General features: G+C 41.8%; 1 protein-coding gene across 1 annotated transcript; it reads left to right on the top strand.

Annotated features, from left to right (window-relative positions):
• The first annotated feature begins 24306 nt into the window (after nt 1–24306).
• PXDC1 (PX domain containing 1) lies at nt 24307–47150 on the top strand. The gene is made up of 5 exons (XM_032702035.1): nt 24307–24687; nt 37499–37590; nt 37875–37992; nt 41715–41826; nt 46110–47150. The coding sequence occupies exons 1-5, from the start codon at nt 24432–24434 to the stop codon at nt 46225–46227; spliced, it is 696 nt and encodes a 231-aa protein (XP_032557926.1). The 5' UTR covers nt 24307–24431; the 3' UTR covers nt 46228–47150.
• Nucleotides 47151–72089: the final 24939 nt, after the last annotated feature.

Genomic DNA, 72089 nt, shown 5'->3' with positions numbered 1-72089 from the left:
ACCAGGTTGCTCAGGGACCCATCCAATCTGGCCTTGAACACTTCTAGGGATGGGACATTCACAACTTCACTGGACAACATGTGCCAGTATTTCACCACCCTCACAGTAAAGAATTTCTTCCTAATATCTAGTCTAAACCTTTCTTTCAGTGTAAAGCTGTCACCCCTTGCCCTATTAATCTATGCCCTTGTAAAAAGTCCCTCTCTGATTCTCTTACAGGCTCCCTTTAGGTACTTCTGGGCAATGTGTAGAGAAGTTAAAACCAAGTACACCTCAAAATTCTTTCTGCAGTGTATTCCTTATAAACTGAAGAAATTCAACCTAGACAATCCAGGGGTCTGTGCTGCCAGTTTTTATTATATTTGTCCCTTGTGACTCTTTCAATTACAGAATTGCTGATGTTACTCTAGCACTATATTTACCAACACTGTAAGATGCTCTCTAGACACTGCACTAAATAATAAAATGGTAGCCAACAAAATCCTTTCCCCATCGGTTAGTGTTTTTGAACTAACAAACAAATTAACTAAAGAAGTAAAACAAATTAACTAAAAGCAGCTTGTTTAAAGATTTAGCCAAGGCAACAGTCCCAAACATAGCACTTTCTCTCCCTTGCTATAGTGCAAACAAGCAATTTACAGGTCTTCTGAGAAGACGTAAGATACAGTAAATTGTGTTTTGTGCATGAGATAATGATTCATAGTAATGAACCATTCAAAACCATTCAAATAATGAAAGGTGGCTATGAGAACTTTTTCTATGGTGGTGTGCCTGATTTAGGAAGCTGTGGGTGACAGAATGAGAAATTGCTTTTGGATTTCCTTTCTGTTGAGGAAAACTTTGGATGTTATTTGTGCTTGGTACCCTTGAGTATTAGTCAAAGTATTAATAACTATTATTTCCTCCCCCTCCTCCCCCACCCTCCGCATGGAAATATTGATCAATCTATGTTGGAAAAGCAATGTTCAAGCTCTTTCAAGCTATTCAGGGGCAGGGAATAGTTGTCAGAGTTCCCTATGAAGAAAGCTTGGGATTTTGGGCTTGAATCTGGAGCTGCATGGAAAGAGTCTGCAGAATTTAAGGATGTTAAAAGGGGAGAAACAATAAAAATTGGGAGCTGCAATGCCTCACTTTTCCTGTGTGCAAATCACTCACTGTGAGAGGAGAGCTCAAAACCAGTGCCATGACTATGAAAGATGTCACTGCCAGACCTACCCTGTGGGGTTCACTTTGGGCTGAGTCATTGCTGAAATTACAGTGGCCCTTGGACTGCTGGAGGAAGCACCTGCCTTCCCCAGCCCACGCTGGCTTTGCAAAACAGAAAAACCCATGAGGCTAGAAGGCAGGAGTCAAGGGTGAGATTTCCATGAAATAAGAAAGTTTTGAAACCATGCAGATTAGGAGAGAAAGCAGAGAAGAATCCAAGGGAGGAGAAGATAATAAAATCAAGGTTTCACCTGAGTTTAGTTCTCAAGTATATTTCTCAATTTTCTTTTCATCAAAAATCTGAATGTCATATAAACTTCTTTACACAAGTTTGTATTACCTGAATGTTAACTGTATTGATTTGAATGTGCTTATAAATAAATCATGAAGATGTCAACAGGCTGGTATTTGGCTCTCATTGAGGAGTCCACAAGAAAGGAACCACCTCAGCAACCCCAGAGCAAAGGATCTGAGAAGGTTATAATCTTGACTGCCTGATCAAAGGTACACGACAGAGGATGTATGCCAAAGACTGCTGGTTGTGAGATTGTGCAATATATGTTTCTTTTAGCCTTCTCTGTGGAACTTGCTAGAGAGACATGTTCTAGCCATTGATCCAAGAAGAGATGGACCATCTTCTTAGAGTTTCAGATCCTACCTAGAACTACCATCTGCACCTGGGGATTGACACCTGGAAAAAACATGCATATATGCAACAGGGGGAAAGTACAGTGTGCAACTGTAATTTCTCTCTGAGGGAAAGAAAATAACAGGAGGCAAGAAAAATAAGAAGAAATAGGGAGGAGGTGGTTGCAATAAATGTATCAGCCCACGAAGAGCACTTTCCAGTTTGGAGGAAATAGACATGCAGTCATGAGCAAAATTTGAAGTGTGATAAAAGCAGTCAGAGAAGAAAAACACCAGATATGAAGTGGCAGCTCACAAAATCATGTCAGTTCTGCCACTAATTTCAGTTTAGTCAAGCCTTTGCTCCAGGTTTCTTTAGGGCAAGCTATGGTAATTTCCTTGAGCTGCAAAGGAAAGCATGGAATTTCCTCTCTCTCCTCTTCTTTAAGACATTTTCAAGTTTACTGAATAAGGCACAATGAGGACTTTGCCAGGGTAAATCACAGCCTTTGTGTAACTTCCTCTGCATTTGCTGTAACAGTATTCACACTAGGGTTAACTTTGGCTTGATAACTGCAGTGGGTGTCTTGCTTGTGTTGGCAGTCCCTCATAGAGTTTCTGCTGCAATTATCTGTAAATCTCAGGCCTCTGTGTCTCTGCTAAAGATTAATTTCCAAACGTCTCTTATGTCAAATTCATTATACTGCAGGAAGCAATCTCGTAGAAAAGGAAGCAGCACCCATTAATATAGTCCCACTGCCCTTCTGAAACTCTCTTTGCTGCTGTGCCTTTTCACCCACAGTACCCATCTTACTTCTCTTCTGAGCTGCTCGCTTACTGTCTTTTGAGAGTCAGCCACTATTTTGTCTTCATGTCTCCAACCCAAAAGAGTTGTCTTTCAAGACAACCTGCAAAGTCCACAAGAAGCTTTCCCTCCATCTCCAGTGTCAGTTTCACTTTTATTCTCCATGGTCTAAAATAGCCTTTCATCCCACCCCAGGCAATGTAACCTCTTTAATAAACCTCCATTAGAAAAGCATTTCTTGCATAGCTTCCCTGGAGCTTTCCTGCATAGAGGCAGAAAAGGAAAGGTAAACTTCCACAACTCTGCAACTCCAAGGCCTTTGTGAGATTAGATGGACTGCAAAGGCTTATCCTAAAAGCCTGTTAATCTAAACCTCATCTGAAACAAATGCATTATTTCGAAAAGGCTTGTCATTTTATATCCTATCACTGGTGCTGGCTCTTCCTTTGCACACAGCTGTCTCATCTTGTTATGCATGCGTATGTACGTTGAAGAGGTCACCTACCAAGAACTGGCATAATTTGATTTTGCATTTGAACTACGACATTACATGCTTTGTTGCTTCCATAGGCTGTATTTCATGAGACTTTGGGAGGATTTTTGTAATAAAGTACTTCATGCAAGTACAAACTTTCTGTGTGTCTTACCATCTTTCTTCCCAGAGTGCACATCCCACAGCTGCTTGGCAGGTGCTGCCCTTTGCTGTACAGCAGTCTTCTCTCTGTTCTCACTTGAGGACAACACATCTCACTGCTCCTTTCCTCCCTTCCCTGTTCCATTCTACTAGGGGTTTTGGATGTGTCCCAAACTTCCTGGTTCTGCCCTGCTCTATTTGGCTTTTCAGTATGCTTTTAAAGCATGCCAGAAGACAAGCAGAACTAAGGTGGGGGGGAGAGAAATGGCAGACAGGAGTACTAATGCCTTGCTTTTGTGTGATCTGCACAACTGCAGATGTGGCCCAGTCTGCCATTCTTCTCTGCCACTGTCTCATTGGAAGGGGACCTCAAACCTATTCCAACTCAAATCAACAGGTTTCTGCCCATAGATGTCTCCAGCTTTTCTTACCACGTTTGAACTCTTCACATTCAGCAGTGATGGAAGTTACAGAGTGCCCAAGAACATCAGGTCAACCATGGGAAAATTGTTCCTGTGAGTCTTTCTGCTTCAGTAGCTCTTAGTCAGTCTCCTTTACTTAAGGTATGCAGGACCTTCATAGAGACCCTTTTGGTTTTAAAGCAGCTGTAAGAACTCAATGCATATGGATAATAGGTCTCAAAAGGACATGCTGGATGTATTAGAATAAATGCTTTGCTGTTAGTAAAGTTTTCAGAGAAGGCATTCCTAAGGTCTTCCTCTTCTGTCCTACAACTAAACGATCCTATTTATGTTTGCAACAAAAGGTTTTCAGGTACCAAGAATGGCTTTTCATTGGCTTATGTTAATCTTCCATATCTTGTCTTCTAGGAGTCTTCTTTTTCCTACGTTGTAAGTTCTGATGCTCGCTTGCATTAGTAATTCCCCAAGGCCAGATTTGCAGTTGATGGGTTTGCACTTCTGCAGCTTGCAGAACCCCCCAAAAGCAATAGGCCAGTACAGCAGTACAAAGAGATCTTTCTTATCTTTCTTTCTTGTTCCAACTCCCAAATGTACACACCAGCAACCCCAGTGCACATTTTCCAGTATTTCCTAATAAAAAATAGCTTAAGCTCATAACTGCAAATGGTCTTTATGTGATGGTATAGTGGTAGTGTCCCTTACCATTATACTTAGACTTTCAGAAGAACTGACCTGTGAATAAGCTCTTTTTGGATGAAGTGTCCAAAACTGAAAGCTGAGTCTGCCACTGTTACAAGCCCCAGAGCACCAACTGTCTTTGGTGGCAGTAAGTTCAAGCTGAAATAGTAAAAGGTTGTTCTTAAAAGCTCCCAACTTCCCACATTATTTTATTATTATGCTGTTTTAAATTGTACGTTATGTGATGGTTGGCCAGGAATTATCTTGGTTGTGAGTATGAGTTTGTCAAAAAGCATCAATTCATAATTTGCTAGACAAGAAGGAAGTGACATAGCAGCTATCAAAAAAACTCCCAAACCTGTCCTTACAGAGTGTCCTTAAAAGAACCCTTTTCAAAAGACAAAATTGTAGTTTGTATACATGTGAAGAATTTCCTTTTCCTTTCCTCCTCTCAGGGATGTTCATTATGTTCCAGAGTGCCCAGATTGGTTCTGTACTGAGCTCCTCTTGTACGCAAATACCTTTGTCATCCCCAGTAAACAAGATTCAAATTGAGAATACTTCTATTGATGTATGTGGACCAAATCCCCTCACCTAACATGGGATGTTAATGCAATTCCAAGGATATGTGGCATTCCTCTGGATTTGCATCCATGGAGTAAAGGCTGAGTCTGACTTCGAAGGTGTTCCAGGCTCCCTTCTGATGTTAGCAACTATCACGCTTGGCAAGGGTGGAATCACCTCCTTGTTCGTGAAGGCAGAAGTCACCCATTAATCTTGACTGAATACATACCAACTCACGAAATGTGAACCCTTCAGTTAATTTTATTGAAGAAAGAAGCCCTGGGCAAAACTGAGTCTTTCTTTCTTTATGGAGCTGCCTACAGAGCGGGGCTGTGCTGTGCCTGAGAATGCCATGTCTCCTGTAAACAGGAGCAACTTCTGATCAGGTGTTCTGCCAAGCAAACTCTTGAAATGCTTATGCTCTTATGGAGTGCCAACTGAAAATAGACTTAATTTTCTGCAAACATGAATCAAATCATGAAGGGAAATGAATAGGGCAGCAAAATGCTCTTAAATGTCCCAGATTTCTAATGGAGATGATAAAAGATCAGTGTATATATGTGTGTAAAGAGACCATAATTTCCTCTTTGTTCTTTGGGTTTTATTATTATTATTATTATTATTATTCCTGGTGGAGAGAAGAGAAACTGGTATTACTTTCTATTATATTTTATATTCTTTTCCTGGAAAATATTTTGGATATGAAAATGAGGAGAAAAAACTTTTGATGGGTTTCAAAACAACCAACCATATACAGAAACTTGTTTTTCTGCTCCTTTTTGTAACACACCCCAAAATGAAAATATAGGCAAATGAAAGTGAGAAGAGTTTAAACAAAAACTAATTTTTAAACATTTTTCTTTGGTCCTACAAAGAGAGGGAAGGTTGCTTCTATGTGAGGAAAATGCAGCTTTTATCCTCCTTTCAGTTTTTGAAGGGGAAGGTCTTTGTAGCATTTACCACACAGGAGGGATTTATTGCCCAGAGCTGAGCACAACTGGGAAAATAATTTTGACCTGATACATAGAAGTAATGTCTAGACAGGGAACATTGAAGTGCTTAAGGGAAAACTCAGAGTAGGAACCAGTTATGACAAACTGAGCTTTTGAACTGACAAATAGAAGTAAACGTATAAACTTAAGACCTGATAAAGTAAATGCGAGATTTGCTGTTGACCTAAATGAAACTAGAAGACAGGACCAGCTAAATTAGAGTGTGGTTTGTTTCTGCTGCCCTCCTCTTCCAAATAGGAGCCAGAGCAATTGCTGGTGGGGCCATGCTATGCAAACAGAAAGGTGAAACTACCGTTTTGGTTTGAGTTGGGTTTTTAAACAAACCCAAGGCTGTCTTCTTTTACCTGGTCGATTCTGCAGTCTGGATTGGTCTCAAAGATTTTCATCAGCATGACCTAGAGGTTAATGAACAGCGTTATAGGGACAAGTAATGTACTAAACTGGGCTGAGCTCTGCAGGCAGCTGAAGGGAGCTGTATTCGTGGGGACCCGAATACCCCATTTTCTGGGGTGTTTTGTCCTAGCAAAGCTAAATGCATACTTGATGGTGTTGGGGGTTGTGAAGACACTGTAAGTGTTGCCTGCTTCTGGACAAATTGAACTGAAAAGTGATTTCTGACTATCCGTGCTTCTGAAATGTTGGAAGTGGAAATCTGTTATTGAGATCAGAATTTTGATTACAGAAGAGAATTATCAAAGTCCTATAGCCAAACTCATCCTTTGAACCCCCCCAAAACCTCCTGAAGTTTTGATGATCACATTCAAGTTCCAGATCTGTATCAAGGCATTCAGGCTTCGTCTCTGCTAACCCAGTGAAGGACCTATGGCACTGACACAAACTAAGGAAAGTTACTGAAGTATTGGAGTTGCTTAATGTAGACAAAATAGTTTCACGGGTAATGCTAATAAGAAGACACTTGTTAAAAGTTTCAGGAGAAACTTCTGTTGCTGGGGAGAATTGGAGGTGGATCTTCTTGATCCTAAGTCAGTGTTTTATTCTGAATTAACCTTTAGAGTGTCTGTCTGTGGTATAGTTGAAATACCTGGCGAGTAGGAAACTTGTCACTGCTTAAATACATTATTGCATAGGCTTTCCATGTACATTCCGTCATATTTAATCAGATGTGGTGTAATTCTTTGAATGAAGGATTTTACAACTACATAGCATGATTACAGTTGGTCTATGTGTAACTGTTAACTATTATTTATCTATTTCAATAACCTTCTGTCTGAATCAATAACATAATAATGCTTTTATGAAATCACAATCAATTACTGTAGAAGTGAGTCAGATGTCATTTTCCACTTTTATGACTGACTAAGTTAAGAAGGACAAATAAGCTGACTAGACTCAACACTTGGGGTGAAGAAAAGCTCTTTTATGCTTGTGATCTAAAAATACTGTTTCTAGTTGTATTTGCGGGGGACACAGCACAGTGGACATTCAAGATGACACCAAGAGGGCTTTGGGGCTCCAGAGGACCTTCAGTCTTGGTGCTCTTATCTCCTTTTCTCATTTCCTTAACTGCAGAATACTGGTGATCCTGTCATAGTGGTTTAACCCTCAGTTTTGCCTTCTAAACTATTTAGGCCCCAAAAAGGAAAGTGCTTTCTTCAGGCAGGATTTAAAAAGCATGTAAGCCAAAATCCAGTAACGTCAGAAAGATGAGGAAAAAGAAGGGTGTTTAAATAGGCACAGGAAATCAGAACTTTCTTTTCTTTCTTTCTTTAGGCTCTGAGGGTTTTATTATTTTTTTCCTAGAGTGTTTGAATGTTTACTAAGACAAATAAGAAATCCTCATTATCTTAATTAAAATGGCAACATGGAGCATGCAGTAGATGCTGTTCTTCTCTAATTTCTTTCAGACCATGTTTTTCCTACAGTTACACCGTATAATGACTATTTAACAGTAAATTATTGAAGTTGGTGTGTTCTGATGCTTTGTCAGATATCAGCTTTAAGACTATGTGGACGTATTCTACATAAGAATATCTTGCACCTAAGCTTTTTGGTTCCTTTGCTTCTGAGAGAACTGGAGCAGCAAAGGGAGAGGTCAGCACGCGTCTAGAAGTGTTAGGTGATCCAGTGCAACATACTGTAATAATATTCTATTATGGTTGTCTGAAATAATTTTATCTCTCTTTTTTTTTTTTCTTCATAGGAGTATGGGGAGTGAAATAGGTGTCAAGAAAAGATCTTACTTCATTTATTAGTCCAAATTACTCTGGAAGAGTTAACTTAGTCCAAAACCAGGGCTAACTGACACTTAAATAACTACTTTGTTACCCACAGTCAATGACCAGAAGAGGTGATACACCATTTAAAGCATGGCAATAATTTAACAGAACTGGTTTCCTTCTTATACTCTCCCATGCTGGCTTTCAAGAGAATGACTCCATCATGTATCACAGCACAGGGAATGACCATAAACATAGCAGAAGAAAAGATGATGGTATTGCAGGCTTTAGCATTTCTAGTATGTTTAGTTCTCTCTGCCTACAACAAGGACATTTTAGGTCTAATCCATGAAAGTAAATTCCTAAAAAGAGGAAAATGGAGATAAACTGTGGGGCTACAGAGCTACACAAGGAGAATGTCTGAGAATAAATCTAAAATAGAAAGGTTTGCAATGTCTTGCTGAGACTTACTCAAGGCACACCTGAACATAACAACATTATATTGCCCTATGCAAAGGAGTATGTAAATTACATATGAAGTGCAATGTACTGTATTAATAGGTGTTCTTGGGTTGTAGCTAGAGTCCTGTACCAGAATCAATAAGAGATAAGAAGGAATGACCTGAGAGGCTTCTAAAAAAGCTTTTCCATCACTGTATTACTTTTGGGCAGGTCTTGGTAATAATCCATGGCAGATGATCTGATCCAACCAGAATTACAGGGTTACAGGCATGATGCAAAACGTAATTTGCAAGCAAGGTATGAATGCTGAACAAAATATATATGATAAGATTAGATAGCAGTAGCATTAAAATAGACTTCCTTTTGAACCAAGCGGTAAATATTTATCATGTCTAACCTATATTACTGATCTACACAGCCTGACATACGATGCTGCATAGGCATGACAGTATGTTGTCATGAGGCATTGCTCATGAAAGTTTTCACTTCAAGTACAGTGAAAGTGAAATTTCTCCTAAATGCAGTTGTGAGCTGCTCTTACCTCACTCTTTGGGGCTGTATGCAACGGGTTGCCAGTAAATACAGTGTAGATTTTCTGCTTCCCACCATGACAAGAAAGCTGTCACTTTCTCTTCAGACTTCGCCTTCCTTTGTGTGCAATGCTTTTTTGCAGAGAAACAAAACTGAGCAATGGGATTTGGTTTTTAAAATGTTATTCTTTATTTTCTGTTGCTGATTGTTACAAGGAACATCAAAAATTCACCCTGGAAACATTACAAGAAAGGGAAGGCTTAAATCCTTCAAGTGCTAATAGTTCCTTCTTACATTTTGTGAGGATGTATATACAATGTAAAAATTCTATTTTTAATTTTTGTCTTACACAATTGTGATCATTTGCCTTCTTCCCCATTATAAACACTAGATCTGTTTCTGGCACATCTTTTCCTGTCTAAAGGGATATGTTGGAGACACACAGCATTTGTAACTTTGGTTATAGTGAATGATATTATATTTGCTCTGAAACAAAAAGTTTAATTATCCTTCTGTTTTGTAAACCTCTTGTAATTACAGGCTGCTAAATATTACCTAGCATTGAAATTTTTTATTCTTAGACATAAAAAAAATTGTTTTCTGTTTATTGAAAATTCCTGAATTGTTTACTTAACTAAAGAGTTGGATGCTTCTTTAGGTGTGAGTGAAGCACAGGAAAAGAAGAATTTTGCATACAGAGATTTTCCCTTTGAAATGTGGAAGTTGTGTGTAATTGCACACCAAATTAGAATGAGACCTACACCAGTACAAGCCAGGCTCAAGCCCATGGAGTAAAATTCGAAGTGTGCAACCTTATGGTAGAGCCCTTGTCAACTCCAGGAAAGCTGGAATTTTGTCCTGAGCTTTACCATCTCTTTCGTGGTCATGACCATTTCAGCTCAAAGACTTAGGGAAGCACGTGTTTTTTATTCCCCCTTATTTTAAATGATGGAGTATAATTACAGTCCCTGTGCTCCACATTCAATTTTTCTTATTTTGCAAATGTGTTAAGATTTCAAAGCAGAGAAGATTCATGGGCAGAGGTTTCTACCACAGAACTGCTGAAGCAAAATGCCAGTTTTTGAAAGGCTGGTTTCTGAAAAGGCATTATAATACTTTAATATTTTATTCTACATTTTGTAGTTAAAGCTGTAATACTCCTACAAATTCCCCAAAGCATTTTACTTGCTGGGTGGAGGGGGTTCATTCTGGAATGCTTTTTAAAATACAGATGTCTATGAAGGAATATTTAAACTTGCATTACCCAAGCAGGAATAGGAATTAATTTGAAAATGGATTGTAGCATTTCAAAGCAGGGAATCAGGTAAGTTTTCAGCATGGAGCTTACTCTTCACCCTGCAAATTGCCATATAGATGGTCTTTCCAGATAAAAAACCTTATAATACACCCAGGATTTGGTTAAAAATTCTTCTTTGTGTGGAAGCTGATCCTGCACGTCTTTCTCAAGTTGGTCATCAACGATCTAGGCCATTAGGAAAAACAAAGCCAGGCCCATGTTTTTTTACGTTTTAAAAGAGCTAATGTAGCAGTATGAGCGGCAAGTGGTTTCTGACTCCTTTCATTTGGGTGAGGAGGCAGTATCATGTCTGGCTCTTTGAAGAGACATGCAATAAGCATTCTGGATATTTAATGCATTCCCCATACAGCTGAGAGGGCTTTAAAAGTCCTTGTGCAGATGGTGGAGGGCAGCCTTCCCTGCTCAGGTTCCAAGGGCCCCTTTGGCCAGCTTAGGGGGCCAATCAATTTAGGAGCTGAGAGTGTTATGCAGCTTCCTACCTGTGCCAGCAAAGAGTGATATGCACTAGCTGCTTTATTTTGATAGCTTTTCATTCTTTTAAGCAATACCTAACTTGATTGGTTTTTACTTTATACAGTTGTTTATGCTGAGATTCAGCAGGGCATGCATTTCTCAATCTCTGTGGTGTAGATTGAGAGGAATGTCTTTTTTGGGGAGTTGTTCAGACTTGAGCCAGTGTAAACAGGATAAGAATCTCCCTGGATGACACTAGTGGATTTAGTCTGGTTTGTGTTTGTAGAGCAGGGGAGCAGGGATTTTCTTGGAAGAAACAGGCAAAAGTCCTATTTCAAAAGCTTCAACAGCAGTTAAGCTTTGATAATACACTCCCTTCTTTGCTTTGCTATGAATATCTGCCAGAAGAAAAGATTTCTTTCTTCTGAATCCCAAGTACATTAATCTCTCAAATGAGTGGTCAGGACAAAGTTTAAGTGCCAGATAATGATATGTGGAGTAGATTTTAGTGTAATAGCTCAATATTACATGTTGTTGAGGAAGATGGGGGAGGCTTGGTTTTGTTTTTACACATTGCATCTGAAAAATCCCTCTTCCTAAAAATTTGCAGTTCTTCTGTGACAAGGGGTGGGGTTTTTTTAACTTTTTTTGAGTAGATATTTTGCAAATTGTATTGCTTTTTAATTTTTTACATGAGCACTTAGGTTAGAAAGGACCTCAGGAGGCTTCTACTTCAACCTCTTTCCCAAAGCAGGATTAGCAATGAGATCAGACCAGGTTGTTCAGGGCTTTATCCAGTCAGGTCCTGAAATCCTCCAAGGACTCAGGTTGCACAACCACTCTAGGCAATCTGAGCCACTGCCTGACTGTCCCAATGCAGAGTTTTTCACCCTTCTATCCCTGTTCCAATTTGTGACCATTGTCTCTCTGCCAAGCACCTCCCTCCTTATCTCTTCTCAAAGGTGTGAGATGTCTGTGCCAGGTCCCCAAAGTCACACTTTTCTGAGGCTGAACAAGCTTTGGTCCACTGGTGTCTCCTTACAGACCTCTGTGCCAGCCCCTGGCCCTCCTCTCTGGACTTGTCCTGTCTGACTGTCCTGGGGTCAAAACTGGATGCCGTATTCCAAGTACAGTCTCATGAATGCCAAGTAAAAAGAAATAATCGCTGCCTTTGGTCTGCTGCCCATGATGCTGCTGGCCTTCTTGGCTACCAGGCAGGCTGTGACTGGTGCCCAGGGCACTGCTCACCACCACCAAGACAGCAGCAGTGCTCCCCGGCCAGCATTAAAGGCAGTGGCTGTTACTCAGACTATTCATCTCTTGTGCAGAAGCAAGACAAGCTTTCTGAAGACCATCTCATTAAGGAGTAAAAGCTTGGACATCTTTTCTGAGCACAAGAAACCTGTGAGCTAATAACTGTGACGAATTCCTTCAAGTGGTCTTTCCTCTCCTTGGGAACAGAAAGTTGGTGATTATGCTTCTGTTAAACATGTGCACCCTGGTAATGATCTCCGTGGGAGACTGATATGCACAAGAGAGATTTTTACTGCACACTGTTTTTCTTGATCCAATTAGGGAACGCAAAGCAAAGCATTACTTCTATTTCTAAAATGATGATTCGTTGTTAAAGCCACTGTTTCTGTTCAGAAATACCGTGGGGCTATTAATAAGGCAAAAAGTACAGCAAAAAATGTACTTTAATTAGTTATGGAGAGATGAACTCTTAATTCTGCAACTGCTGTCTGTGGTTTGTTTTGAAGGAGTGGGAAGGCTACCTGAAAAGGAATAAAGAAGAATGAAAGTCTGAATTCTGACCTCAGTTATGCCAGCTAGTGTGCAGGGCAGCTTGGATCCAAATCTGTTTTAGGAAGGATTTTAAGATTTAGCTTGTTAAATCTGTACAAAATGAATTACTGTGACAAAGGAAGAAAGCAAGCCTTGTGGTGATGGGACAATAAGGGTTTTATTCCTGTTTCTTCACAGAATTTCCCTGGTGATCTTGACATTTTTAGGCTGTGTGACTTGGTCAAGCTTGAGCGCCTGTGGGAAGGCACCAGATATGCAAATGCAGGGATGCTTCTAGTAAGCAGCCTGAGTTTGAGAGAGTTTGATCATCAAACCTTCCAGCTCCCAACAGGACAGAGGACATGCTCCACTTGACCTCTTAGTTTATCTGGCGTGCTGCTATCTGACCAGATGTCCCCAAGTGAGCAGCTGATGATTACACAATCACATCTATGCTTCATGCTTTCTTGCAGAAAAAAAGGACTGATTCAATGTATGGTTCTGCCTTAAAGCCAGACAATCAGGATTTGGGCCTCCAGTCCTGTTTGCTGTCTCCTGCAGTGGTTTTTCAAGTTTTTAAATCAGTGGAAACAGTTGATATCTTGGATGATTCCGGTCCTGAGTGGGGGACTCAATCAAGTGTCAGCAATGTGAGAGAAAAATAAAAGATGACACTTCATTTTCTCAAAGAGGTCAGACTCAAATCTACTGATTTTTTTTAGGTTCCCTGCTATCAGATGAAATCTGAGCATGATTTGAAGAGGAAGACCTTTAAAGGGAAGATCTTATCACATGTATTGAAGCAATCTGGAAAGCATTCTGTATTTTTAATAGTTTTATACTGACAATGGTGGGAAGTAAGCTGGAGACAATGGCAACCTTGTATGTTTTATGTATTCTGATATTTGTTTCCCTCAATCATGTGCTGGAGTCTCTTGTCTGGTAGTGGCAGACGTAGCTACTCAGGCTCTGTCTTCCAACTCATTTGAGTACCAAAGATGGCTACTACAGGACAAATAGGTTTTGGGCTTACACTGGAAGAAAGTGCTTATCAGTTTTGAAGGTTGTGATATAGTGTTGAGAAGGATGTGAAACAGGGCCAGCCTGTTTCAACATCTCGGGTGTTACAGCATCACCAATCCTTGGAACCAAAACAAGGATGAAAAAATACAGTGTTGGAGGAAAATGAGCTCTTCTGTTTTAAAACACACTGTGCCAGGTTTTTGGGTTGTACTGTGGTAAATCTCTTTGTAGACCTTCCATCCATCAGGTTTTCTTTTTAATGGGAGATAAATCCTGCTAGCAATTGTCAGAGAAACTAAAAGATAAATTAGTGGGTGATTTTCAGCACTTAGCATTACTAATACTTTTCTGCTGTAACTGTTATGAGTGACTGTTACATACTGGCACTTCTCAGTAGAAGATAGCAACGCAAATGTATTTTAACAAGTCTCTGCTGCAACACCACTGATTGTAGCCAGCTATTGTTCTCCCGAGTCCTGCCTCAGAGAGGGAGTGAGAAGTTTCCTGGGATTTAGGTCCAGACCTTTTTGACAGGAAGCTGAGGAACAATTAGGAGGCAGCTGAATCTCTTCCCACATACATATACACTTCTTAAAAATGAAAATTGTGGAGAAGAGGAAGTCAAAAGAGTTTTACTTGTTTTACCAGGCTGTTGTGCAAGGGGCTGGCTATATATAACATTGTTTTGTCCTTAACTACTTCAGAGGCAGGTTTTTTTCTGGCATGTGATGGAATTGAGCCACTCTAAAGAGAGAAGCTTCTCAACTTCTCACTTGAAAGAAGGTGGCATTTGTGAGTTGAGACAAGGCAGGAACAAAAGCTTGCTGCTGTCCCACCTGCCAGAAGGACGGGCATGCATGCATCCATCACCTATTGGAAACCACATGACTGGCAGCTCTGCCCAAGCAGATGGCTGATACTTAATGCTGTTTTGCCTTTGTATTCCTTGCTTCCTTTCAGGATAGGAGGATACAAGGCCTTAGTATTGATTTTTCTGTGCAGCTAAAAAGACATGAAAGCTGCTGCACTTTTGAAGGTTTAGACTGTCAGTTTTCTTATTCCCTGTAGGTTTTCCCAAGGTCTCTCATATCTTTTTCATCTATGCAGATGTCTCTGTCTTTTCTAGATCCTTCCTCCTTTTGGGAAAGAATAGAAAACTGAAATTCTGGTCCCACTGAAGCATTTTGCTATAAAGCTCCAATTCTGTGCTTAATTCTGCATAGGCTTAACTGGCATGGGTGTTTAATTGTGCTGACACATAGTTGTACATGGGAGTGATCAGAGCTCCCTAGTGATTTGCACCAATGAAGCTGTGTTTGTGTAGTTACATCACTCCAAAACCTTCAGAAAAACCTCCAAGTTTATGGGAAATATCTTTAGGGCTGAATGAGAAGGTGCTCCCCATTGTTAGTCCTCACAGAGGACTAACAGAGACTGTTCCTCCTCTATTCCCATCCAGTCCTGCAAGATGAATTATTAGAAATTTCTAGTAACAACTAACAAAATGCTTCACATTTGGGACCCTGTCAACAGTCAGTATCCTTATAATATTAACAATGCCTTTAATTCCAGATCTTTTTGTTCAGAAGGTTCACTGCACAAGCAGCATTATGGGGGTTTGGTCCTGAATGTTAAGAGAAAGCAATTGAAAAGCAAAAAAACCAGATACTCACAAAACCATTATCTGTTTTATTTTTTTATAAATAGAACATGCACTGGGTATATAAACTGACAAATGGGTTTTTGAAAGTAAATACAGTTCAAAGAAAATTACACAAAATAGTGGTATGTACATCTCTTGTACATTTAGCTAACTATACATACCTTTCATTTAATCTTAACTTTTTTTTTAGTAGGCCTAAGTGCAGTAATTACCATGAGATAACATAGAACTGGGATTTAGGTCCAGATCCTTTTGATGGGAAGCATAGGATCCCCATAACATAGGATGTTCAGTAAAGGTTGGAGGAGAAAAAAATATGAATACTAGTTTAGCAGCTACAAGTAGCCATTCTGGGCAGAATGTCACCTCATCTGGAGTTAGAGTAATGGAAAATAAAGCAACTGAGAAACCTAAGTGGTAGGAGTGGAAAAATAAGCCTTCCTCTTTGGCAGGCAACAACTGCAGAGAAGTGGTTTGATCAACAAATGAGCCAGTAGATGCACTTTTTACCATACGTTTAAGATAAGATTATATTACCCTATCTCTTTGCTTATATAATTAAATCATTTAATGTTAGTAATGACACTGTTAGATCTGGAAAAAAAGAAGCATCTGCCATGAAGGTGGTGTTCCTGCCACAACGAACCCCCTGTTCATGTAGAGCTTCCCATCCACAGAGTTTGTGAAAATCTGTTAAACAGTTAGGCTCTGAATTGAAGTTAAGTAAGGTTTTCAACCCTCATTCATAAATTCCCTATGAGAGTTCTTCAGAGACCTTTTTCTTTTATATTTAGATACTTTGGATTTCTTCTTTTGTTAACTTTTGGTTCCAGTTAGACAATATGCATTTTCCATAAGAAGTCTGTATTACATCATTCTTTGCTTACTCGTTGTATTACATCTTTAATTTATTTCAATCAAATTGTTTTTAACTATTCCCAATAAAACCTAGTTCTTCTAGGGGAGGGTGCCTTGAACTCTCTTAATTTCCAGTTGTTCTGACAATTCACTGATTTTATGCACAACTGCCAACTTCTAATATAATTAATTTCTACTTGTATTAGTTTCACAGAAGCAGGAGAAGAGACAATCTTGGATTAAGGGCTGTCTTGGGAAAACTAGGGGCAAATCTTTGCTGGGGAGGCCTAAAGAAAACATGCACTGCATTTAAAGTAATCATGCAGTAGGATATTGCAGCAATTCATGCTGCGTAGCCTCCACTTGCAGCTGAAATTGAGGATTTGTACTTTCGACATTGACTGTAAAGACCCTCCCACTCATACAAGATAAGTTGGGTTGGTGCACCATGTTGCAGTGCTTGTTAGCTCTGACCCATGGAACATGACAGCATTGTGAGCTGAACCAGGAGGCTTCTGTAGATTTTTTTTAGCTGATCTAATTTGGACCTCACTGCACTTCAAAATTAAGCTGGTGTCCAGTGGAATTTGCACTGGGATACAATGTGCTTTTTACCTGCCTGGTATGGAAACAAAAACCAGACACTGGCTTCTCCCAGATAAAACAATGTATATCATTAATGCTGAACCTGACAGGGTTTTGCACTTGGTGCATCTATGCGATCAAGCCCAGAGGCTTTTTAACATGGGTAGAGGTTGTTTTTCCAGCAATTCGTACTACAACCAGTCTATGTCTTTTGCTTCATTCTTCATGTTTATCTGAGGCTTCACAGTATGTTCAGTTGAGAGGTGACCCTTGGTTGATGTAACTGACTTATTCGCTTCAGGGAAAAACTGTCACTGTCCTATGCAAACACAGAAATTTTGTAGGTTTATTATTTACCTCATTACATTTAAAGTGACAAGAGTTGTCCATCAGATCTTCTCTTTATTTATGAGAAGAAGGTGCTATGCTACCTTTCATGACCTCTTTCAGTGTATAAGTGTACATGAACCAAACCATATGTATGTTGAGGTACTCTGGTCTCCATGATGTGACAAATAATAAAAAGGGTTTTAGGGAAAATACTTATTATATGTCTCGTTGGAAGGGAAAAAGGTAAAGAAGGCCAACACAGTAATTGAGTTAGAATGCTATAAAGGAAAATATCTTTTCTCATAGAGAAAAGAGCCTCGATTCACACATGAACTGCGCCAAGTAGAACTGATGAATATAGCACAATAGTCCTAACAGATTCACTACAAGGGCCGTCCTGAATAACAAGAAAAAGAAACAAAGTGGAAGGGGGCAGGGAAATGGTTACCTTTTTGCTCTCGGGAAGAGTTAAGAAAAATAGAGTGCTAAGCAATATAGGGAAAAAAAGGAAAAATAGTCACACATTATTCATGCTTCACTTGTATTTGGTACATTCACACAGGCATATTAGACATGAAAAGAACTCTGAAATGTAAATAGAGACATTCATTGTGTGGTTTTACTTTATTTTTTAAGGAGGAAGGGAATAGAACGAATGGACTCCCCACTCTGCTGTTTCTCAGGAGGAATCTCTTCTGAAGCCATTCTGATGAAAGCATAATTAACCTTGTTTTCATTAATGGGTCTTTCCTTTGTGGCTCAGACGACAAAAAATGGGAGAGAGCATGGGCCACCCTTGGCGATCAAGGAAACATTGTAAAAATTGAGGATGAGGTTATGGTGCACAAACTGAACTACCAAAGGTATGATGGGTTTGAATTCAATTCCCGTAATTATACTAATGATGCAGAACATAGCCAGGCCGAAATAACTCAGGTAATTACTTAGCATATTGCTCCAGTTTCTGCAATGGCAGTCATTGTTTACATCTCTAATTATGCCATGTAGACACATCAAATCACTCACGCTTGTTTTGACTTGAAGTATTTGAAGCAGAAAACACCGACGAGCTGTATCTTACGGATGCTGCTGTGTGAATGAATGCAATTCGGTAATACTTGTTCATCAGGCTCAAGGTCCAATCCTGCATGTCTGTCATACTCAGCATTCCTGTTGCTGTGACTCCTTTATGTATTTCTTTCATTGAGAACCTCTTCTTGCCTTAAGCAAACGTTGAAGAGCTCCATATTCACTTAGCTAGAGCACTTTGTGTGCCCTTAATTTTAAGAGTGTGAATAGTCCACTACAGGTCAGCTGGACCACTCATATGTTTTAAGGGAAAGTTACCACAGTTAGGATACAGCCAGAGTTTTCAGCATCTAAAACAAGAACTACTGCTTCTTCTGGGGTATTGTAACAAGAGCAAAGAAATAACCTGTTTGAATTACTAAAAACAGTAGCAAAAAAATTCCCAGCTTGAATTTGTTATCTGACGCCTACAATTTTTTTAACTGAGTGATTTTTCTTCACAGTAATGAGAAAAAATAACGGAAGAACATTAGAGCAGCTGCATCCTTATTAAAAAAAAAGAAAAAAAGTCTTCTTAGCAGTGCAAATGGCTCTGTTGGGCATTTACACCTCTACTGGCCATTAATGTTTTCCCCCTGCAAAACAGTACGTTCTCTAAGGGTTGTATACAAGTCCATGTGCCAAGTGCTACAAATATTTCAACCTTTAGAACAACCTGTTTCTGCATCCCTAAGCAAGCTGCTTTCTCTGCTTTGTGTCTCAGTCTCTCCTTCTGCAGACACAGAATAATAATGCTTATCTTTTAGAACGCTTTACACCTTTCTGTTTCAATGTGCGATACAAACGTGCAGTGCTAGGCCATTCAAAGGATCATTACAAACCATACTGAAGGCCAGTACTGTGGACCCTCTATTGCCCAACTGACTGATTGCACTAGGCTAAGAATCTGAAAACAGACACAAATTTTGTCTTGCATATTTTTATGCCAATGGGGTTTTTTTAGTAACCTCCAGGTACATTTAATTTATTTTGCTCTGCTGAAAACATAGAGAAGATATACTTTGTATATTGTCTCCAGGAAAAAGGCTCATAAAGGGTAAATTGTTCCCCTAGAAATATTCTCCTATTAAATGAAGCTAGTTTACCCTTTGGCAGGAATATACCTTGCTTTCAACTGCAGTTACAGCTCCTTGAGCATTTATAATACACTTTTTAATGGAAAGAATTTCAGGCTCTTCTATAAAATTGAATTCAATGTCAAGTCTGAGGGAGAAGAAGGGGTCTTTCAAGCAGTTTTTTACCCAGAAAGCATGTACAGATTCTAAAAATAGGCTGTGCATACATTAATGGTTATATTATGAGGTAGCCAAAACTCAATGACTGTTGAGCACTTTTTTAACTCCCATTGGCTCCAGGAGGGCTCAGTACTTCACAGAATCAGCCTGAGGGAGAGAGGAGGAGAACAAAGTGAGAATACACAGTCCCAGCAGTGCTCTGGCTGTGCATGCAAACCTTTTGCAGTCAAAATGCCCCACAGGAGCATGAAAGGATGTTTCAGTCTGTAGCTCATTTAATCAAGGGCTCCCCCTCACCAGAGGTGTTCAGAGGGAACGATCTCGTCGTATGAACTAAGGACTAAAACAGGAGAGGCTGCTTTGACTTTGGATTGTACACTGAAAAACCCTTTTAACAGAACAGTGCACATCGTGGGATAACAGAAAAAACCCCATGCCTTCCCCATGCAGTTTGCATGTATTACAGAGGAGAGGACTGCCTTCTAAAACTCACTATTTCTTTCCACTGCTTGAGTAAGTGTATAAAGGTTCAATCCCTCTTGCTTTAGAAATTATTTTGTTGAGCAATAGGTGAACATTTTAGTTATTCAAACACCACACTGGCAACAGAGCTGAATGAGCTGATTGAGCTTCTTTGCAAAGACTCTGGTTTACAAATCTGCTAGCTAAGGCTATAAACGTGACCCTGTTCTTCACTGTAGCATCCAGGCCATCCATGTTCTCCATGCAGGAATGATTTTAAAAAGTCATCAGGCAAGAGCTGACTGATGACTCCAGATTTGAGAGCTGTGATGGCCTTTTGACTTAAGTGACTTGGGGTATTGAGTTGTAAGCAGCAATGAAGTTGTAAGGAGCAATTATTAATGGAGCCAGGCACCTTGGATGCAGTTTTTGCTTATTTACAAGAGTGTAGTTAGGCAGCTTCCTTCAGGAAAGGAAACCTTGAACAACCAGAGAACTTCTTAGCCCATGGCAGGCATTGTCCCCCTCCTGCCCCTCCTGGGCTCCAGGGTGATGCACCAAAGCTATTCAGACTGGTTTCTAAGATCAGCGTTTTCCAACACCTGAGTTTTGCTGGCAGTATCAGGGAAATACCTCTCCTCTCTGCCCCTCTCTGGTTATTCCTGTTCTGTACGTCAGTGCTGTGGTTTTAACCCAGATCTCCTGGCAGGGCTAATCACTATGGTGTAGAAAACAGCTCTGACAGTGTTGTCAAAGCCAGGCTGCCTTCAGATTACAGCCTGCCTCTGTCCTTGAGTTCCAACTTGGCTCCTCCATGACAGTCATCGCCTTCAGGTGTTCTTGCCGCAGAGAGACTCACCTCTGTTTCAGCTCGAGATGTATTTTGGCTGGTCAGTGGCTGCTGATGTTTCAACAATCCATTTCTGTCAAAGAGGTTAATCTCTAAACTGAAGTAGTGAAACCTGCCAACTTCACTGGCCATGCTCACAAAAGATACAGTTCATTTTTTCCTTAAGGTGAAAACTCCTTGTTACTTAATATGAAGCCTATTTCCAAAAATTACAACTTTAATTATGGCTATAGTACAAACGTACAAAAGCCTCTTCCTCCCCTGCAAAGTACATAGTTCATGGATGTGGAACTATCTGTCCTTCCTGCACATCCATTTTACATTCCATGAAGCAGATAATTTGTGAATTCCACCATTCTCCTCAGCACACCACTAGTCTAATGCAAACATTTCTTTTCTGTGTGTGAGCATTTTCCAGCTTTTGTGGAGCCACACAGTAACCCAGCTTTCACGATTAACAGTTGTGCCCAGATTTAATGTCTGGTTGGCATTACACTGCTGTAATAGGGACACTCATGACCGAGGAGGAGAGAGGATATACATATGCATGTCCTGCAGCCTGAGCTGAGAATGAGATTAAATTGTGGTGGGCTACCAATTTGTCCACAGGCAATGGGTACCAGAAGTGCTCATTGGCAGGATTTAAAGCTGTGCACAGTTCTACTTTTCACTCCAAAAAGGGGATGTTGTGTTTCTGGACTTACTGGACTAAGGTTTTTCTGAAACAGGATCGTACTCATGGGGGAACAACAAACTGATCCTGCATGTGCAGCATTAGGCATAGGAGTACTACTACCCTTCATACTTGTAAAATTCAGCAGGATACGGCATCAGGATGCCAGTTTCAAGCCCTTTAGATATAGAATTTTCAGCATAGGCTCATTTTCCGTAAGCAGGCAGTGACAGGCACACAGGGGTTTGCGTTATTTGAATATTTTAATTAAGCTGGAAGCGTGGCACCAGTCAGGCTGAAAAATAGAACCAAACATTCAATGCTTGAACCTACAGGATGCTACATGCCAACCCTAGCCCAGCAGAAGATGAGAACCCCCATCCAAGACCTTGCAGAATTCACTGAAGTCAGAACTCCTACAAGGTGCTGAGGGTCTCAAAGGTCTGTCAAGTGACACACAGAGTGTGGGCAGGCCAACAATAGCAAAAATCATTCTATTGCAAAGGCAGAAAATACCAGTCAGAATGAGCAGAAGTTAAATGCTTTCCCTGCTTAAACAGAAGCAATGCAAAGCTGACATCTTTAAAAAAGGGGGAATTACTCTCATGGTTCTCTTCCTAGAAGTTTCACTTCCTTAGGATATGTGGTTATTTTGGGTTAGCACAGCAACTGCCAGAAGAGAAGGCATTTTATACTTTTTTATACTGACGAACAGGGAAGACCACCATGTCCTGGAACAAGAGGAGGGATTACAAAAGCATGCCCTGAACAAAAGGAGCTGTGTGGAGATCTTCCTGCAGTATAGAGGTTCACAATAATTCCTTTCCTGTGAAGCCACACTGAACATTCTGAACAACTAATATGGGATACTCGGGAGATGTCTAGTCTGACAGTGACATGAAAACCCTTTTTGTGGTGATCCAAGGTGAAGTGAGTGGGCCTCTGCCAAATACTTTGCTCTGGTCAGAACTATACAGGTCTCTATGGGAAATGCCTGCTTTCAGGTTGTTCGCTTTGTTTGGGTTTGTATCGCAGCTATGGCCCAGCACTGTTCGCAAGGAAGTTGGTTTGGTGGGAATAGGATCTGCTATATCTTGAGTATTGCCTGCCTGTTTTCAAAAATACAGACTTCTCTAAAGAAATAGCTGCAAGTGCTGTATAGTCAAAGCTGCAGCAAACAGGCTGCACCTTTCTGTTTGGAGAGATGGGACTCAGTTTGCATTCTTTATATATGACTGTGCTTCAGAACAAACCAAAACCAGTTTTGTTCTATAGAAGCTAAACAGATAAAATATACAATTGCGACATCATTGCATTTGTAGGAGTTGGTTTAATATAGAGACATCTGGCACCTGAATTAGGTAGGCAGCTATTTACAACATTATCTATTGAAAAGAGTATTGCTTAGTTATTTAATTATACATTTTACAGAAAACTATTAAGTAACTTTCACCTCTGTGCCATTCCATCATGTTTATTTGTGCTATCCCAAGGTGATACAGCTGCAATGCTCTCCAAGCACTGCTTTTTGGCTGATACCTGTAACAGTAGTCTTGTCTGTGGGCTCTGATGATTTTTCTGAGCAGTTAAACTACACCTGAATTGTTACCGTGTGAATTCCTAGCTTCCTGAACCACAGCAAAAAACGGCTTAAATTTTATAATACATAGTGTGAGTGTAGTGACCTCTGACCTCCCTAGATTATACAAACAGGAAAGGTCTCTCCTGCTCCAGGCCATGGAATGACTCAGGGAAGTCATCCACTGCCTCCCTTGGCTCTGCCAAGCCCCTCTGCTGCAAAAAGTCTGGTGCCTGAGGCCACTGCCTTCAAGCAGAATCCCCTCCTGGATGATGCATCCCACATCACTGCGCTGTCATTTGCTTCACCTTCAGTATGTATATCTTAACCCCATAGCTTCAAGGCATTTGCAGGCATCCAGGCATCTCCCACAGATTTTGTCGCTTTACAGTGCATCTCCGTTTTTGCCAGATGCCTACTGCTGGCTGCTGCAGCCCCTGCCAGCATTCCCTGTGCCCCACTCTCTGGGCGTTAAGGCAGGGCATGCCATGGGGTCCCCGTGGGAAGGAAGGACTGTATTTGTAGGCACAGGCCTCCCCACCTCCCTCCCGAATGCGATGCTGCTGGAGGCTCCCTTAGGGATGGCGTCCCGCCAGGCTATTAAAAGGCTAAAGCAGTCCCAGGCACCAGCCCCATACTCCCTTTCTCCGGCTTTTCCCCTCTATACGGGCTCCCCTCTTCCCGGTGGTGCAGTCACGGCTGCCGGGGTCTCCGTCGAGATTTCCCAATGCATAGCAGGACGCTGGTCAATCCTGTGCGCCGCTGGCGGCTGACAGCCTGACAATCCCCCTCTTCCTCCTTCAGCTGGCCAGGATGGAGGTTTAAAGAAAAAAAAAAGTAAAAAACAGAAAAGAAAACTTCTGGGGTCACTGGGAGGGGAAAAAATTTCCTCGTCACGTCTGTTACGTCTGCGAAACCGTCCCGAGAAGGAAGAGGAGGATCCCGCCCCGCGGGGACCGCAGCGTTTGGCGGAGAGGGTGAGCGCTGGCTGCGAGGCCGGGGTTGGGGGAGTCCCCCCCGCCGTGGACGGGAGGGGCTCTGCCTTCCTGCGGCGCCGAGGAAGAAGGGGCCGAGCCACCCTGCTCCCCGCCCCAGGAGGGGGTGAGAGCCGCCCTGCTCAGTGCTGGGGGCTCGGCGGGGCAGAGGCTGAGGTGCTCGGGCCGTCCCCTCGCCGCCGGCCGCCGTCTATGAGGCACTAGCGAGCCCTCCTTCCAGCGCCGGGAGGCGGCACAGCCCCGGCGGGCAGAGTCGGACCGGGCCGGGGGGGCCGTGGGGCGGGTGGCACCCCCCTTCTCTCTTCCTCCTCCTCCTCCTCTTCCTCCTCCTCCTCCTCTTAACTTGGCCACGGCGGCGCGGGGCGGTGCGCTTCGCCCTGCGCCGGCGACGGGGGATGTGCGGGCGGCGGCGGGATGGCTTCGGCCGTGTTTGAGGGCACCTCGCTGGTGAACATGTACGTGCGGGGCTGCTGGGTGAACGGGATCCGGCGGCTCATCATCAGCCGGCGGGGCGACGAGGAGGAGTTCTACGAGATCCGCACCGAGTGGTCGGACCGCAACATCCTCTACCTGCACCGCAGCTACTCTGACCTCGGCCGCCTCTTTAAGCGGCTCCTCGACTCCTTTCCTGAGGACCGGCCCGAGCTGTCCCGCTCCCCTTTGCTCCAAGGTTTGAGCAGCTTTCTCGGGCATGGCTCTCGCTGCTCGGCAGGAGGGCGGGCGGGTTCCCCCGGGGCTGGCGGTGGCCGGGGAGGACGGGCGGGCGAGTGGGTCCCTCTGGACGGAGGGAACGGGGGTGAGGAGCTGCTGCGGGCCCGGACGGGGTGGGGGGCAGAAAAGCTACGGGGGCGTTTTGCGGTCGGAAACTCCGCCCGGGATGTTGATTTGTGTTTCCTTTTTTTTTTTTTTTCTTTTTTTTTTTTAATATACGGGCTACCCCGCAGCCGGGGGATCCAGCAGGAGGAAGACCCCAGTCTCTGTCTCCCGCTGCGCGGCTCCGGGCTTTGCTGGGCTATGGGAGCAAAGGAGTCCCCGTTCGCGCTGCCCCTCTCCGGTGCCTCCGGTCTCCCCGAGGAAGGGCTGGGGGGTGGCTGGCGGGAGAAGGGGCGTAGCTGAAAAATCTCTGTATCTTGGTATGTTGTTTGCCACAAGGAGAGGGGAAAAAAAAAAAAAAAAAAGAGGCTGCGACGCTTGCCAGTGGACAGAGCGAGTCTGGGAGCTGGCATAATTCCTCGCATAACTTCTGCAAAATGGGAATTGCACCAGCGGTTAGAGAGTGTTCCCTTCCAGTTTCTGAAGTGGATTAACCCAAGTCGGGGGATGTTGCCCATGCTCAGGTCTCTGTGCAGAAGCAGGATGTACCGTTGGGGCTTGGTTTTAATTTGTTTAACTATTGAGGTATTTTTTAGATAGAGCTACGCGTTTTGCTCTAACATATTTCAAGTGTATAGAGTGGTGCGGAGCATCCGGTCATCTAAAAATGGATGTATGCGTAGCACTTCCAGTCTTCCCAGTTGTTGAGCTACCACGTAGATGATTTGATTGAACAGGAACGGGGAGGAGCCGATATTCTGTGCATGTTTTCCTCTGTGAGAGGATGGGGAAATTTTCCCTAGCTCTCACTTCGCCTCTCGCCTTGCTAGTGTGACTCCCTTGCAGAGGGTCTGCGGTTTCCCATTCTCGGGGCTGGGTCTCCACCGCTCATACCGGACTTAATTTCTGGGCCCTCCCTGTGCGACAGCGGGCTCTGTTCCCTGCGGGTGGGGATTGTCTCTCCCGGACTGACTCCCCGAGGATGTTTTCTGACGGGTGTTTAAAGTGAGACAGGTCTTTTTCCGTTGTCTTGCCAGATCCCTAACCCCTGGTGGTGGAGTAGGGTGGTTTTTTTAATGTGCCTCACATAAAAGTGCTCTTTACCTCTCCTTAGCTTCTTTCGATCTCGGGAGCCGCAGCCCGCTTCCCGGCGTGTGTTCCCCGGCGCTGGGCTTTCCCGTTCCCGCTGCCGGGAGGTGGCAGCTCGGCCCCGCCGGCCCCGGGAGCTCCGCCGCCACTCGCAGGCCCTGAGTGCCCTCTGCAGACGACGGGAACGGGCGCAAGGCAGCCGGGGAGCTGCAAAGCCCCGCATCCCCTTGCTGCCCACTCCGGCGTGCGGGGTAGGAGGTGCTTGCGGGGGCTGGGTGCCGGAGGAGGGCTGTCTGCCCCCGCTTGGGTGCAGGCTGGGAATGGGGAGTCCTGCGGGTCCCAGACCTCCACCTCTCAACTCTGATGTGTGCCTGGCACATACGATGTCTTATACTATTAGGTTGCTGACCATGGATCTAAGTATTGTGAAAACTTATTACCCTTTTTGTGTACCCTACATAAAGTACTCAGAATGTGATTTTTAGTAGTGCTGAATGTCTGTAAATTCTAAGTAACACGGCCTTCAAGTGTATATGGCACCTGGGCCCTGGCTTTTGAGAATGCTGGGTAGGTCTGGAGCAAGCCTGCCTGTGGCCTGCAGGGCACAGCACCTGCCAGGGTCACTGTGGCTAAAATTGGGCCTCCCAGGGTGCCAGTAGTCCTTCTTGTTGGCAGCTTGGCAGCTGGGCTGTGGTGTGTGCTGGGTCTGGCCGCAAATCCTTGCTGGCCCTGGCCTCCTGCCCCTCCCATTGTGCACAGGAGCCACTTCTTGTCCTAGAGCCATTTTCATTCTTCAGTGCCTCTCTCAAGTGAGCGTGGTTTCTCTCATGTCTCAAGGCCTGCCGCAGCTTTTGCAAAATATTAAAACTATTTTCGCATCTCTCTGAGGTATTATTTGTGCAGTTTGAGCCAGATGGAATTACAGTCCCTTGCACTGGCTTTACTTGACAGTCCCAGGTAGCATACACCATTAGTGCATGAAGAGCTGGGAAAGATTAATCATCCTCCGACTGTATTGCTCGATCCGTCCCTAAGACCTAGAGCCAGCAACCTTACCTTTCTGACTTACCTTTCTCTCAGGAAGAGACATACTGACTTCAGTAGAATTGGGAATGAGCAAAGCATCAGCCCAGGATTCGAAAAATCAAAACCCAACATGAACAAATGATCTATTCAGCTTGTTGGGGGGGTAGGGGTTAACTTTGCAACAGAGATAGAATAAAAATCGGGAGTAGTTTCTAAGCAGTCACAGCATGCGTCACAATTTCAGTAATACTCTGTTTAAAATTATGCTTCTCCTGCTCTAACGAAAATTATTTTGCAGAGTGTGCTTCTCTGCCTAGAGAACACTTTGTCATACCAACATTTTAAATTGACTGGCCACAGCCTTGTGTAACTTGACAAAGTTGAAACATAAAAATCTCATTTAACTAAGTGACACTGATGCAGCTTTGGAGGTAAGAAGAGATTGCATGGGGCATGTCTGATCTTTACAAAATTCGTGGGGTAAGCATAGTTTCTTAATGTCCTGTTTAAAAGCAGACGTCCTTCTGCCTACAGTGAAGCTCAGTACACTTACTGCAACAAAAACACCTGACAAAAGCCCACTCTTGTGTGTATTAGCATTTAGTCATATGCATTTGTGTGCATTTTTATATACATACAAATATATATGCATATGTATGTGAGTTTGTATATGTGTGTGTATTTATCTTGGGCTTTCTGAAAGAAGGTGAATATCAGCTGTGCCTTTTATCTGGAGGAAGGAAGTGGTGAAGTGTTGCAAACCAAATTTGCATTGCATTGAAGGACTCCACAGTCCCTACAGGTTTGCCTAAGGAGCATTAAAAGGACTAGCATTATCCTACAGCTCAGTGAAGCTACAGTATGTTACATTTAAGGGATATGGTTGAGGAGTGAAAGCTTGAGCTATTTGATGTTATTAACCCTTTAAGAGGTTTTTTTTTTTAAAAAAAAAGTCAGCAATATTAGAAAGAGTTGGTTGTTACCTTTATTGCTAGCTTCAGCAAACAGCTCATACTGAGCAGGAGTGTGCTCCTTTTCTTGCTCAGCAGCAGCAAACCATCCTCTCCATTCCTTTCTTCACCCTCATCCTTTTGGACTGACTTCCACAATGCTCTCCCCCTCTGTACTCGTTGGAGCTGCTGAGTGCTTTGAAATTGCAGAGGAGAGGATGGGAGTTATAGTTTTCTGCAGTGGCAGTTCATCTTACACTTTCTTTGATATGAGAAGAGGGGAGGTCCCAGTGGGGAGTCTGGCATTCACACAATCTGGTCTTGTCTTTGATAACTAATAAGAGCACGTGGCAAAGTGCACTTTCTGCATCTGGGGTGTACTATGATGCTAAAGGCCAAGGACATTCAAAAACACAAGGCATCTCACTGGTAAGCTGGTAAACAAGGTTATTTATGTGCGTACCTGCAGGGTGACTAAATATGATTCACTATGATGTTACCTATAACTTGCTAGTACTTTATTCATCTTTGAAATATGCCTGTCCCTTGCTCTAGGCAAATGTAGAAAAGAGGATCACAGAAAAACACAGGCTAGTTCACTCTTGCAGTGAACACAGCCTAATGGTACTAAACTGTCTGTTTCTATATGCAAAGTAAACAACTTTTGTATTTAAATCAGTTTGTATGAGAAAGGCAGAGCTATGAACTTAGAAGCTGACTTAAAATTGATGATTTAGAAATAGTTACAACAGACCCAATAGAAACCAAAAGTGAGGTCTAAACCTGAAAAAGTACTCTTTTTTTTCCTCCCCCCTCCTATTTTCTGTAAATACTGCTTGTGAGGGATTCTCATCTAAGATGATCCAGCTTCAGTGCAGTCAGGCACCTCTCTCGCCTTGACTTCAGTGTGGGCAGAATCAACCCTTAAGTGCAGAACCAGAAGGCAAAAGAGCACGTTACCAGCCTGTCAAAGTTGGGATTTTTTTTGCCTATGGAGTGGCAGAGTGGTTTCTGACAATACTCCTCTGAACTTGTTTGTTGCCCTTGTCATCAGAACAGAGACTCAGATGCTCTTTCAGTGTCACTGGTTGTATTGCACCTATGTGTAGCACCTGGTTCTGCTCTGATACTCTGAGCTGCCAAATCAAAAACTCTCTGACAGGTTTATTTTAATACTAGATGGGCTTCTCTTCCCAAAGTGCTCATTTTCCTCCTTTCCATGCCTCCTCTGACTCGTTCTGCTCTGTTGTGGCCTTTTTCCCCCTTGCTCTCCTTTCTGTTATTTCCTCTCTGCTCCTCCAAGTTGCTTTCCCTGAGCTGCTTTCTGTTCCTTTTCTTTGCCTCCAGGTTTCCCTCACTGGCATGCTGCCATCTATAGTTATCTGTGGCTCTCCAGAACTTTTCTGTTGCCTTCTGCCTTGCTGGTGCTCGACTTTTGTCCATCCGTAGAAGCTTTCCAGTAATGGTGGAGATTTCCTATAGAAACTTTACACCTTTAATTTGCCCCATAGCATAGAGGTAGTCACTTAACCTGCAGCAGACCCTGAGCAGTCCCTCACAGATGACTAGTGCTGATCTCTGAGCCTTGTGCCTGCCTCTGGTGTGGTTGCCTCAGGTGGGAAGCAGATGATGAGCTGTTTTCTGTGTCCTGTCCGAGTGGCTGTGCGCCAGGAAGCACATGGTGAGCTCCTGCAGGGCTGCTGCTGGACGTGCACAAAGCAGAAGGCAGCTCCTGAAGAGCCAGCCCAGGAACATTGTATTTGCTTGCAAATGTTGCATACATAACTTAGTTTTCTATATGCTGCATTATAGCATTGTTGTTGTTGTTGTTGTTTACAAGACCATCTGGGAGTGTGATTTATGAGAAGAGGGAGTTCTACAGAAGGAGCATAGTGGTTTCCACAGACAGCAGCTGTTCCGGTGCTGTGACAATACAGATAAATACACTGCATCTATTGTGCTCTTTTCATTGTTGACATTGTCAACAGTTCATTAGTGGAGCTTGCTCAGAGCTTCTGTCTGGCAGACAAAGGATGCAGCTCTTGGTTATCAGGCTCTAGCAGAAATGTGTAACCAAAATTAAGTTTGTGGCTTCTGGGTTTGTTTTTTTATTAGCTGAATTTCATGGTTCATTGGTAATGATGGAGATAAATGAAGCTGGCTGTGTTGTTATAAAGCTAGACACGAGTTGCTTTTTTGTGGTGAACGAAGGCAATGTGTGGGGGAAGATTTTGGTGGAAAGGAATGGAAATGAGTAGTGTTTTTCATGACAGTTCTCACCTGATAAGAAATCAGCAGTAAAAATGATTGTAGGAGCTTGCATTTTTCATCATGCTTTGACTGCTTTATTCATTTTATCTCATTCTTCCTTTACATCTTTTTCTTTTTTGTGGCTCATCAGGCATCAAGACAGGGAGCTCTGTGGGGAAAGCCTGTCAGCCGAGTTCTGCCACCAAGAGGTGCCATCTTCCCTCCAGAGATCCTGGGAGATCCCATCATCAGTAATACAGTGTGTGGAAAACCCATCATCTTGAGGGTCTGGATTTCTCAGCTTTTAACTGCCTCCGTGCTTTGCAGAAGTATTTGAGTGTTCTGGGGTCCTCAGGAGGTCATGGTGACAGCTTCTGTTCTGGGGGGATTTCAGTCAGGCAGCTATTTGGATAGGACTTTTCCCTATCCTACATCTGCTTTATATGAACTGCAAAAGAAGAAGTGGCCTGTGTTAGAGCTAGGTGTGGGCAGTGTTTTGAATTTCTCTTTCTGCATCAAACAGATTTATCTTGGTATCTTCAATATGCTTGTTGCTACCTACTGGACCTTCAAAAGTATGGAGTGACTTACATGCACTTTGTGCATTGATACCTCTTTAAAAAAATTTTGTTCCTCAACATCAAGTTTAAGAAGGTAAGAAGGGCAGCGCAATATGTGATACATGTGAAAAGTCCATCTCCATACACCCCTCTTTTCAACTCCACCATGTACTTTTAGCTGCTCCCTCAGTAATGCCACCAAGATAGATCTTGTCAGTAATATTGCATAAATAGCAAACCCTTTGTAAAGACTTTAGAGACTGTAGTGACTGTTGTCATATGAGATGAATGAATTTCCCCACAAAGGAAAGGGGCAAGTGTGACTGTCCCAGAGAGGGGCGTTGTAGGCAAGAGGCATCAAAGAGGAGTTGCTAGAGCTGCCGGACTTAAGTCAGACCAGTGCTGTAGCTAGCTCCTGTCCCTAGTGATGAGAATCAGATGCTGCAGAAGACAGCATAAATAACAGGCAGAGAACAGAAAATTGACAGTCCTGGTCTCTACTAATTGAAGATCTGTTATCCCTAATTGCCTGGAATTATCTGTTGTTCTCTGGATCTAATCAAGTCTTTGGATGTAAGGGATTCCTGTGGTGTTATTTCTGCAGAGTTACTGAAGAATATGTGAAACAAGCTTTCCCATATGCTGGGTTTTTTTTTAATTTCCTGCCTTTACATACCCCTGAGTATTCTTTTGCCCTTCTAACAACCTTTCATCCTCTTCTCCTTCATCAGAGAGGAGTCAGCTGTTAGTGGGAGTTTTACCCTTTTCAGAATCCAGTCTGAGGTGGCTAATGCCATAGTTCCCAGGTGGCGAGGTTGAGGGAACACATGTTTGCAGGGAGGAGGGATGCTACTTGGGCAGCTGCTAGGAGGAGCAATGTATCATGGCCATGAAGCAGGGAAAAGTGACAGCTGAAGTGGTATTGAGAAGAGCCCAGTTTAGCAGAGGGAGGAAATAGCAAGCGGTACAAAGGAGCACAGTAGCAGAAAACATTGGGCTGAGTTGCCACCTTTCAGCCTTGATCCATGTGCCAGCTGAGTAGCTTCAGTTCTGCATGTTTCTGTGGAATATCTGTCTGTGGGTCTGCTCAGAAGTCAACTGTGCATGGTCCCTAGCAGCCTAATCTGACTTTGGATTTGGCCCTTCTTTGGATGAATCAAATCAGATTCTTTTACTGAACATTATTGAACATTATTTGTGATTTTGTATATCTTCTGTCGCGGCTGGAACTTTCATTCTATTGCTCCATCCTGGATTGTGTGTGTACACATGGGTTAGTACATATCTGAGGGAAAGGAGGAACAAGGGAAAAGGATAAAAAATATTGAGCACTGCAGTGTTAATGAATACTGTAACTGGGGAAAAGAGGCATATCTCCTGTTGAAGCAATAGTCCGATCAGTAGAGAGAGCAGAATAGCAGTCTCCCATGCAAGACAGTTTACATGTGTTCTCTAAAGATTTAAAGTTCCTAACTGCTGCTTGCAGGTTTGTGCAAAGAGAGAAGGATGGACTCAAGATCTGAATCTAGATGAGAGGGACTCAGTGTAATACTTATCTTCATGTACTTACTAAAATACAGAGCATTTAGGAGTATCAGCATTCCATCTTGCTCACATCTTCAGAAAGTACACCTTGGCTTCTGCTCTTGTTCAGCCTCCCATACGTATTGAACTGATTTTGAGAAAGTAGGGTATCTCTTGGACATTTTTTGTTCCTGTCCTGGCCACAAACAAGAAGTGTAGTCCTTTAAATTGGAGAAATAGGGTTTGCCCACAGTTTGAGATCATGCATACATAGCGACTTGTATATAGCAACACATCTCCAGAAAAAACAAACTTCTGGGTATCATCATTGAAAGATGACATTGGAGACATATGGGAGTTAGGCATGAGCTTACTCTTCCTTGGAAGGCACTATAGGATATTTGAGACAATGTGCTCATTGTCAATGCTGACCATCAGGACTGCTCTGTGATTTCATTATGAGCCATGAAGCACATGCTGCAATTCCTGTCTTGCTTCCTGCAGTAGAAGCATGGGATGCATTATCTGTGGTTTTCAGAATGTCATTAATTGCAGATTTGGTGGCTCACATGGCAGTAATAGGACAGCACTACCAAGGCTTCTGTGTTTACATCAGAGGTTGGCTCTCAGTTTGTTCTCCTCTGCTGCTGAGCTCGTTTCCTGCCTGTTTGCAGCTCTGGGCCCCTCTCCCATGCCTTAAGCCAGCATACCAGGTACACAGCTGCCGGCCTGCTCCCCCAGCCTCCTGCAGCTGCTCCAGCACCAGGGTCCCAGAGCAGGAAGGATGCTGCAGGCCTGTGGTGCCGTTTGTACTGTGCTTTTCCAGACATGTGTTGCTCTGTGTAAAGTTGCTACCTACGCTTGGTCTCAAATGGCAAACAAATCCTTTTCACGGAGTCTTGAGGACTCTGCCTGGGGCTTTTGGTCCGGAAAGTGGCAGAGATGATGTCAAAGGGATTGAGTGAGGTCACTGACTATGGGGGCCGTGCACACAGCAGGTGAGTGCCACCCTGGGTTAAGTGGTATGCCTGTGTCGTCCCTCCCAGCACCCGGTGTGTGGGCTCCCCTGTGTGCAGGGTGAAGGAATCTTAGAAGTTTGTGGTATTTGACAATAGGGTTTGTGGTAAAAAAAGGAGCCAGGGGGACTCCAGTTTACCTCAAGCCCTATAAACATAGATGTTTATAGCATTTAAATCACTTGAAATAATAGCTAATTGTCCAAGCACGGTGTGGGTAACAAGATAGAGAACAAAGTTTTCCTGGGAGGAGTTTGTGCATGTTTTCCATTAGCAGTCAGACAAGGGCCAGGGCAGAGAAAAAGGCATGAGAACAGCCTTTCACCATGACCTCACTAACAAATTTCCCAGCTCTGAGCTCAGTTCTGTTGCATGACTGAACAAGTGGAGAAAACACAACTGGTTCCAGGATACTGTTTGCTTTACCAGTATCTTATTTTTATTTTATAGCAAGTGGAGTAAGGGCTCTTGGGTTGTAAAAGCCCCAGATGGAAATATAGGCTAGACACATATTTATGGTCTGTGGGCAGAGACAACAGCCTTGGGGCATGTTATAGCTGCTGTATGGATGTTTCATATGCAGTCAGTGGGTCCCACACACTCCAGATGCATCCAGCTTGTGGCGCATTTGTATCAGGGTTAATGAATGATGGGAGTGCTGGGCTCTGTCTGCAGAGTCAGCTGGCATGTGTGTGTGTGTCTGTTTGTTCAGGCATTTCCAGGGTCTGGAGATCCTACATCAGTCTCTGGCTTTTTTTTTTTCCCTTTCTTTCTGCCTCATCAAATCTTCCAAACAGGAGAAAGAAGACAGGCAGGAGAGAAGCCCCCACAAAGTGGAGAAACTTGGGTGCGGTTCTGTGACCCTTCTCTATACAAATCCTGATTCCTGGGAGAGAAAGGAGCTTGAATGGGGCATCCTAGCCTACAGTCTCTTGCTTCTTCTATGACGTCTGGGGTTTCCTGAGGTGTAGCCTTTGACAAGAGCGGTCTGAGGTATTCCCTGCTGCTCACCTAATTGTGCTGGCAAAGCAGAGAAGGCCCTGTGTTGTGGTGTGGGAGAGGAAATGAGGTGCAGGGGAGGGTGAGAGCACCTTAAACCAGTGTCGACACCACAGACTTTACCTTGCAAAACCAGGGTGTTCCTCATGCACGTATGTGCCGTGGTTGATGACAGCAGCCAGTTAGTGAGTGCTGAAAGGGACTGAAAGGAGGGACTGGGACCTGCACTCCTCCTGGCTGCTTGGGCAGCCAGTGCCTCATTCTGGTTTGCACAGGTGTGGGATTGGGAGCAGCGTCTCGGGCCATGGGATCATTGGCTATGACTAACTGAAAACCACAAAAGCATCTGTTAACTCTTAAAAACAGAGACTTGCAGAATTAAGATAAATGACAGCCTTACAAACTTTGTGGCAATTGCAGAAGAAATTACAGGTTTCAACATATATATATAGCCAGGCAAGTGGTTTCTGTGTGTTTGGGCTGTAGATGTATGAAAAGGAAGGCTTTAACCTGGCCAAACTGAATTCCTACATGGGGAATTCATTTAAGGTCAGCAGCTTTATACCCCAAAGCTGTTCGTCTGCAATCATTAAGCACATATATAGGAAGCTGTCCAGGCAGATGTATCACTTACTCTCCTTCCTACGCTGTCTGCTTTTTGGTTTTGATATTACTAAAAGCTTCAGTAAGAAGTGGTTTTTATCGTGTCAGATGTTACAAGTTGTCTGTGCCAGTTTCCAAGTTGGAGTGTGGGTTTGCATGGCTGGTGTCATTCCAAGAACTGGAAGGAGGAAATATACCAGGGCTGGAAATTCCTGGTGAATGCAAGAAGCTGTGAAACCTCCCACGGGGTGATCTGTGACAGTGCAACAGGCTGACAGCCTTGTCTGACTTCTTGGTGAAGCATAAAAAGGCCGTGTGGAGCTGCAGATGCTTTCCCTGATTACTAATGAGAGAAAGTCCTAACCGCTTGGCTGGTTTTCCTCACAGGATGAATGCTCAGGGTTGTTGGCAAGGTGTTTTTTTGGTTTGTTTTTCTTTTTCTCCCCCTTCTGATCCGAATATCTTCATTTATTTGAAAGTATCCCTTTTCTTAGTAAAATGCTAATTTCAACAGTAAATGCTTATCTGGGAAAGGGTCCAAGATTGAGGGCAGATTTGACACAGAGCAGTTGAATGCCGAATCCTGTGTGGGTCGATGATGAGATGTTCACCTGCAAGGTGGGAGGCACAGTCGGGTAGTCTCTGCTCTAACTATATCAGTATTTGTTCAGAGTGGATCATGACCAGCAGGTGAAGTGGAGGCACCCCACAGTAGCTGGCACCAGGGTGGCTGGCCCTGTTTTCTGTGATGTGGGCTACAACAGGGCATCAGCATGTTTCTAACATCCATAGGTGGGTGTCTGAGCTATGGGGCCATTGGCAGCTTTTCTTTTTCTTTTTTTTTTTTTTTAAAGGGAAGATGAAACCACTTGTATTGAAAGGTTTGAACATCATTCAGATGTGAGATGGGAACATATTTGTGGAGGGGTGAAGCAGATCCACTCAGGCCTGGTCACACCCAGTAGTTAGGAAGATGAAAGGTGCTGGTCTGCAATTCAGGTCTGTAATGTGAAGCACAACCCAACTAATAGGCAGTCTGTGGACTCATGCAGATGAGTTTTTTCTCATTTACAGCCTTTCAGAGAATTTCCCTGCAAAGCTACTTGACTGTAGTGTAACCATTCAAAGCAAAACACACGCTGCCTTCCTTATATGCCTGCAGGTGTACATTGCTCTGCTATTAGAAGGGACAGTGAGTTGTACAGAGGTGAAGTGATAGTGATGCTGAAAAAACAGGCAAAATGAAGGACTTGTTGAGCAATAGAAGGGCTTATACAAACAGGCTACTTTTGTGGGTCAACCATCAAGTAAACCCAGTTGCTTTGGAAACAATCTCTGTTTTATTCAGAGCTGTAACTGGAGGAGAGCTGACAGCTTCAAAGTCACACTTTTGTCTGGAAAGTTTGTATGGGATCACATCTCGTTGGTAGCAAACAACACAGACTGATGCAGACTGAAACTGTGGATGTTCCCACGCTGTGCGTATTTATGGTTCTTCATGTACATTTGTCTTTTAAATAGGGAGATAGAGATGTACTTAGTTTAACACAATTTTAGTATATTGAAGTGCTTTCTCACAGACTGCTTTGCAGATTTACAGTTTTGATGGTTTTGATGGTTTTGATTTATTGGGTCTTTTCCTGCTCCAGCTTTTTGTTGGTTTTTTTGTTTGTTTGTTTGGTGTGGCTTGTTAAATTTAATAATTTCTCTCAGGTATTTCATTTTCATGTGTGTGTCTTGCTCCTTGGAAAAGATGCACAAATGTAGAGGCTAAATGATGGTTGAGTTAGAAAAAGTATGTTGCAAATATCAGAAATAAAAGGGCTGCTAGAGGAATGTGAGATTTTGAGGTTTAGTTCTCCTCGTATTCCCTGTACATGAGAAACCTGTGCTATGTTTCTCTCAGTCTGCTAGAGGAGGGGGAAGTTACAGATGTCCTGCAGGTTATACATACAAAATACAGTATTACAGTTGAAGATCACCATACTGAGCAATTCAAAATTACATCGTAATCCATCATTCTGGACACTGGACAGTAAAATTCCCATTTTAATTCTTTCAGCAGCACTGTGGTAATTCAGTGATCATATGAAAAAAAAAGAAACCTAAACAGTGGTCTTGCACTTGAAGAACATGATACTGAGAAATTTTCCTTGGGGCGCTCACTGGGGTTTACAGTCAGAGAAATACAAAACTGCCCTCAAAGCCTTTTGTTTAGCTTGTGTTTATTATTTTCCTCTTATCTGTGGGTTGTATTTTTTTTGTTTTCTTGGGTTTTCTTTTACTTTCTACTGACAGGAAGAAAAAGGATGAATAATGGTTCTTGGAAGCAGAAAACAGGCTGTTTGATTATCATTGCTGGGAATGCTGTGTAGCAAAACTGTGGGTGAGGGAGTAGGTGGTTCTACTTCTGCTTGTCTTGCAATTCCTAAATATGATCACAAACAGCTGAGTTTGTGTCAGGCTTGCAACTCTGCTTGTAACTACACCCACCTCGGTTTGAGGTCCACTCTTTATCATCAGTTGGTTTAAAAGACATTTCTAGGAGGCATATTTGAGGTTATTCACATCTTGAGTGGCTGCTTTTGGCTGCTGAAATGTGTGTAAGTGTGCTTTTGTCTATGCTTATGATCTATTTGCCTTGTTTCTAGGGCTCATCACAATAAAAGAAGCCCATGATATAGAAGCCAGACTTAATGAAGTGGAAAAGCTTCTGAAGACTATTATAAACATGCCCTGGAAGGTGAGCAAGCCAAATTCCAGTTTAGCCCAGCTTGACTCCTCCTTATGGTGACGTGCACTGTAATGCTGATTAGAAGGTGGTGGGCTTTGCCAAACTCTGAAAGAAACAGCAATTTGTTGAGTATCTTGGAGAAATGCTGAGGGCCAGAACTGTGTACGATGCCTCCAAGCTGTTGCCTGTAATAAGTCTTTCTGTCATACTACAAAGGGGTGGAGAGGGAGAAGGGGAATAAAGCAAACCACTGGTAAAAAATGATATCTGTTATTTTTCTCTCTCTTTTTAAGTATTCAAGATCTGAAGTTGTCCTCACATTCTTTGAGAGATCTCCTTTGGACCAAGTTCTGAAAAATGACAATGTCCATAAAATTCAGCCAAATTTTCAAAGTCCAGTTAAAATATCAGGTAAGAGTTGTTAGCTTCCTGCAGTTACAGAATGAAAATTACTTTATTTGCTGTTCCCCTTATTCTTTCTCTATCAGCAATTCAAAAGATAGTTCTCAGTAGTCTGCTTTATGATATAGAACATATAATTAGCCTTGAGATACTATGCAACGTGTTCAGGTGATAGAGTGGCAGGTGAAATGAAGGCTGATGAATGCAAATAAGTGGATGTGAGGAAAATGCAGTCCTTACTGCATATTGTCACTTATGATAGTGCTTTTACCACTTAAAAAGAAGATTTTGAGGCTATTGATACAGTTCTATGAAAATGTAAGCTTAGTGCCAAGCGATGAACAAAGCCAGCAGTGAGAATATTGGATATTATTAGGAAAGGAGGCAAAAACAGAGGAGAGGAGCACAACCCCATCTTGAAAAGACTGTGCACAATTTTGGTCTCTCCATCTCAGAAAGGATATAATAGAATTTAAAATTACACAAATAAAGGACAAGGACTCAAGCTGTTGAACAGCTTCTCTAAGAAAGAGGTTAAATAAAGAAAAACACTTCACCTATGAGAAGAGGCGAGAGTGGGAGTGTGATGGAAATCTACGGAGCTGTGAATAGAAGGAGGTCACTACCCTGTACTTCTCTTGAAACAAGAGCTATAGGTTATCCAATATCATTGACAGACAACAGGCTTTAAGCAAACAAAAGAAAGGTTATAATATTGTTTTGTTTTCATACAGAACATAGTTGATGAGTGCAACTCATTGTCATAGGATATGGTGGAACTGAAAGCATAAGTGACTTCAAAAAGGAATTAGACAAGCAGGTGGAGGAAAAGTACATTGAAACCTGTCACAGGTGGAGACACAGGAAGTTTGTAAACCACAGATTGCTAGTGGAGATTGTGGAGAGCAGTATTACTCTATCCTTGCCTATTCTTTTAACCTTTTCCCTCTTCATCTGCTACTGACCATTGTTAAAAGGTTTGCGAACTTCTGGTGTGCCTGGTTTTGTATTTCCATACTGAAACATTTTGTTTGCTCCTAATGTCAACTGCTGGGTTTGTGTCACAAGAAGAGCTTATTCAGAGCACTAATTGAAGTGAAATACTACACAGTCCTCCAAAACGCATAAACCATTTAGCAAGAAACTGATATCAGTTTTCTTTGGTGCTAATGATGTATCTGTTAATGGCCAGTCAACATGCTAAAAGGTGTAAATAGTGTGCCTTCAAGGTTGTTCTTATACACAGAGTAAACTATTTCTAATTGATCCTTAGCTCTGGTTCTAAGTGAATTAGTCCTCTGTTAAATAAATATCTTTTTAATTAAATGGAAGATGGTTTAAAAGCCCACTAATAACTCTTTAGAAGAATAGTGTGTAATACAGAGACTCAGTGAGAAGCGTGATCTTGCCAGCCAGTTTGGTCTCATGCCTTCTTGCTGAGCCACCCAAGCCCAGGCTGTGGGGCAGCTCAGGGATTGTAAAGAGCACCCTTAGGGACATACTGCAAAGTGGGGTGATGCAAGTCTGGCTTCCTGGGAGCAAGAAATGGGAGCCAACATACTTATCTCGCTCTCCACTTGTGGCTAGGGAGGTTTGGATGATGCCTGGAATTGATGTAGAAACCTCACATGAAATTCCTCATGTGTATGTTTTTCCAAAGGCTGACCACGGTTACTCTCTTTGCTCCTGAACATCAGGTCATGTTCTCAGCGCTGACCCTTGAGAGCATATTAACAGGTTTTGTCTGAAGTATGTTGCTACTCTGTGAGACCAGAGCTGCAAAGTGGGTTGTAGATCCTGCCCATTATGAAGTGAAGGAACACCAAACTAAATGCTATAAAAATGTTCCAGAGTGTAGCTGCTGTCAATAATACCTTGCTGTTGTTGCAAACAGCAAATATCAAGAATAAATGTATTTGGAATTACATAGGTTAGAGGCTGAAGTATTTCTCTGCTTTGAGCTTTTTGCTGTTTGGAAGGGTTTCATATACCTCTTGGGAAGGCATGCACCCCCTCAGGGCACATGTACTCTGTGTGTACATGACTGAATATGGCACATGGTGGGTACAACACAGAGAAGACAGTCAAGATGAAGCTAAATTCAGAGCAAGGCTGCCTGTCAGATAGACAGAGGCTAGCAGCAAAGGGAACCCTCCTACAACTCCTGTATGTAGAGGAGCTATGGAAACCATGTTATCTGAATAATAGCAGGTTTTGTCATACCTAATTAATTAGAGGAAAATTCTCCTACCCATGTAGCTATCCAAAAGCATCTTGTGTTTATTAGTTTTATCATTGGAGTGATTGCTGCAAAGAATGTAAGAATATAGGTGGAAGTTTGCTGTTAATTGGTATTTACCTCGTCTGTATGCTGCACACTGGGAATGGTTCAGTGTCTGGCAGCATTGTCAGTAGATGGCAGTAAATGATAATGTGTAAAGCAGTGAAATGCTGTAACTCTTAGGTCATGTCAAGGACACTAGGAAAACACTGGCATTTGTGTTAATCATAGTGCAGCAGCTTTCTACGTGGCTTGCAGTCTTAGAAAAGCAGGCAAAAATATATTCTCTGAAAAAAACAAATTGTCCCCCATATGGTCCTTCTCACAGTGGTAGGTGATGGGAAAGAGAGAAGGGGCTACCCTTTTAGACTCTTAGATGAAACCTGAATTTGAATTTATGATGTAAATCTTATTCTGCAGTACAATGTTTGCTCAAGATAAGTAATGTGAAGTGTGATTCTGCTGGGACTCACTGTTTTTACAACCCCCAAACATATTCTACTGAAGTGGGTTGCAGTAAAATACAGACTGAAAGTTGAAGATGACTCTCAAGAAAAATATGGAAATGAGTTCTGACTTTAACTTAGGACCATGTAAATGTTAAAAAATTACCTTCTTTCTCCTATCTCATCTCCTGTTCATTACTTGAACTGTATATATAGCTGAAATTTGTTTGTGTGTTTTCTGCCTACCATATTTTCTGCCACAGGCTAATTTCCTTTTGTTGTACTCAGAATGAAAGGCTGTAACACAGGGCCATTGTACCTTGAGGCAGATCAAGAGTTATCCTACTTAAGTCAGTGCTGATTTTTTGAAAGATGTTTATTTATTTTCTGACGTTTCTAGCTTAATCTAAGATTGTGTGGCCAAAAGAAATCCTTGTGATTTGCCTAGTTTGACTTTCTGTACAGCACAGATGTGGATTAACTTCTCATTCACATCAAATACTATTCTAATTATAAATTCTCCCCATGGCAGTAAAGTTGGTGGAATTAGGTGTAAATTTTAGATATTCTGTATTGGAGGCTTCTTAAACAGTGAGAAAAATAAGCATGGTTAAGGACAGTGTAACACATGCTATTGCTTTACATGACTTAAAATTGGTGGGTGAATTAACTTGGAAAGCCACTTTTTATTTCCCTTTTTCTGTCTTTTTATTTTTCCTTAACTGGCTTAAGCCTGGGACTGACAAGGAAAAATACAATTGTGTTTTGTTGGTGCTAGTTGTTTCAGATACTCTGTGTCATGAATTGATTAGGTGAATAAAATTGCTTCAGCACTGGCAGTTTGCAGATGTAAGAAGCTACGAAACCAACTCTTCATCCCTGCTTTCATGTGCAGATTTTCAATGTCATGCACACGTCTCAGTTCATAGCCATGTCCATTACATACGATACGCAGTTGTTTTTCAGCTTTTTTTTTCATCTTGTTTTCTTTCTTCTCCCAACAGAAATCATGCGATCAAATGGATTTTGTTTAGCCAACACTGAAACAATAGTCATTGACCACAGTATACCTAATGGAAAAGAGAAGCACCTGGATGTAGATTCAGCAGAACATTTGTAAGTGGGGTTTGAGCATGACCAGTGCCGTCACCTTTGGGTAAAGTGTAGCTTTCCCTACCCCCTAGCAAAATGTTGTTGTCTGTCTAAGAGCAAGACTGGTAGAGCTGTCATTCTGACTGGCTAAAGATTACTGAGCCTGATTGCTAACACTTCACAGCGACTTCTTGTTAAAAGGGATAAAATGGCAGAATGATTGATGCCAAGGAGCTCAATCCTCTGTACGAAAAAAGAACTGTGGTTGTCATAGGGATCCTGCCAGGTGAGAATACAGTTTTTTCTTTCTCTCATGACTGTCATGAGAGCTTCTTTGAGCCCAAATATGGAAACACAAACATCCTTACAGATGGTATATCCTACTACGAAGGGTAGTAGGATGTTTGGGATGCAAAACACCATCCTCAGAGGGGAAGACACTGCTGACCATAATTGAACAAAGGTCAGCTGGGACTTGGTGGAGCATGTGTATTTCATTAGGGAAAAGGGAATTTGGAGTTTTATTGGTAAATTCTGCTCCTAATGCATGGAGGTATTCTGGGCTCAGAGACCTGTAACCAGTAGGGCTTTTATGGCCATAAACCAAAGCACAAGAAGTTCAACCTCAACATGAAGAAGAACTTACATTGAGGAGAGCAGAGCACTGGAACAAGCTGCCTAGGGAGGTTGAGGATTCTCCCTCTCTAGAGACATTCCAAACCCCTTAGACGCATTCCTGTGTCACCTGCCCTCGGTGACCCCACCTCGGTAGAGGGGTTGACCTAGATGATCTCCAGAGGTACCTGCCAACCCTAATGATTCTGTGATTCATGTAGGTCTTAAGTCAGTGACTTAATGGGTATTGATGGAAATCTGCACAGATTTCTGTCATAGCAGGTAATTGATGTTTCAAATGAACTTCAGGTAGTGAAGCATTTAAATATTTTTGATGAGAAACATTACTTGCTTTTTCATTAGACCAGTCAAAATGATGGAAACAGAATACTAAAAGCCTTATGGATCCTTTATCTTTGAAAGCAGTGATCTGTCTTGCCACATTTGAAATGTGGTAATTGACAGTCTTTAGCAAGATTTAGAGCTTGACAAGATTTTTTCAGAAGCTAAAGTGTATCTCTGGCTACAGTGTCACTTCTTGAAGTATTTTTATTAACTTATCACTTAGTGTTTTGAACCTTGACCTTGCTAACAGCGTTTAAGCTTATAAGCTTGTATTAATGAGGTTGAAATGGCACACTAGAGGTAATTTTGTAAGGCCATTGTCTGGAAATTAAAGTTGATATACTTCTCAGTGGATCACTCTTTAATACTGAGAGTGAGAAATAATAAGAGCAAATTACCAAAGGAAGCCTTTTCCTTTCTTATTTTGATTATTTAAAAAATTTTGATTAAAAAATGCTTATAAACTAGTTTTGTTTTGAAAAATGTGCTGCAGCCCAAGCAAAACTTTCTGACCTGAGATCAGAAACTGCCATCATCCAACTGTCATCCCACTGAAGTCAGAGACTATTAAGGCCAGAAAATACTAATATGATAAAAACTATGTTGTGGGCATGGTTTCCCAGAAACTGTGGTGGAAGCAATAAATCTAGGGTAACAGCCTGACTTTGTGCATTTGTGGTTTCACTTCCCAAAGGATGTGAAGTCAAAAGGCAAGAAGTTAGTAAATTTCTAATGTGTGTTTTATATGGTGGTCTAAATTTTCCCATTCTGTAGCTGTATTTTATAGTCAAGAGGTAATAGCAAGGAGATAATGGCACCAGTGTAGCACAGCTGTTTTGTAAGAAATTGAACTTTTTTTTTTTAAAAGCAGAAATTTTCTATAGTAATAGGACAAGGCGAAATGGCCTTAAGCTGAAGGAGGGTGGGTTTAGATTAGATATTAGGAAGAAATTCTTTACTATAAGGGTGGCAAGGCACTGGAACAGTTTGCCCAGCTTGTGGACTCCCCATCCATGGAGGCATTCAGGACCAGACTGGATGGGGCTCTGTGTAACCTGGTCTAGTGGAAGGTATCCCTAGCCATGGAAGGCAGCTTTCCAGGCATTCTTCCTCTGATGCATTAACAGAGGTTAAAATGGTAAACAAGTGTGTCTTACAGCACAAGAAGTAGGCTCTTGTGAAAGATAATGTGTGTGTCAAGGTACTTTGTGGAAAAAATAGCAAGGGCAGGAGTTTGGGCATTTAGGAATCTGCAGGTCCATAGTAGCTTGCAGAGTTTATTTTGAGAAAAAGACCTGTTGGTAACAGCACAAAAGTATTCTGACTGTTGTGTGCCCTATAAACTGATAACTGTAGTAAACAGTCCTGATTAATTGGGTTTGGTTTTGTATGAGCACTCTAGAGTGGTGCTTTGCAGACTTCTGTGCGCACACTTCCTTTTTGGTGGCAAGGAAAGCTTTCTGCTTAACCACAGCATCTGAATGCCACTGCTTTGTACCTCACATTCTGGTTGTAGTAACCTATCAGTGATTCTGAAGAACCACAAAATCTGTGGGACCTTTCAGTTGTAATAATCTAGTTTTATACTATTGACAAGAGAAAGAGAATAGAATCTGAGTAGCCTTCTTGACTCCTCTTACGCTTTCTTCATTCTATCTGCCCCACTGGTATTTCATAATCTGTTGTTTCTGGATCACTAGCAGTGCATAAGATAGCACAACGTGATCTGTGAAGTATTTGCAAGATATCAAGTCAACTTCCTTCTGCACATGTTCCCACACATGCAGGGAAGCAAATAGCCTGGAGGGAGTGGAGGAATGAGGGTGATAAACATTCAAAGTTCAGTCTCATTTCTATTTCATCTAAAGCAAAGAGCATAGCAACAGCACTGCAGGAGAAAATCTATGAATTTCTGCTCAAAAAACTGTTGTGGTTCTCATCGTTAAAAAAAAGAGATGAGAAGGACCAGTCAGGAGTATGGAAAAGTCAGAACTATGGCCATACATTACAGGATGTGAAGACCATGCTATCCAATAACTTATGATGCTTCTAAATAAAGTTTCAGGAAGAGATGGGAGTGGGAGATATATCTGTTTATTTATCCTACCACTCTTCTTCAGGTCCTCTGAAATACCTGATTCTTAGGTCACCCTCTAGGGTGAGTTTGCTTCACTTACCTAAGCAACTCTTAAGTAAGAGTCTAACTAGTTTGTGTGCTAGTGAGATGCAATTTTAAACATTAATTCTTTTAAAGCTCATCTGTTTATCTGCCATTCAGAGAGCTGAAGTAGACCAGCCTAAAAAGGTGTTAGAATACATGCTATTGTCAGAGCTAGGTTAGGATTTCTTTTTCCATCTTGTGCAATTTTTCAGTTTCTATTATATTTTGTTTCTCATTCTATCAGTGTGAATGAAAGTTCTTTCCAAATATTAAAGACAGTGTAAAAAAAAGAAGCTTGACAGTTCTTCAAATCCCTTTCTAAAACTGAGATAAAATTTAATCCTTGGCCTGCACTGACTGCCTTTAACTGTTAGGCTATTGAGGAAGAAGATAATGTTTCTTATAGCAGAAATTCAAGCCTCATTGGAATGGAAATGTGTATAATTGAGGAAGGTGTAGGTTTTAGCAAGTTGATGCCTTCTGGTTGAGAGTAGGTGTGAGACAGTGGGTAATCCTTGCAAAAGTTCAGGTTATAACACAGGATTTGGGAAGTAGGAAGGAAAATACCCAAACAAATAAAACTAAATTTGAAATCTCTTTATATTTGGGATTTCTCTGCTTGCCAAAATTTAAATTTTGTGCCACAGGGAGGACAACAAGGCTCTGGAGAAAGGACACTGTAGTCATATCTTCCTACTCACGTTAGACATTTGGCCTCTTACAAAAGCCAAACCCAAAGAAGGTACCTATGAAGTAAAAGGGTGAGAGTCCAAATTTAGATGGGAAACAAAGGCAGTTCCCTTTCCACTCTTGCATAAGAACTGAGACATTTCGTGTTGTTGCCACATGCTGGGGGAAAAAAATAGAAGGATGTGGACTTCAGCTGCATGATTCACTCTTCCAAGGCTCACTTGCTGGTTCTTTCCTTCCTTCCTCACCAGTAGCTTTGAAAGTCAGGGATAACAAGATTATTTGCTTGCATGTACCATGGCTCTCACTGGTGTATGGTTTACTCTTATACACATGGGTGTAAGAGGGAGGAGGAGGAGGTGTGGATGGAATCAGCTCCAAGTACTTCTCCTTCTCCCTTAGTACTGTTCTTCCAATTCCTTTGACTTTGATTTTCTAAATGAACATTAACGACTTAATGCCTTTTGGTGTTTGTTTTTCTTTCATTTCTCCTTAGGTTCGAAAGTGTTAGTGACTTTACCTCAGAGCTAGAAGACAGTGATGATCCAACAGCTTATGTCACCAATTTGACATACTACCACCTGGTTCCATTTGAGACTGACATTCTGGACTGAGACTGCTCAAGGATGCAGTCAGCCAGCATCCAGCCAACCTCTTCATCTATAGGCTCTGCTATCTCTGGCATTGCAACTCTGTGAATAAGGCTGTGCAGACAAGACCAACAGCAGAGAAGCTGCAGCAAGTACACCACAAAGCTGATTTTGTAGTGTGGTCCTCCGTTGTGTATTATGGAGACATCTTGTAAGGAGATTACTGCTTTGCTGTTGACAACAAACTCGTTTTCTGTGAAAGCAAAGCAGCAGAGGCCTCTTGGGGCTGAAGGAAATCTCTACCGTGCCTGTGGGAACTGCCACTCTGATGCAGCCGTCAGAAACTTGTGCTGTGGTACTCTGTCAGCCGTGCTCCTCGGCTTGCAGTGCAATTTGAGGCTTCCTCTTTTAGGATACCAGCAGAAACCTCCCCAGATGGTGTGACCACGCTTTTTATGATGTGCAAGCAAGAAGACAAGCAAAGCAGCTGAACTTTGTCAGTTCCCTCTGCAGTTGCTTAATAGAGGTCTTGTGGGTCGCTTTTTGCTCAGCTACTGGTTGATTGGTGCCTTACACGAGATGTCAGAAATACCATTGAGTGCCTCCAGGAAACAGAACACATGAGCTGATGGCTTTACTTCTTTTAATCGTGGGCTTTTATATAATCACTGAAAGGGTGACTGCTCTTTCCTGGAATAGTAAAGCAGGCAGCAGCTGGCATTGCAGTGGACTGTGCATGATGTTTGGGTACCCATACAGTTTCAGAACTCTGGAAAGCTGATGGGAAAGCTGAGCTGCTCTGCTAAGAAGGGTCAAGGCTATGGCAGGCACTTTGATACAACTTTTTTTTTTATGAGGACCAGCATATGTGAATGGTGCTTACAGTTGTTTACATCAGAGAAATAATTCCCTATGCATATTTCTTCCCAGGGCTGGGAAGGAAGACAGTAAGATTTATGTTGTATTTGGACTGAAAAAGACTGATAAGCTGTATTGTGTCTACAGTGGTAGGAAAAACACTTGCTCCACTGCCAACCAGTCTCAAGGAATCTGTCTAACTTTCCAAGATCTGCCTGGAGGGGTCGTGTAATGCCATGGATTTCAGCAGAGATAGGACAGTGGGAGCAAGAGTGGGATTGGACTCTGCAGCCTCTTGACTAGTGTAATGTTAAAGTCTCCTCCGAGTCTTTCTCTAGCAGAGCACTCTGAATTCCTTGCTCTCACTATGAGTGCTCAGCACTTGCCAACATGACCTTTCATTGAGCTTTTTGCGAACTGTTTGCAAATCTGAATTCGAAGGGATTGAAATGGGAAGGGATGCATTTTGAATGGGTTTCTTGGAAAAGAGGCTTGCTTGGTCCTGAAAAAGCTGATACAACTCCCTTCTGCAGACTTTTCATTTCTATCTATAGAATAACAGTCAAACAGAATTTGTTAATGTAAATAATAAATTATTGAGGATCCTAATTCTTTTACACAGTATGTTTTTAAAATATATTTTAATGAAATAAAATAAAATAAAACTCACCTTCAGTACACTTCTACTGCTTAAAACAGTGGTTTCATTTTTTTTTTTCCTTTTCATTTGAGGGCACTTTCCCAGACATGTCTAATCCTCTTTTTTTTTTTCTTATAGTTTTGGAAACATGATGAGTTTTGGCAATTAATTTATGTGCTCCATGTGCTACTCATACTGTAGACATGGTGTGTATCCATATGGAACCTCTCTGCCTAGCTGTTGATCTTGTGTCTAGGTGTGTGTGGTTTAATGCCACTTGGTTTAGTGGAGGAATTCTGCATTTTCAAGACCATCAGTGAAATCAAACCTGGCAATTATTTTTTTTGAAAATAAAGGAGATCGTAAAGGTAAATTTCTAGAATAGAGATATGTTATCACTCATGCAAAGGCTTTCTGAGCAACCTCTTGAATTAGAATCGGGAATGGTTTTATTTGTTTATTTGTTTTACTCTCATTAGTTTTAACTCCTGTCAGTTCTTCTAGTTAACCATGGTGAAGTAGAAATAGCATCTAGTAGATGTGTGCACTGGAGTGGGTGTTGGACTATTTTATTTCAATTCCTGACCTTGCTGTCAGCCTACCATGTTTCTTTGGTCTCCCTATCACTGAGTTTTCCTTGAGTAATATTTTGAAAAGTAGTGTCATTGGCTTGTGATGCAGTATTGTCCCCTGATTCATTTGAATTTTTCTATGAATTATTAACCACATGATAACTACTTATCTTTTAAAGCACTTTAAAATGTATGTATTAAAAAATAAATAGATAAGTATTGCTAATTTTTAAAATGTACAACCAAATTCCTCATATGAAAACCAGCTGAATGCCAGAGCCCCATGAGGGCTGGTGGAAGCAGGGGCTCCCATGGGGCTGTCAGGGCAGAACTGGGCAGCCAGGGTCTGTCCCACCACCCTGCCAGGAGCAGGGAACCAGGGCAGCCTCAGGCATCAGGGACCTCCCTGAGGATGAGGATGGACTAAGGACAGGCCAGGACGTGGGTCTGCTCTAAGGAGTGTGAAACCAGCCTTGCTGCAGTGTTCCTGGGGCTGAGGGGGCTCACATGGTGACCTGTGCCATGGGCAGGTGTGGGAAACCCAGGGGCCGGTAGGGACAGCCAGACCTGCGGGTGCCCTTGGGGCCCAGATGCTGAATGCTCAGGATTTTTGTCCTGCATGTTTTGGATTTTTTTTTTTTTTAATTTATTTTTGCCATGTACTCTTATATTCTGAAATATGGTGCAGAATTCAGTACTTGCTGTGTTATTGCACCCAAAGAAACCAACAAACATCAGTCTTTCATCCTTTAAGAAAAATGTAGCTGAAATAAAATTTCATGGTTTAGATTTATAAACAAGACCTCTCCCCTGTTCAGGCATTGTAGCAGGCAAAATCCCACATGCCCAGATCTGCAGAGCCCTGTGAAAAATATCTTGGGACGTGCAAAGTGCTGCCATCCAACTGGGTGATTGGTCTGTGGTTCTTCAGAAACATAACAGTTAACATGTAATTTTTAGAATTTTTTATTGGTTAACCAATTGATGACTCTAATGGAAACGAGTGGCACAAGAATTTTATCCCCAAACTCCTCTCCACCATGCAAAGATACTTCCTATATAAGAGCTGTATTGTTAAAAAGCTGGTCTGTATTGTCTCTGCAGCTTTGGCTGCTCCCTTTGGCACACTGCTTGGGGGTCACATGTACCGGTCCTGGCTATTAGCTTCATGAGCAGAACAGAGTTGAAGTATGCTGGTATCCAGTGAAGGAGCAGGAGGTATGTGTCTCTTGGCAGGAACAGTGATGACAAAATCATTCGGTTTTTATTTTTCGAGTCATGAAATATGCTGGCATTATGATGTTGCCAAGTCTTATAAGAGTTAGGGAAGAGAAAGTGTATCACACTATGCTATGTTTTGTCCACCAGTCTATTATTTTTTTGTTACATCAAATACTTTTTGAAAGCTCGGTCTTGGATTCCAAGGCCATTCTTTATAACAGCAATAATCTATAGCTCAGCAACAAACTAAAAAAAAAAAGAAAAAACAAAAGAACATTTTCTAATGGCTTACTGTAATAATATCCATTCTTGTTCCAGTCAACTATCTCTGAACTCCATTTCCCACACATACACAAATTTTCAGGCTATTTTACCTATCATCTTTCATCAGTGTAACTGCTTTCTTATGGAAATGTTCACACCCTGAAGTGCAGTTCCCAAATTTTATAGCACACAGAGCATTCCCATTTTCAGTGCTGTCAGGTAATTTCTTCTAGCTCTAAAACCATTCTCATTTTAATTAACTTTGTTAGTAATACATGCTTTGGGGGATTCAGGGTAAGGGCAAAATACCAAGGTAATATACATAATATATCTAGATTCAACAAATGGAGAATTTGCATTTACCTAAAAGTCCATAGCAGTAGTGAAGATATGGAAATTGCTGGGATGCATTTACTATTGAACTGTATGAATTCAAACTTTCTGGGCTTTCCCAATCCCTGTTATCATCTCTGTATTTCTTACAAATGATGTATATAACCCCACCGTGCCCTGTTGAAAGAAAGAACAACTTGAACTTCGGTGTCACAGAACAGGAGATGGGACTCTGAGAGGTGGCTAAGACAGACTTTTTCAGGGATTAGTTTTTGTCTTGGCAGGACATCTAGCAGGCAGATGCCTTGCACCATAGTAGAGGAGTTGCTACAGACTTGGTTGTTGTTCTTCACTTTAAAGGCTGCTGTTAGGGGAACCTGCCCAGGTAAGTATTTGGAGAAAAGCTCCCTATTCTCTAAAGATACCTTGTCTAACTCTGCAGAGTAGTAAAATTAATTTTCTGTTGTCTTGTGAGGCTACCTACATGTCTGTGGAGATCTGGCTGGTATGAGATTGTCTCTCAGCTGCACAAGGGCCCACTACCTCCAGAAAGTAAGTACTGGATTACACCTCAGCCCCAACCTGGGCTGTGGAGATGCCTTCAACACCCATCTTCTAGTCCTCAAATTCTCTTAAACAATTTTTAGAAACTTTTAGATAGAAATGACAGCTGATATACTGTCAAGAAGAAAATCCAAATGTGAACACTGAATTTTGATTAAAAGCATCCCAGCATCAGCTCTGTGTGTGTTTTTTCAAGTGAACTTCAAAAAATAAAAGTTATTAATTAAAATCTTTTACAGCATATGTTGGTGCTCCATGTAAAACCTTGCATGTCCCTCTGCTACAGCTGTTTCTGACACAACCTGGCAAAAACACTTGGTGTGAGTTGCAATGTGTGTGTTTATAGGGCTCTGTGAACCACTGAGACTCCTTTGGCTGCCCTGGGATCTGACAGGAGGCTCTCAACTCCTTGGAGGCACTTGGTCCTCTCTACAAATCTCTTTTCAGTAACCTTAAAATGCCTCCAGTGTTCTGGGGGGCTCCAAGCAACTTTAATAATTTCCATTAGTAAGTGACTTCATTTAGCATTGTAGTTTAGTTTGGAAACCGTCTGCAAGTAATCTTGTTTCGCTGTATCACCTTGTACTGGGCAGGCTGGAAACAGAAATAATTACATGTACCAGAAGCCAACTTTGTCATGTAAAATGAAAAAACAAAAACATCAGCACCACCACCAGCAAAACAACCATTGTCCATTTTTTCCCTTGTTGCCATTAAAATTAGGTTGAACAGATTCCATGACTTTTGAATGAACATGTACTCATTTCAAAAAAGAAATTTCCTGATTTTTGCCAAGTTTCCTTTTGTCTCATGGGAGCTGGCTTCAGCAGTTTAGCACAGTGCCACAAGCTACATTCAACCATCTTGAAGTGACCTTCAGATAGAAAAACAACCAGTGGGTGTATGTGGGAGGAGGGGTCAGAAAGCACTGGGATGACTTGGAAGGAGAGGGACTGATAAATAAGGGAAGGATTGCAATGCAAACAGAGGAGATCTCCAGGAATAGTTTCAGTCTTAAAGCTGCAATAATTCATCTTTGTCCGAGTGGAGCTGGGCTTGTGTGCTCATGTATTGGCAGTGTCCAGGTACTGAATCATGCAGATCCTCACCCACCATTCTGCAAGGAACAGTATTAGCCCCAGCTGGTTTTGTTGAAAGGAGGAGATGTCTGATCAGGTGCCTTTGCATAAGGTGAATGTGCTGAACTTTTGGAAACGGACGTTTTGCAACAACAAAATTTATTATGATTGCTTCCTTAAAGCACCGCTCAGATCATATAGAGGGTTTAGTAATTCTGTTTCAATTAGTTCCCCGTGCACCTTATAGTGTATACTTCATGTCTATATGTGTAGGATTAAATATGCAGGTGGCTGCAGGTGAGGGTGCTCACAGCTTGGATTGCCTTGACCACCCACAGCACCTGGGACCTCACCCACACCCTCTCACCAGGGGCTCTGCTTCAGCTCAGCCCAGGGCCTTTAGCGTTCCTAAGATGAACTACAAGAGTAGTTGAGCCTAGACCTGCTCCTGAGCTGTTGTGGAGGTTTCCTGGGCTGCCCTCTGACGTGATCAATGTAGTGCCTGATGCTCACTGGGTGGCTGTTGGGAGGTACTGTTTGGAGGTTGTGGTGTCACCACCGTGCTTTGTTCACAGTGAGTTCCACTGTTTTGCTTATTGTTATAAACCTCATCTTTACAAGCATTCCTGATATAAGCATGATTTTTCCTTTTATAGGGACTCAATTCCCAGGGATGTCTACAGAGACTGCATGGGTGGGAACGTACTCTTTGTACAACATGTGAGTTAATAGTATAGTTAGCTTGTTCCGGAGAGTATGGCTGCTTGATGACTCAGCTGCCAGAAAACACTGATGTGACATTGATATTTATGATAAATGTTGCCCTGGTTTTTAGAATAAAATGACAACATCTATTGACATGTAGCTTCCAAAAAATATCAATTTACAGGCTTTGATGACTGGGAGATTTGCTTGTGTTCCTTTCTGATTCCAGCCTGTATTGGTAGAAAATTTATCAATGGGTAGTTCACTTGAAACATTGGCATCCTCTCTCTGTAGACTTAGTAAATACCTAATCCAGCAAACAAGCTGACATTATAGTAATCACAAATTTGAACCCATATTGGCATTATAAGCTGTAGCTCTAGGTAGTAAATACGATCATTGCTGGAGAGAGAGTGGAGGTGTTCCCTGGCAGGAGGTCCATAAAGGTCAGGGCTTTGATAGGTGGGACAACACTATGGAGCCTGCACAATCACTGGTGCTGGTCATGATGAATGGCCAAGCAATACATTTCTCAGAAAGAACAATTTTGATCTCCCTTCTACTTAATAACTACTGAAGTGCAGATGGGAAAATATCAAAATACCCCGGGGTTTAGTTGTGAACAGGCTAAGAGGGTTGGGAGTACCACTCCTCAAGTCGAGGAGACAACAGGGACATTTAACCCATCTGCACTGAAACGTGCAGAACTGCAGTTTCTGAGCTGTGAGAAGACTCATGATTAAATTTGTCTCCTTTGTGCTTAACAACCTGAGAATTGATAAAGGAAAGGTGGTAAGTCGGCTGTGGAGGATGGGTGATTAGATGCATGATTGAGGGGAGAAGAAGATGGCAGGTAATGGGTATAAGTGGATGTTAGTGAAATGAGAGCAAGAATGCCAGTCAAGGGATACAGTAACAAGTACTATAGCAATATATGATGAACCTACAAGACTTCAGCTTAATATGTCTGAAGCATTTGCACGGAGAACAGACATTATTTTTCATAAAGGTACAATGCCAGACAGGATTTTTACGAAGCAAGCAACAGGGCAAAGAATTATACATCTCAATGAGTCAGAAGAGAGTTGCAGAGCAGTTGCAAGATCCATTAATAGCTGTGAAGGAGGATGGATATCTTTCAGTTTATATGCAATTAGATGCCCTCACTTGGAAACCTCCCCTAACGCATTTATTCGTTTGAAGAGGGAAATTATGCTCCTTGTACATGGTACTGTTATCATTCTGGTCAGTGAAGCAGCCTCCAACATAACACACATCAAATGGGACTCCAGGCTGCTGTTCTAAAAATACCTGTCCACAGCTTATCACTGCAGTGGAGGGCACAGCTACAGATTAGAAACATAGACACCCATAGCACTTCCGAATGTTGAATTCTTGATTAAAGGAGATGTATGTGGCACATATTTGGAAGAACTGTTACTCTGGGAAAATTAAAGCCTGTAGTGAGCTTTCTAGAGCATAGGAATGATTTTCCCAGGTGGTAAATGCAGCTTCCCACCTGGCTGTTGCCACAGTTCAGAAAGTGGTGAAATTGAATTTATGCTTAGATCAGGACTCAAGACGTCTCTGCTCTGCACAGTCCTACATGGTATTTATATACCAAGTTATGCCCAAATAACTCACCTCTAAATTGGTGTCAGCACAAGGCTTGTAGCAGGGTCTACTACCCAGTCACCCACCTTAAATCTGCAGTGTGGTCCATGAAATGTAAGGCTTGTTTATGATCTCTCTTTAGAGATCTAAAAATCTCTCTTTAGATCTGGCACAACAATTTAAACCTTTAGAATTTCAAGGACCTGAGAGAAAGGATATGACATGCAATGAAAAATACTGATTCCATAAGGCCTCTTCCTGTGACTACAACATGTTGTCTACTTTTATGTAGTAAATATTAAGCCCTTTCTGGTAGTCTTTTGGACCAGAATTCCAAGTCCTTATTCCATTTAATCTGCAGAGCTGAGGACCATCTTGTAATCCATTTTAATTATTATTATCAATAACCTTTCCCATATTCTGGATAGATACAGTATGAAATTCCCTGTTCAGAAGCCAAGTCAGGACACTCAAATGCAGGATTAATGCTAAAATTTGAAAGTGACAAAATCACCATGCTTGTTCTCATTTCACCCTGTTAATGCCAGTGCTGCTTAATCTTAGAGATGACACTGGAATCTGATTTAAGATAAATATTTTAGGCAGCTGAGCTAAACATTAACAGACATGAATGTGGGTATGCCAGCTTTTTTTAAGGGACAAATGTTGCAGGGAATTGTGTTTTATTAAGTGTAACTGACATGAAAGGGCTGGGGGGAGAAAACATGAAACTTTCAGGTACAGACTTCCTTCATAAGCTTTACTATAATCCTAAAATCACTACCAACAATATCAGTTTAAAAAAAACAACCCACAAATAGTGTTTCAGCCTCCAGGCCTGGTTTTCCATATATCATTATGGCAAGGCTTTTCTTAAGACAATTTTCACCCTGAACAGTTTAATTATAAGAAGACATATTCTAATTTTTCTTTTTTTCCCCCTGATGCTTGTATCAGTGTTTTTCTCTCTACTTCTCTCTTGTCACTTTACCACTAAGAAAGGTGCAACAAAAGAGAGAGGAAGGAGAAGGGGAAAAAACATGTATTTTAAAACGCAGAGCACTGTAAAACTGCATTAGTTTTCTTAAATAGAATCAGGAAAAATGACAAGGTATTTTAATATCATAGGTGGGGTTTATGTCAATAAAACCTGGTGTTTTGATGACCTGTCTTTCCAAAGTGCTCTCCCTGCTTCTGTGGCCCTTGCAGAAGTTCACTTACAGCTTGCTGAAACATGACTATAGAGCTTAGATTGTCTTTTATTTTTAACATTTTGTGCCTCTACGTGTACCTCAACACACAGTTATAAAAACTGTATTAGCGTTCTTTTTTAAGGCCATTTGATAATTAGTACTGTAGCAGAGAATTTTCTAAAGCGTAGTCAGTGGAAGACTGCAGGCCAATTCCTTTGTAGCTTGGCATAGTAAAATTGTTGTCAAAACACAGATTTTTTTTTTTCCTTTTTTTAAAGGAAGACCTGCTCGCTGAGGCTACAAGCTGGCTACATTGACATGGGCCTTGTAATGTATTATAGTCACTAGTAAATTTTTGTTACTTCAGAATGAAAAGCTGTTTTCTGCAAGTTGTTAAGTGTGTCTTTACAAGGCTTAGGGATGATATCTGTTGCCCAACCATATACTAGTGTGTTTATACATGTTGAACACAGAGAAGGACTATAATCTTTTCTATAGAAGATTTTCTACAGAAAAGCTCATCTTGTTCCTGCTCTGTAAATGAAGCCTCTTTCTTAACTTGCTAAAGTCAATGGCAAACTTCCAAGTTTTCCCAGCTCCAGTCAGGGCTGTTGCTGACATTTGTTACAGGCAGGGAGGGAGGGAGGGAGGAAGGAAGGAGCATTCTTTTGTTCTCTGGAGAAAAGTTTAATCCCTTTTTAGAGCAAGAGAGACTGACAGGGAGCAGTTAAGCAACCAGATCAAGGTCATGCACAAAGAATGTGTGTGGTGTACACAGCCACTGAGCCTCCTCTGCTAACACCAGAATAAACTGGAGGTCCCCTTTCTCCTCCTCTCCACATCTCACTCCAAAACCATTCCTCAGGTTTAATCATCATGAGTTTGAAACTTATTATTATAATATAATACAAATATGAAAATCAGATATGAAAATGAACTGGTCCTCCTTCCAGCCTGTCTGCCATGTAGCAGTGAGCCTGAGGCTGCTGCACAGGGGACAGGAAGCCAGGAGAGAAGGTGAAGTAAAGTAGGTAGGACAGTGCCTTCACTATGGGTCACAGGCAGAGAGGGCAGAGTCAGTTGGGTGATGATGACCAGGAGCAGCCTGGAGTCCAACTTGTCAGATGAGTCCATTGTGACAAGACTGGGAAGTTATGTTACTGGATCAGGGTCTGGATTTGCGAGGGGCAAGGGTGGACACAGGGCCACCTACAGCATAGCTCGGGCTGGGTCAGAGCAAGGGCTTGAGCTTAAAACTCTGGAAGGAGCAGAGGCCCCCATTAAGGTTTCTCCCAGCTCTGCTCCCAGCAATCAGGTTCAAGGTCACACAGCTGCACCGTCTCAGAGATGGCCTTGGGCAATGGCTGTCAGAGCCCTGAGAGGAGGAGGAGAGTCTGCAGGGCCTTACACCAAGAACAAAAAGCTCACCAGAAGGCTGGTGGAGCCAGCTGTTAGCCATATGGACAAGACTGCTGCAGAGATGATTATTTGTGTTTGTTTACTGTAGAAGAAGTTGGGGAGATTCCCTATGCCATTATTTTTAGCAGTGATTCAGCAAATGATAAGCCTAAAATTTGAATTAATTATGGAACAGATTGAGGTACAAATAAAAAAAATTAAAATTAGCTGATTGCTAGGGCTGGTACTAATCACTCAAGTGCTCTGGAAAAGCTCAAGGGTAGACTGAAAAATGATCTGCTGAATTTGAGAGATGGATAGTAAGATAGCAGATGAAATTCAGAGCAGGTAACTGTAACTCCTGGGTAAAAGTAATCTTGGCTTCACGTGTAGTATTCTGAGCTAAGACTTTGTTATTGTAACATAAGAGTGAAATTGTGGGTTTATAATAGTTCCATGAAACCATCAGCTTAGTGCTCAGTAGCAATGCAATAAAAGATTAAATATTATTACTTTGTGGAAAGACAACAGAGATAAAAAAGGTGTACTGCTTGTTCCCAAGGTTCACTCCCTCCAAGCAGTTCTGATCCTCTCATCTCAAGATGTATTACAGCAGAAGAAATTCTGAAGAAAGGTAATGTGTGTGAGCAAAGGTATGAGATGATCTCTTTCAAGGAACAGTTAAGTAGGCTGAGCTTTACATTATCCTTTTCCAAGGGTGGATGGATGATATGATAGAGATCTACAAAACTGTGACATAGGAGGGAGGGGAACAGAGATTGACTGACTTATTTCTTCTCACATGAGAACAGGGGCTCATCAAGTGACACTAGTAGGCTCAATGCAAACAGAAGGTGGTTGTTCGTGTGGAGTGAACAAGGCTTCTTGTACTGCCTGCCAGAGGATGGTTTGGAAAGGAGCCTGGAAAAGTGTTTGGCATAGAGCTTCTTTGAGCTTTACTGTCTAGATAAACCAGGGAATCCTCTAAGGCTGGGGAGAATATTAGGGTGAAAGTGCCTTCCAGTGATACTTGTTTTTTTACCTCATGTACAGGTACTGTTGGAGGCCGAAAACTGAACGAGGTGGACCAAGGTCTGCTCAGATATGACTCTACCTTTGTTATGATTTTACTCAGGAGCATACCTTTATTTTTTATTTCTGAAGACAAAAATCCAAGTTATTTTTTTGAATTCAAAGTACATCTGTCCTAGATGTGATACAAGGTTGTTATTTACTCATAAAACAGAGGACTTTGTCTAATGCTAACTGTCCAGTGAGGAAGGTAACCAGCCTGACAGTTAACCCTCCAGCATGAAAATACTGTGGTTTTCTCCTGTCTTGCATTTATGAAGATAAGGTGCTGTCTTTCTCTTTGTGTACAACCTTTTTAAAGTGTTTATTCCTTTACATCCTTCTGCTTTTGCGTTTTGAGGGAATTTGCCATGAGTGGTTTCCATGGTTACAAGGATATGGCTGCTCTTGGAGTGGGAAATCTGCAGAGAGCAAATACAAAAACCGGTGCATCTGGGACATGGTAAATGTGCTTTGTATCCGTAATGGCCATTCCGCCCTAGGTAAAAGCCAATATGAAATTGGAAAAATAGAGGTTATTCTTAATCCCCTTGTCTTACTGTGAAATGTAGCCCTCTCCTTTACAATTAGGTCTTTTTAGATTGCTGAAAGCACTCTGATTTCTGTGGTCTCTTGAGTATTAAAGGGCAGGAAACAGGCTATGTTGCAAAATATGCTACTAAACCAAGTTGTGCAGTTTTCTTGTGTAAGAAAGAAAAGGGCTTTCTCTCTCTTCTTCAGAATTGTACAGTTCAATTTTGGTTTTTCCTCCAAATAAAATGGAGGAAAAGGCTGGAGTTTTGGCAGAGATGCAGTGGTTCTCTCCTTGTCTTTGCACTTAGTAGCATGGGCAAATACTTGAGACTCTGGCCAGCTCTTTAGAGCATTTGGTTCGTTGAACCCAGGAATAATGCTGGGCACATCTACAGGGGTGCAGAGCATCTTCTTATGAAGAAGCTGTATTGAAACACAGAGTTTGTTGTAAACCTGAAGCAAGCCTTGGTTCCATGACTGTCACTGAAGGAACCACTGGCTCTGCTACAAAATTTGAGGAAGCCTTCACCACAAATGCAGAGGGTGAGTTAGCATGTCTTTCTGAAAAGGTCAGTACAGAGCCTCTGCACACATTTGTAGACTGGAGAGAGGAGCTAGTGGATAACTAATCCACCCTTTACAAAAACTTTTTATTCTGTAGTCGTAATTGCCAATCGGGTAACTTTGGTTAATGTTCTCCTGCAAGTCCTGACTGTAGTGAGGAGAAAGGGGAAAGAAAAAGTAATAAAGGAAGCAAAATCCTACATTAGAAAGTAAACTTGGTGCCTTCTCTTCCTCCACAGAGTTTAACTGTAGCACTTTAACACAGAATTGATTATCTGAGCAAGCATCAACACAAATTTCAAGGTGAGTGCAGCTGCATCTCATGGATATTGATAAAAACACTCAGGGGACAAACTGATGTTCCAGGCAAGACTATCAAAGAATTTATTCTAATTTGCTCTATTTTCATTAATTATTATAAGTCCTTCATTTAAGTACAATCAGACGTGAGACTTTTGGCTAAATACACGCAAAAATCCATCTCATTTTTAAAACATATTTTTTTCTTATAAAGCCCAAGTTGCAGATGTCTTTTTGTTTGCAACATCTGCAATACAGCTCTACAGTACTTGAGAAAAATAAAATGAGTTTTTGATGGAAGAAGCGGCCAACCATTTAGGGGAGCTCACTGAGCAGTAGAACATCGCAAATGGCCATAAATATTCAAATCCCAAAGCAAGATATTTACAGGCTTCTATGTTTCAATAAAATTATTAAAATGAATGCCTCACTATTTATAGAGGGTGGCAGCTTAACACCATAAGATATTCATATTTAATGGAGTGCTCTTGTAATGCTGCCAGTGCTTAAGAGTTAAGGAACAACTTGCTGTGATGGATGAGCTTCAGCCGGGCACAGCTCGCTGCTGATGCTGACCCAGAACAGCCACCTGCCAGCCATGAGGTTCTCCTGACAAGGCAGCTACCCATTTGATGGGAAGAATTTTTGGCATATATTTATTGATGTTCTTAATCACCTGACAGAGATGTCTATGGTGGTCACTTAGTAATGCCGCCGGCAGCCAAAGGGCACAGCTGTTGTAAAACCGAATCTGGGGAGAATTGGGCCTGCTCTGAGATATGCTGTAGTAATTGTGTGTGTACCTCTGTCAATTAGCATTTGGCTGGCTCTGTGGGGTTTTATCCCTTTTGCTTCTCAAAATAACCACTTACAACTTTGCTTGCAACTTGGATAGTTGTTCAGCAGTCCTGAAAAAATGGGCGGCTGTTCTAGCTCCACAGAAATCTAGGTGGACCTTTAGGAATCAGTGGTGGAGGGTACAAAAAAACCAAATCAAACCAAAACAGGTCAACTAGCAACCCAGAAATGCTTCTGCAAAGGACAGTTTAGATCTAAGCAGTATTCATGGTTGGTTCTTTTTCACTATAATAATCTGTTGTGAGGGGGAGCTCTGCCAGCTGCGTGCTAAATTAGATGACTAACATTTGTCACATGCTCACTAAATCAAACATATATGATATGGAACCCTCTGCTGAATTTACTGGTAATTAGGATCTGTAATGAGTGTTATTCTCCTTTCAACTAATATAAGCAGGGTAGACTTTTTCAGTAATATCTAAGTGACTGAGGAACTTACATCTGCTTTTCCAAAAGCAGCTTAGAGACAGAGAAGCGTTTCACGGGATTGAAATGTCATGCAAACAGCAGTAGCAGTGACTACTTTTTTAAACTGGGACACAGGCCTGGCTGCACTGGAACTGTTGACTGGCTTAAGTCTGTTAATTCTTCTATAGAGAGTTTGGTTATCAATGGGGTAATGTGATGGGATTACTTTGGCTTTCAGTCCTTTTTTTCTGGCTTGCTCTCTCCCCTGAAACACAGATGACTAATCTGAAAGAGTACTACACTTGAAAAATGAGTCACTGTTCCAGAATCAAAGCTCCCTCCTCTCAAGAATATCCACCTAAATGAACATGATGCTTCACTCCAAGATCCCTGTGATATATGGCATTCATTCCCTGTTGTTAGAAGGTCCTTTGGTTGCCTAAAGACAAATCTGCAAAACATGGTAAGCCTAGGTTTATTTTTTTTTCATTCCTTCATTCATCATTGCTTTTTAACCCTTGGTCCTTTTTGTCTCTAGTTTTTGAATTGTGCTCTAGGATGACCCTGCTTGAGTAGGGAGGTAGGGTTAGATTTTTTGTTCTAGGCCAGCTGGAAAAGGTGCAGTTCCTTCTTGTTTGTACAAAGCAGAATTCATGTTTTCTAATGCAGCATTATGCTCAAAATCACAACTGTACATGCTATAGTACCTTTTTTCCCATAGATTTCCTTCCACTCAATATTGGATGCATCTTTAAAAAAATGTTTTCTGTAAAATGAAAATAGAGAGTTTTAGCTCTTTCCACATCATCTCCAGTACAGACCAGACCACAGCTTGAAGCCTTGAAGAATTTGATGCAATGGGTTTACCATACATCTGCAGACATCCATTACAATCTTAATCTTTTAAGACTGCTTTGGTGACTGCCTTTTGAATTAATTCTAAGGGCCCTCATATTCAGAGAATCACAGAATGAGTCAGGTTGGAAGGAACCACAGTGGATCATCAGAAGAGACTCTTGACCTATGGCAAACAATTTTAATGAAGCCTTTTTTAGTAGTGAGGTTTGCTCTGAGTTCTTTGTCTATGTAATAACTTTGTCTTCTAACGTGTGCAGTTCACAGGCTAACAGCAATGCCCTTTTCGGGGTGACGTGGAAGACGTATTTTTAAAATAAATCTAAATATGTAGTGAGTGAGCCCATAAAAAACAGTCTTTAGGAGGAGTAGTGGAGACAGGGCTTCTAAAAGCGCAGGTGATACACAAGCTCAAGGAGCAGTTTTTAAATAATGAGAAAAAATTCTCCATTAAAGCCATTAAGGATCAATACCATCTGTGTTGGTACGGACAAGGATGCAGCTCAACAGTGAGAGACACGAATATTTGACTTTGCTAGACAGAAACTTGCCCCTGCTCCCCTGCCAAAACCCATCCCAGATCTCCCTTTTTAATACACAGCCTCCCTGTTATGGGAGCTGGGGAGAATGCATGTGTTCTGGAAGTCAGAGGGTTCGATCCCCACATGGTATGACTTAGACCACTTAAGCTGGAGCCAGTGAAATGAAGACAAGCTCTAAGTACAGCTGAGAGGTGAGACTGTGTTTCTTGGGAGAAGCTGGCTTCAGTGGGAAGAAAGATCCTAACTCCTGCTTAACCCCTGCAAGTAGGCATCCTGTTTGTTGCATTATGCTGATGTAAGCTGTTTCCAGGATCCTGCCACTGCTATGAATCAGACTGCCTCCTCTGCAAATCACTGCTCTAGTCAGCAGCACCTTGTCCCTGTGCAGAATGGTTGGTACCTGCTGAGCTCCTGCAGCTCCCATGTGAGTGTTTAGCAGCTCTCCCACAGCGAGTGGGACCACAGCATGTGGTCTTCAAATCAGAGTGCTCTGCTGGGATTGTCTGACGAAAATAACTTCTGGTCATCCCGGGATACACACTGAGTTGAATACACATTGCATAGACTGTGGGCTGCTGCTGGGCAATGAAGGTAAATACTCTTTTGCAATATGTGAAAGGGTAGAAAAACTTTGAGCTGAAACCGAGTGCTGAAGCAGAGCTGAACATGTCTTGTGCTGAGCTCACTGTAGGAAGAATCGCAAAGGTGTTTCCTCCCTCTGGCTTCAGCTTTATCATTTAAGTTAATACATTTCATGAGGCTTCAGAAGCAGCAAGCAAACCCACAGAGGTAGAGCAGGGGGACACACGCATCTGAATTTCACTGGGTATTGTGCAACGTGGCTATTGAATTTTGGGGCTCTCAAAAACCATGACAGTAAGAGATAGCAATTGAGTTACTTGTAGAAGTATTCCAGCCTGTTTTGAGGAAAATGAGCTTTGGTTGCTGTAATCCAAAAAGTCTTTTGATAACAAGGATCACTGAGTCTCAGTTTAAGCCAGGCATCCCATCAGATCTAGTGTTTCTATTTAGAAACAAATGCCAGAAAACCCTGATGTGTTATATTTCGAATGCAAAGGACATGTCTCTGTTCAAAGGAAGCATAGCTACAGTGTTAATTTGATCTACCAGCATTAGCTGAGTATATGTTCTCTAGAAAATAGGTCACAAGAAGAAAGGCAGTTAAATTTAAAATAAAAAAATATGAGCAGTAGTGACTAGAGAGATTAAGGTGTTCAGTAGACAAATGGCAATTAGTGACAAGCAGCCCTCTTTCAGTTGGGCATAAATATTAATGCCTTCCACATTCATGCTAGACAGCCTTTTATTAAAACCTACTAAATAAGGAAATTACAATCTTATTTCTTAGGTTGAAGGGCTTGGAGCCTACTTTGGCTTCCTAGTAGGAAACTGTGTTGGGTCTGGCTGAGTTGGAGTTCATTTCCCCACAGTAGCCCTCACAGTGCTGTGCTTTGCTTTGGCAGCTAGAAGGGTGTTGATAACACACCATGTTTGGGCTACTGCTGAGCACAGCACCAACACTGTAACATTCCTCTCTCAGTTAAGGGCAAAATCCTGGGAGGGGACTCAAGTAGGCCAGCTGACCCAAACTGACCAAAGGGATTTTCCTTTGACATCATATGTCGTCAGCTCAGATATAAAAGCTAAGGCAAGGAGCAGGAAGGCAGGCATTCATTGTCTCCAATGGCTGCCTGCTGAGGAATTGTCATGTGTGCAGAAGCCCTGCTGCTTGGGAGTGGCCGACCACTGCTGCCCATGGGAAGTAGAGAATAAACCCTGCTATCTTTCGCTTCGCTTCACTTTGCATGTACAGGCTTTCGCTTTACTTTTTGCTTTAAATAAACTGCCTTATCCCAACCCATGAGTTGTTTGGTTTTTGAGGGTTTTTTCCCACCTTACTCTCTACCCTGTCTGGCTGGGAAGGGGAGTGATAGAGCAGCTGGGTGGGCACCTGGCATCCAGCCAAGGTCAACCCACCACAGAAATGTGTAAAGCTGCTCTTGTAAATGGTCACTCTTTGCTCATTTGTGAGAGTGAGGAATTCACTGATCTATGATCTCACTTCCAAAATTTGATACATCACTTTTCAGGACAGCAGCTTATCAAATAAATATAAAATAAATACTACCTTCTGCAATGCTCCTTGCTGCAAATATTTGTTTATTTAGTAGCTGTAATCCCCTTTCTAGCTTTCTTTCTGTACTCATTCTGTGAGAATAGACAGGACTCTTGCTTGAGTCCTTCCCTTTCCTCCTGTAGTGCTAGCAACAATCTCACACCCTCATCTGCCCTAAAGTTCCTCATCCTGGCAGAAGTACAAGTACACAGATGGATCACTGTCTCCAAGTAAGATGTGGTGGGCTGCCGTATTTGGGTTAGTAAGATGCTGTGAGACTTTAATCCTCCTGTGTCCCTTTGGGTTTTGTGCAAAATACAGCTGTCTGTCTTAGAAGCATCCCCAAAAAGATTCTGCTCATCTTCCCAAAATATGTTAGACACGCTTTGGGCATAGCAAACACTTCTAGCTGGGAGAGAAAGACAGCAACTACTGTTTAAAAAGGAAAGCTCTGTTTTCACCTGAGGTGAGGGTCTGGGACTTCAGGGGAAGGCCTGTGGACTGTGGAATACAGGAGGCAAGTGGATATGATCTAAATTCCTCTGTGTCATGATGGCCTGTGATTGCAGGGAGCTGATTTTTATGATCTCAGTGGTTAGAATCACTGAATCACAAAATCACAGAATATTCTGAGTTGGAAGGGAACCACAAGGATCATCAAGTCCAACTCTTAAGTGTATGGCCCATGTTTCTGATGGCTCTGTTCTTTGCTTTTCTGCTTAGGTCTGAATTACTTGAAATGGATACTTACGTGTTGCCAAACCTGAATGGGACTTAAAAAGAGACTTGTTTTTTTTAAGGACGTGGTTCCTGTGGAGTGGGGTGGTATTACTGAGCCCTTCAGGCAGCTCTGTTAAAAAGGGTTAGTGAAGATACCTCCACTGAGTGCCAAAGGAGCGTGTTGCAACGCATTATGTGTGCTCGGGGTGCCTCTTGCACTGCGTGCCTTCCCACTGTCCTTGGCAGTCCAATCTGCCCCCAGTACACCTGCTTTTCTGATGCCCTTAAATAAGGGGGTAGCTGTTAAGTAGTAAGAGACTCATCCTACTCACTGCAGCTGTATTTGTACTCGGTGTCTTCCATACTTCTGTTTTCTCATTTTAATTATAATTGTCAGATAATTTTCCTTGTAATAAGAAAGGACTTCTGTGATATTGAATTACTTCCTAACTAATACATTATCTCATCAGTTCAAGGAATATAGTTTTAAACATTTTAGGTGATATACTAAATATTGTGATTACACGTTGTTCCTGTTTGCAGTTATACCCTAACAGTCACAACATGGCAATCTGGAAAGAGTCCACCATGTAATTTTTATCAGTGTAGTCCTGTTACTAGGGAAAATTTGAGTTTAGGATTGCCCTTTTCTAGTGTGATTAAAAGAATTAAATTATTCATAGAGTCAGATATAAATACTTGAGTTAAATATATGTACACAGGCATTATATATATTTGTGTATCTATATATACATGTATATTTGAATATTCACCAACATTTCCATATGCTGAAGAAACTTTACACTTTAAAGGGAGATTCTTAAAATTTGGATTTAAGTACTGGGCCAGAATTAAAATCAGTTCATTTCATTAACTGTGTCCCAACCATTACATTTTCTTGGCTGCTTCTCGCTTTGCATTTATCCCCGTGGAAGGGAGCATGAGACTCAACCAATACACCTAACATGTTATTTCAGATACAAGGTGTATTGAGGCATAGGCTTGATGGAATTTCTCAAAGGTATTACTTTTACTGACGGTGTTTGTGCTCTCACACGAAGCAGCAGCAGTATGAAGTAAGGTACTTCATGGAGGAGCTAGCCTGTATTTACCCAGACAAAGCTCTTCTGGCTGAGTTCAGAACCACAAAGGCCTATCAGTAAAGAAATCTATAACATAGCTTGCCTCTGAGAATTACCTAAAAGACCCTGTGGCTCAAACCAGCTGTTCTCAGTGGATTCTCTGTCCTTCCTGTGGCCCTTAATGAAGGGGCTAGATGGTACTTCAGTGCCTGGGTTTCTATACGACCTTCCAAAATCAAAACATATGGGCTGATTCAATCTCACTTGCTTACAATAGTTTTGGGCTTCTGTAAGTGTGTTGTCTCTCAGAGAAGTGGTTTTCTTGACCATCATGTTGCACTGCCTGGCTGTTGTTGCTGCTGCTGCCTCATCATGTAACTGTGCAGGTACCCTGGGCAATGGTGAGAACGCAGCTGTAAATGAGGCAATGGTAAACCATGCTCAGTTTCCAGGAAGACAACTATCTTCTCCTCTGTGTCTATGCATTGGAGTTTGTTTAGAAACCCCAGGTGAATCAACACAGTAGTTCTAGCTGTTTTTCTGTTGCTTCCTGCCTGTCATGAATCTCAGTAGACTGGGGTATAACAGAAAAATTTATAGAAAAATTGTAAGCTTTCATCAAGAAACAAGCCTGTTTCTATAGTTCTGTGCTGGCTGATGGCTCTTCATTAGTTTAGACTGGTAATCTTAGTATGAAAGGACTTGGCCTTCATGATAGCTTCAGGAGACTGTGAATGTAGTGGGAATTGTAGGAGGAAAAGCAATCATCTCATTGATTGAAGTAATCAGTGAAATCATCCTTTTTGTTTCAGCTATTTCAGTCATAAATATGGCATCATTCTCTCCACGATCTACTAGAAAGAGGTATTTTTGTGAGCATTATTCAGTCAGAGGTTTTGCAGGAGGTCATGCTTGTATGTTGATTACTGGTTCACTCCAAAGCTTGATGTGCTCATGCAATAGCTGATTTGGGGTGGCAGATTATAGCCATGAGGAAATACTTGCAGAAACTGTGTTTTTACACTGATCAGGAGTAGAGTTTTGGTACTAAAAGTAATTTGAATAACAATAAAGATCAATGTCAAACTGAGTGATGAAAAGAGGTTTACGACAATAAGATGGCCACAAGATGATGCAAAAGGGAGCAAAAAAGGAAATACATCCTGGGAAGTCTACTTCCACTTCTCCAGGCAGAGAAGTCAGTGGCAGTCTCTGTATACTGGAATCTGTGACAGTTGCCTGTCCCCAAAGCAATTGACCTGAAAGTGGGGAAGACAGGCAGAGGAATGGATCTTGTATTCTGGTTTGCATCAAGTGGACAAGCACTTTACAGAGAAGACATAGGAGTGCTACAAAATAAAAATCCCACCTTCTTTCCCCTGAAATGCAAAGAAATCCCACTAGATTCTGGAGATAAGTGACCCTCCTGTAGCCATTGAAACAAGCCAGAACAGCTCTTCTTTAGGAAGAGTTTTCTTTCTTAATCTTGCCAGCAGTTTTACTTCATGCAGGCAAGAGACTATTTGCTACTAATGTTGAGTAGATGTTTCTCATTTATTGCACTGACTGTCAAAAGCAAAACCAAATAAGTCCCTTTCCCTGTGGTTTGGGGATTTTTTGTTGTTGTGGGGTTTTTTGTTTTGTTTTTTTGGTAGACTGGCTGTTCAATAATTTAATGATTCATTGAGCATCTGGAGGCAGAAACCATCATCTTGTGCTAAAGCTAATACAAGGCAGTCCTTCCTCTTGGCCAGGACATCATAATAAATGCAAAATACTGACGTATCATTTGGAATACGAGTTTCCAAAGAATAACTGACATTTTCTACATCTTCAGAATTACTCTTTTGCTCTAAACAAAATATTACAAATAAACACTGAAACTGTCATCTCCTAATACCCACTTCTGAATTTTATAAATCCCTTCACAGCTGTCTCTTCCACTTAGCTGTTCTTGTTTGCTATTCCCTACTGACGGGCAGGTTAACAACAGAAGAAAAGATAGACCAATTGTCACAAACTGTTTTTTAACAAAGTTCCATTCAAAATTAAATTCCTTGTATATCATGTCCATAGCTTGATTCATCAGCTACAGAAACTGTCCAACAGTTGGCCTCCACAAAGGCTCCTGCTGTTGCTGTAGTCTCTGAAGCAGGCCAGTTGGATGTTTTAGACACAGGCAAAGTTGAAAAGCAGTTTCTTTCAAACCATGGATGCCTTCTCTGACTATGAGGAAGCTGGATTCTTGATAGAGTTATTAAACTACCTGTTTTGGCTGTCTAACAAGACAGTGGAGCAGACCAAAGGTAGATACTTCAAAGCCCTGTCTAATCAGTGGGAAAGAGTAGGTGTTCTTAGTGGGGTGGAGAAAGTTAAATACCTGCAGTATCTTCCTTTTTGACAAAATTAAGATATATTTACTCTGTGTATTATGTTTCACTGCTTTGTTGCCTTAAAAGAGATTTCATAAATGTATTTAACAGTATTATTTATAACTCTCATTCTAAGATCAATGCATAGAGTTAGTGTTAGAAACAGAGGTGAACCATACGCTAATGTACTTGAGCAGTCTTGTGCTATTTCCAGTATGTTTCTAGATCATGAGGGGAAAAAAGTCTTGAAAATAAAATCTTTTACCTAACTTTTATGCCTGTAAACAAAAGATACACTTAGGGTCTAAGTATGATGAAAAGGTCACTAATGTTTTAGAAAATAGCATTTATTTGTACAGAAGAAGCTCCTAAAATGAGCTTGACCTGCATCGTGCTAATGTGGCAGACAGAGAATAAAAATAAGGATGTAGTAGTGTTTTATAGCTGAACTTTCTGGTTGACAGCACTCTGGGGAGAACCATAATTGCCTGAATAGCTTTATTCGAACTAACTTCTAGCTGTTATAGGAAATAATTTTGGAAGCCCCACCCTTCTTTTGATAACTAACCTTGAATTTATTGTTTTGGAATGGCTGTGATTGGAGGACCCTCAACAAGCACCAGGGTAAAGAGCTCATCAGGATCTAGGTGTGAATAGGAAGATAGGTTGAAGAATGGGGAGGCTCCCTGAGGGCCGTGTGGTGTATTCTTCTTGCTGCATAAAGCAGACCAGACCATAAGGTCTGAAAGGAAAACTCTTGAAGTGGGTTACATCAACATAACCCAGTGCCCTGGCCAGCAGCCTGGGGGTAGAAAAGGTTGAAGTTTCTTGATTCCTCAGTTCTGGTTTATGAATAAGCAACTGTAACAATAGCTACAGCAGCTGCTGCAGCAAGTCTTTCCAAAAACACCAAGGTAAATAGGAGGTATCCCTCTGTGTTGAAGAGGTTTGATGGCATGGGTTTCTTGGGCCAAGTGAAACCCATTCTCATGCAGGGAAGTGTACTTGTGTGAGGAGGCCCTGCTTTGCTGAGGAGGGCTGACTAACCGTGACATCAGCTCATCTCTGCATCCCTTTTTAACATATGTTGATAGTCTGTGCATGTGCCTTCAGTGCGGTAGTACCTTGTTAAACAAGTAAATATGGTTTACTTTGTGGGATAGTTGTAAAGTGCCTCCTTGGAATAACTAGGGACATCATTCTGACACTTCCACTTTGAAGAACAGCAAGGGTGTTTTCTGTCTTATTTTTTACCAGAGAATGGAGAGGTCCAACATGCCAGGAATGTCAGGACAATATTGATTTCAATGTGTAAAGCTTAAAAAAATGCATTTGAATACATCAATGCACTTTGGACACAGGTGTGTATAAAGGTCATTCGATGTACTCAGGCAGGAATCGCAGATGGAAGGGCAATTGGATACCCAAAGAGGCACATTCCCAAGGGAGAGACAGATGGCACTACATACATACAGTCTGCTATGACTATCTAGTCAGAGTATGATGGTGTCTTGCCTATCAAGACCTGTTTAGAGGGAGAATATGCCCATCAGTCCATCTATGTGTTTTATATGGCTCCAGATTGAAGGTTGGCAGCAATGTAACAGCCTGTGCGCCTGGACATAGTGTCCATCATGACTTGATTGGCTGGCAGAGTACATTCTTTGGATTTAATTTAATGTGCAACCAGAGTGACAGATTAAATAACAAAGTTAATCTGGTAAATAAGGTTTCTATTTACATAATTTCCTTTCCCCCCCCCCAGTTGTTTCCCTCCCACACTGCTGAATCTTGGTCCTTTCATGGAATTGCTCTGCTTAGACTTGTCTGTTCCTAGATCTGGCTGCATGAGGCTACCTGGACCTGGGTTTCAGAACATAGTTCATTCTCTTCAATTTGCTAATCATCACCATTTGGCCCCTGAACAGTGAAATCAGGCTGCCACTGATTTGCACCAGCTGTGGTTTTGATGCAGTGGTGCATGAGGTTAAGTAGATAAAACCAAGAGAAGTTTGTTACTGTTGCAAACTCCATCAAGAAATTTATTTTTTTTATAGAAACTATTTTAAAATTCTCTCACACAGCACTAGAAAGTGTCTTTTCTTCCACAAGTGTGATGAAAAGTTAAGTAGGTCATTTTTTATCTTTAAGATACAAAGCTTGAAAATGCTTCTGAAATAGTATCCACTTGGTAAATCTAGCAAGGGGTATTTTTGTCATTGCTTGATGATGCCATCAAATAGAGATAATGCTACTGCAATCTGCGATTACTCAGTGGCATTGGTCACTGTTGGCTCTTGGTTTCAAGTAGGTTTTCAGTGATGTGAGCTTTCAGTAGTAAAATGAAAATATTGTCAAACCACAGTGGGTCTTCAGTGACCTTAGTGAACACCTGAACATGTGTATTCACCTTCTGCTCAGTGTCTGCTGCGCCTTTACTTTTAAAAGGAGTAAAGGTACAGCAAATTGGATAGTGAGTTGAAATGTAAGACTCTCATTTGACCAGGAATAGCCTGAATTGCTGGCTGCTGAGCAGTCTCCCCTGAATCCCTTAAATCCCAATGGTCACTTCTTTGTGTTATGCATCACCTAGATCTAGAGGCTTTGGAGATATGCTTTTCAAATCCAGGTATTTAAGGAGGAAGATATAAGCTTATAGAAAAAGAAGTTCTTTTCTCCTTACTGATGATGATCTTTTACTGGGTGCTGTTCAGGAGCATAGCAGAAGGCACAAAGCATTCCTCTTCTTAAAAATAACTTGTTTATGTGTTTATCCTGACATTGTAATTTAGGTCAGAGAAGACTGGGTTTTACTTGCTTTTTCAGAATTTAGATCTCTCATAAATATGACATGGTTCATAATACACGTATATATAAATATATATACATATATGCACAAGTGTATGCATGTCTTTAGAAATAAATATCACCTCTTTCTGCCACTACCTATTTCTAAAGGGTTTCCATCCATCCCGGTGCATGGAATTTATCAGCTCTTGTTCCTGTTAGGACAGAACTGCAGCTCAGAGCTATGTGTCTGCGTAGGATGGGGAAGAAATATTCCAACTATTTCTAATTTTCTTTCAATGAAAAGGCTCATAGAGGCTTCAATATTATGTTGATTGTGGGTGGACAGAGGAGAGATTGTTGGGTATCAGGGCTCCCATAAGACCTGATAGGTATGTCATGTTCCCATTGCACATAAGGTGGACATAGCCTAGTGCAAGGACATTTTCTATCTGCATTTTTGTTAGGGCTGTGACTGTCTCTGTGCAGCACTTCCTCTCCACTCGTGGTACTTCTGGTTTTCTGGTTGCCCATTTATTGCCAGGAGCTGCACCACCAGCTGTACAGACAGCTCTGTGTCTTTGCCCTCTACATCCTACCATATGTCAAGGTCTTTCCTGCGGTAATGGGAGCATGCTCTTCTAAAGTGAAAAATAACTGGTGACAGCTTGAAAAATCCCTGCAGGCATCTCTTAAACCAGATTGTTTGCTCGTTTTAGTTGTAAGCAAACACAGAAGACCACAAAGGAAACTGACTGTTCAGGTTTAAAAGTGACGGGCTTAATCCCACCTCCAGCCTACTCTGTGTTTTTGTCTCTTCCCCCTGCATGACGCTGTTTCTTCTGCTTCAAATCATGAAACCATAGGATCTTCTTTGGATCAGCAGCCAACCATGTTTAGATGTCCATCATGAAGAGACATAGTCTGTCCCCATCTCTGCTTCTGGCCTGCAGTGTGACCGGGCAAATCTTTTGGCTGTTGTGCCTCAGTTTCTCTTGTGAGAAATGGAAATGGTGATATTTCTCTGAAGTGCTACATGAATCTATGGACAGGAAATACTGCAGACAAATCACATCTTATTGTTAGTCACTAAAATCTTGTAGACAAGAGTGATGAGGCAGCAGTAGGAGCCACTGGTATCATGCAGAGATTTGTAATTCCACTGGGTGGCAGCTGAGACTGAGTTTAGGTGAGGAATAATGCTTTCTTCTTTGT

Source organism: Chiroxiphia lanceolata, chromosome 1 (genome assembly GCF_009829145.1).
Source record: "Chiroxiphia lanceolata isolate bChiLan1 chromosome 1, bChiLan1.pri, whole genome shotgun sequence".
Taxonomy (NCBI): Eukaryota; Metazoa; Chordata; class Aves; order Passeriformes; family Pipridae; genus Chiroxiphia; species Chiroxiphia lanceolata.
Note: the sequence above shows the minus strand (reverse complement) of the source record. Positions and strands in the feature narration are given on the sequence as shown.

Excerpts from the sequence above, each read along its gene's own strand:
- PXDC1 (XM_032702035.1), top strand. The coding sequence starts at position 24,432 with ATGGCTTCGGCCGTGTTTGAGGGCACCTCGCTGGTGAACATGTACGTG. Across the intron at positions 37,591-37,874 it reads TTATAAACATGCCCTGGAAG|TATTCAAGATCTGAAGTTGT; the intron begins GTGAGCAAGCCA and ends TCTCTTTTTAAG. Across the intron at positions 37,993-41,714 it reads AAGTCCAGTTAAAATATCAG|AAATCATGCGATCAAATGGA; the intron begins GTAAGAGTTGTT and ends TTCTCCCAACAG.